The sequence below is a fragment of the Dipteris shenzhenensis genome, chromosome 9, assembly GCF_047967505.1.
Source record: "Dipteris shenzhenensis isolate YYH24624 ecotype China chromosome 9, Dip_SZ_1.0, whole genome shotgun sequence".
Taxonomy (NCBI): Eukaryota; Viridiplantae; Streptophyta; class Polypodiopsida; order Gleicheniales; family Dipteridaceae; genus Dipteris; species Dipteris shenzhenensis.
In genome coordinates, this window is record NC_141604.1 from 31,357,201 (window position 1) to 31,429,289 (window position 72,089).

General features: G+C 41.5%; 3 protein-coding genes across 3 annotated transcripts; 2 read left to right on the forward strand and 1 right to left on the reverse strand.

The window, feature by feature from the left end:
* The first annotated feature begins 13,919 nt into the window (after positions 1–13,919).
* LOC147898513 (histone H3.2) lies at positions 13,920–14,521 on the forward strand. The gene has a single exon (XM_087379054.1). The coding sequence runs from the start codon at positions 13,964–13,966 to the stop codon at positions 14,372–14,374; it is 411 nt and encodes a 136-aa protein (XP_087235180.1). The 5' UTR covers positions 13,920–13,963; the 3' UTR covers positions 14,375–14,521.
* Positions 14,522–33,963: 19,442 nt separating this feature from the next.
* LOC147898514 (uncharacterized) lies at positions 33,964–34,886 on the forward strand. Its single transcript, XM_087379772.1, has one exon. The coding sequence runs from the start codon at positions 34,037–34,039 to the stop codon at positions 34,454–34,456; it is 420 nt and encodes a 139-aa protein (XP_087235898.1). The 5' UTR covers positions 33,964–34,036; the 3' UTR covers positions 34,457–34,886.
* An 8,793-nt stretch (positions 34,887–43,679) lies between these two features.
* On the reverse strand, positions 43,680–48,102 carry DUR3 (urea-proton symporter DEGRADATION OF UREA 3 (DUR3)). The gene is made up of 8 exons (XM_087379403.1): positions 47,443–48,102; positions 47,201–47,308; positions 47,012–47,107; positions 46,839–46,921; positions 46,512–46,732; positions 45,790–46,052; positions 45,314–45,552; positions 43,680–45,139 (listed from the first exon to the last, which is right to left on the reverse strand). The coding sequence occupies exons 1-8, from the start codon at positions 47,599–47,601 to the stop codon at positions 44,191–44,193; spliced, it is 2,118 nt and encodes a 705-aa protein (XP_087235529.1). The 5' UTR covers positions 47,602–48,102; the 3' UTR covers positions 43,680–44,190.
* Between the last annotated feature and the right edge of the window lie 23,987 nt (positions 48,103–72,089).

The following is a 72,089-nucleotide window of genomic DNA, read 5'->3' on the forward strand; positions in this document are numbered from 1 at the left end:
GGTAGAGAGTCGTTATTGCTGTTGAAGCTGCCGAAACACCTCGTTACTTAGAATGAACAAGGTGAATGATATTCAATCATTCATAAACATCAAAAAACTCAAACAAATAGGAGTCCACTGAAAATCTGAATGATATTCATTCATAAACATCAAAAACCTTAAACAAATAGGAATCCACTGAAAATTGTGTGAAGCAAGGGGAGAGAGACAGAGAAAGAAGAAAGGTGAGAGAGAGAGAGAAAGAAGAAAGGTGAGAGAGAGAGAGAAAGGTGAGAGAGAGAGAGAGAGAAAGTCAACCACTTTAAAGTTTGCATTCAAGTCCAATGAAGTAGAGCCAATAGGAAAAATGCACTTTCAAAAATTCAAGAAATACCTAATTTCTGCTTTGCCAAAATCTGATCGTTGCTAAGGCTACCCTGAGGGCAGACCAAAAAGAAGATGAAACATACGCTTTTGGGTTGAATGTGAATCGCATGCAGACAACTAAATTGACACATCTTCCAGCATACTCGAGTCTCACCAAATACATGGTTGCCAAGCTGATTTCAAAAGGCATCTACATCGTTGCTATAGCCTGAGCACTCTCATTTTTGGCCTAGTAATGGAAATAACATGTGTAGACCAAGGGGTTAAAATGTGTGGGTGTGTCCTTAGTTCACAAAGCTGAGGATTCTATCTTGGTCACCTTTTGTGGGGGCCCTGTTGGCACTTTCAATTTACATTTAATATAAAAACCTTGTTTCAACATCTTTTTGGCTAAATTTACCTAAGGATAACACATGTTGCATCGAGGCAGCCATTCGTCGTGCAAGGCTTATGGGGCGATGTTATCTCGATCGTAATGGAGAACCCCATTAACCGAGGAATTGACGAACTTTCCTTTCATGGTTGCAACTAGTTGGCCCTATCTCAAGGCATCTGTCCTTTTGGCTGTGTCCAAATTTATAAACAAGTTAGTCTTCCAAAATAAGACAGTTACAATTTAGGGAAGGCAACGATCTTGTCCCTACTTGGGGAGTTTATAAACTTGATTTTATTAACCAATGATTACCAAGGGAGTATGAGTAATTACATAAAGCTTCCAAGTCAAGTAATTATCAACATTATAATGCAATGCAATAAGCAAAATAACAATCTTGAGGCGATCACTCTATTAAAAACCATGTCACATGTGCGAGCAAGCATATATTTAAAATACCCCTATACTTAAAAAATCTTTTTTTTAATATAATTGTTTCCCCCTCTTTCGTATGTATTGCATGTTATACTTTTGAATTTAAAAGTCCAATTTGCAGATGTACATACCATAATTATATTAGATACGTATTTAAAAAACCCCCTCCTATCCTATTTGGCTAGAAAGACCTACAAATTCCCCTTCCTTTAGCGGACCTACTACGCTACGTGTTATACATAGTAACTACCTCAAAATAGTAATCAACTTATGGAAATCTTTAGCTTGATTAATGGTCAAGTATCCATTGTACTATGTTGGGGATTCTATAAATAGAAAATTCTACTGCCATCTTTACTAACTAAGAATACAAGTAGTTAGCTAAGGTGATCAAGTTAAGCAATAAACAAATTACCTTGTAAAAAATTCAAGGAGAAAGAATATCTCATCAATGCATGGCAACCAATATGATCAAGAATAACTCATGACTAAACAAGGGGCATATATCTAGGCTTACTATGAGTAACATGCCTAAATTAAATTTCCAATTTTCTGTGTGTGTGTGTGTGCATTTCAAGACATATGCTACTCCGCCTCAGCAGAGTCAAATTCTGATACCGTACTTAGGTGAGTAGGTTATTCGATCGATTCTCTCCCGAAGAATCGATCGCAATTGGATGACTTGGCATTGCATATTAGAACCCATCGAAGCGTAGTTTGCATCTACTTGTCGTCAACCAGAGATTGATAAGAAGCATCAGAAAAAACAAATGAGAAGTGATTTCTCAGGATTTTTGGACCACGCTTTCGATAAACCAAAATTTTTAGCTTTGCTAGCATGGATTCGCCGATCTATCTCTTGTTGAAAATATCCCTGATCCCATTGGTAACAGGTGGGCAACTATCATCCACGTACGATCCATACTGGATCTAACCAACTGTCCATCTAACCCCCCCACATTCTCGATAGTTCATCTTTGCCCCAGTAGAGTCTCTTAGTGGCATGTTCAAGTTCTCCTACCCATTCCTGGGGAAGAGTTAGCCACTAGTTCACGTAAGAGATACTATCACTACCGCCTAGACAATTAGGCACCCACCATTGAAAGACCTACTTAGATCTCCTCGAATCTCGAGATTTTGAGTCCTAGCCTCACTTGAGAAAGAAGCAGAAGGTGTTTCCTATTCGATACCTAATACTTCATATCGTCCCATGTCTTCTTCAAGGATTTGAGGGATTGTCAGTCCCCTAAAGAGGATTTCAAGTCCCCTGTCTTCTTTAAGGATTTGAAGTCCTCTTCAAGGATTTCCCATCCCCTAAAAAGGATTTCAAGTCCCCTGTCTTCTTTTTCCATCTTAGTCTTATCAATCAAGACAGTACGTGACAAGATAATTTTTACATGGAGGGACTAAATTTATAAAATTATAAATACCGAATGATATTGAAGGAGCTCCACTCACCTGCATCCATCCACAACAAGGGCAAGTTAGAACAAGAACCCTTATTTATGGGACTATAGGCTTCAATGTGCAGGTCCACTTGTTATCAATGTCACAATATCATAGGTTATTCTAATATAGCAAATTGAATCAACCTTGGATGGTGGTGCACCGTGTGACACCTCAACATTTGAGTCACAAGCATTCAGATGCTCCATGTGTACGGTGTGATTTTTTCACACTTTTTGAAACACATTTTTACAATTTATCCCAGGTAGGGATTTTAGTCTTGAATGATATGGAGAAAGTTTTATCTCCATTGAAGCTTTAATCAAGATCTTTATAGAGACCAAGGATCTAGTCATATAGATTACCATTTAATGACATATAGCAATATACATCCAGTGGTACTGATTCATGTCTATAGGAATATGTCAATAATATGCCTAGTGAAAAAATCATCATACCTTTAGAATATGAAACAACAAGGCTAGGCCTTCAGGCCAGAAGTAAAGTATGACTTTCCTAAGTCTCCACCAACTCACATCTAGGATCCAAGTGAATCCATGATTATTTTCCATTTTTGGAACAAGAAAATGTCATTTATGTATATACACACGAAAAAATGGTAGGTGTTTAGGAACTATATTGGCATTATACTCACTATTACCATGCTTTAAGTGGTGTAAAGCATTGAGTGTTCCACCCTATCATTAGTGTAAAAATTCATGCTATTTGAGATGGTAGTTACCTCTTATTGGCTTGAGTGCTCAAACCAAGGTTCGGAAATCCGATTATAGTAAGCGTACTTGACGTGTGAGCATCAATTTTGTCCACCAACTGGCCCTTATAAAGCATCACCAGGGTCCAAACAATAATGATAATCGATGGTAGATCATTAGTTTACTAGATCATGAGATCACATACAACCATAAAAGTGTTAAGTAAAGATTCGAAAAGGAACTCCTATTGGTCTCTAGATTACCTCATATAGTCAACAGTTGTGTTTGATAAACATGCACGTTGTTTGCCTTACTATGATAATCTGTGGCTAGTCATGTGTCAACTCCCGTGTGATCTGTTAGATTGTATGCTAGCAATAGTAACCGGCTTTGGTTGCGCAGATTCTAGCAGCTACAAGCAAAGGCTTAAAATCATCTTTAAATGCCCATCCAAATAACCACAAAGACCGAGCAAGTGATGCATCACCTTGAAAAGAGGCATTCCCAACCCATGAAACTCCAATAGAAACTTCTTTCCAACATCCTATAAGTTTGGTAAGCATTTCAAAATGTGGTATTTTGATGGGGAAATCACATAATACAAAATCTTGCCATGGACCTATCACACCTTGAGGTCCATTATTACTAATCCAATTTCTTGCAAGAATTGCCCATGGCTGATAACAACCCAGTCTCAGTAGCCACTTAGAACAGATCCTCTTACATTTGTGGTTCATTCCTTCAGTTCCTAGTCCTCTATCTTTCCTCTCAGCAACTAGTAGGTTCCAATCAAAAGCATGCCATTGGTTCCTTCGAACAAAATCTCTTATAACCGTATTAATTCTTTTAAGCACTTTAGCAAAGAAAGGGTAAATTGAGAGAGCATATATTGCTCCCAAAGGTAGTACATACTTCACAACAATAGACCTTCTCGTAAAGAATAGCTTGGCATTTTCACATCTACTAAACTTTTCTAGAATTCTTTGAACGAACCAGTCAAACTTATCCTTATGTGACACTCCAAAGCCAACTGGGCATCCCAAGTATCTGATTACTTCACCGTCCTTATACCATTTGAAAGGGAAATTAGTTGACCACCCAAAGATCTTCCCAACCCAACCACAATATGATGGTGTTTAATGCGTGACTCTGAAACCATAGCAACTTCTTCAAATACTACAAGAAATCTACTTGAATTCTTTTCTTTCCTAGCTAAGACACTTGTATCGTCGTCAGCAAAAAATTGAGTGCAAATGTGAATTATTTTGGTGGAGTAGAATAGGGATTTTCTAGCCCCATTCACCATAACTTAACATAACAGGGATCATATATGTATAACAAGAACCCTCAAGGGGCATGAACATATATAATGCTCTAAGGCATGAATATAAAAATTTCCCTCAAGGGCATGAAGGTATAAGGCCAACAGATCAACTACAAGAAATCCCAAAGAGGGTATACAACAAAAGAGATAAATCACTAGTTCCAATCTAGAGCCCTCATTGATCTCCTCAATTTCAGAGGCCTAGCCTATCTCATCCTCACCTCCACCTTCACTGACACTAGATCCCTTACTGGCTTAGATCCCTCACTCACACTAGATCCCTCACCCAATCTAGATGTCTCATCCTCCCTAGTGCTACGTAGAGGATGAAAGATAGGTCATAGAAACTCTATATCATAAATGTGCTCCATAGAGGACACATCATGGAAGCTCTAGGTCTCTCACCTACTTTATATCCCTCACCCTCTCCAATATTTAAATAGTTCATTGTCATAGACAATCACATCTTTGACATGATACGATATCCTCTATCATCCTTTATGATTAGTCTCATGTCATCCATGAAATACACAGGGCCTTTGCAACAAGGCATCCAAAATAGTGTCCTTGATAATGTAATTGGTGTGGTTAATGGCTCTAGGTTGCTCTTGGGGTGGTGTGCGCGATGGTCTTGGGGACTTTGTGCACAAAAATCTCAAGGTCATTATGGGTGATGGGATGGGGGTGGGTGATTATCTTGGTAGTGGCATGGCCATCCCTCATGGGCTCACACAACCTCAACATCCCCTCCACAAGAAGTTCCCTCTCCATGGGTCCTAGTCATCCTCTCTTCCTCTAAGATGATCATATGGAGTGCCCTTGGATAAAGTCTCAAATGGCCACATCTGAGGGTGGCAACTAGAGTCCCATGACATCAATTCCCTAGTGCCTATGTGAGTTGATAGCATAGCTTACTACTGTACTAAAAGCTTACTATAGAACACAATAAGTTGCTCAAGTCTCATCTAAAATGCACAAGACTAAATAGTTCAAGAGAAGGCCTTTGACCCAGATGACCTACGGGACAACACCTATACATGCAAAAACAAAGACCTACATTAGCGTGTCTTTTGAGTGACAAAAACTTGACATGAGTCAAAGCATATAGGCAAGAAAGAGAATAAACACCTTTTGCCAAAAGAGAGGATTTGAAAAGCCACCCTAAATGGTGATAAACAAATAAATTGAGATACCTACAAAAGCAACATAGGAACATCCTTTGATTTGTATAATACAAAGAATAAGGGAGAAGTATAGAAGACAATGTAAGTCACTGATTGAAAGGAAAAAGGTAAGCAATCTCTCCCTTTCTCCATCTCTTTCACTCTCTTTCATATATGCTTGTCCTAATGATTGCAATATCTTTCTGTTGTTATTTAATGAAATACAAAGAGGAGGAGAGCTCCAAAAGACAAGAGAAGAGGAGAAAGAGTGCGCCTTAAGAGGGAAGAAGCATGAAAAGATAAAGGAGAGGACTTGTTTGACTAGTTTGCATGAAAAGTGAAAAGGAGAGGCGATTGGAGAGGTAGGGGGCATGAAAAATTAAACATCGCCTCCTCTATAAAACCTACATTATCTTTCGAGAAGAAACCTTGGTAAATCTTCAAAATTAGAAAAAAGCCCAAAAACTATTGAATTACAAAGTAGAAACTATGTAGAAACAAAGATAAGGCGATGATGTAACATACCTAGTATGAAAAATTGAAGGGAGAAGGGGATTTTGAGTTTAAAGCTCCTTCATTGCCAAGCCCTTTATTATTCAAAGGGAAGTGAAAGAGGGTAGGACAATGGAAGAGGAAAGGAAAGAGTGATGGGTGTCAGGGGGAAAAGTATTTCAAGGGTGGGGAAAGCTAAACAAGGGAGGGAGGAAAAAGATGAAAAGGAAAATTAAAATGTAGTCTTTTCATTTTGAGTTTTTGCACCAAATTTCATTGTTATTTCCATTGGATATTCTCTTGAGAATTCATCAGGATATATCCATTTTAAAAAATCAATATACTAACACTTATACTGATGGAATAGGACATTTTATCTATTTTTTGTCTTTTAAGGTGTAATTTCAAATGTTGACATATTCTTGGATTGTGTATAGATGGATAGACAAAGTTCATTATCTTCGGATAGAGAACTAGTTCATGGGAGCTCATAGTGGCTTTGTGAGAGGATTGTGTGTTTGTGAACATGATGCAAGCTATAGATTTGATGTGATCATTGTTTTGTCATGCAAAATTTCCATAATTATGGAGAAGTGTTAAGGGATGACTTTGAAATTCTAGATGGTGCCTTGGCAGTGAGAGTTTCAAATTTCCACAACAAGCATAAATATTCCCATCTATCGTTGACATGATAATATCTTGTATGTTCTTCGTTGTGCAGGTCAACGGAGCTCAAGAGAACTAAGAGGACCTAATATTGGCAAGAAATATAGCCATGCAATTGCATACATTCAGGCAAGCTTCTAATAAGGATGTTGGGGATGGAGGGACATCATGCTTGGAGTCAGAGGAGGAAGTTGGCATACACATGAGGATAACTTTTGCTATGTTAGAGATGAGGGGATGAAGGACATGATGGATCAAATATAGATATTAAGCCTACATCTATTTTTTGGTTCTATCAAAATATGTTTCTTAAAAGTTCACTCTTCTTGATGTAGCTTTGTCTCATAATCGATTAAAAAATGTTGAATATTACTATCCTTTTTGTTGCTGTCCTATGTTGTCGACTATGTAAGAGCATATTTCACTTAAAATAGCCCTCTTTTGTACATAAAATCTGTTGGGAAAGACCTACCTCCATGCTATCCCTTTTCTCATTTAAACAAGCTTAATTACAAGCTATATTTGAGAAATGCTGTAATGTAACTTGCATTAATACTTGATAGAAGAAGAACATCATGGAGAATGACATAAAAGGTTAGGACTTCAACATAAGGACTTCATTTTGCCATATTAAAGGATATTTGTAGACCAATGAATTACATTTTGGGGCTAATCACTTCTCAACATAGCATGAATGTGTTGTTTGAAGGGTAGATCTGTTATCCACCCATGCGGCAGATTTATGTATTCATGTTTTATTAAGGGTTCACAAGATTTGCTTAGTGCATCAAATGAGCCCCTTTGTTTGGCTTCTATTTTTTATCATCTTGGAATAAATGTCAGATTTATACACACAAAAGTGCCTTGGGGGAAAAACCTCCACTAATAACAGTAAAAAGTGCCCCAACTATGTTCAATATGATATTCTATAATATAAATGCTTACTATCTCCTCTATTTTGACTCGAAAACTCACCTATGGGAGCTAGTTTAACCTAATCTGCCTTATGCACATCCTTCATGTGAAGGCTTCTTTGTTGAGGTAGATCAACCAATTCAACAGCTTGTCCATTAATGTTAACTACGCCTGACCACCGTATGCTCCTGGCAAGGAGACTATTGTCTCCCCTTCAAATCCCTTCTAGCCTTGCCAATTCAAAATACCATCCATGCCTTAATTAATCTAGCCACTAAATTTGAACCTAAAAACTTCAAGGAAGAAGGTAACAATAACTTGTCATGCTAATCCATGGAACAAGAATCTTGCTTTTTTGTCATCTCCCATTTTTAGAGAGCCCATGGGCTATGTTGAAGCTTTATATAAGTAGCAATTTTGTATTTGTATAGTAGTAGGTCATATTACTACTTGTTTGTGAGAGAAACACAATAGTGGAGCATTTCCTATTAGAATTTAGAGCTCCTCTTTATTGTGTATTGGCCAACCAGGGCCTCTCTTGAACCAACTTAGTTTTGGAAAGCTTACTCCATTTATTGCTACAGTTTACCCAAATTTTTTAGTTGGTGGTACCATTGCTACTATTTTGACGTTTTGCCAATCACATTTGGCAATTTTACACCTCCTACAACCAAAATTTTATCAAATTGGTTGCATTTTGACTTAATGCATTGCTTGGTAAGAATTGACCTACAATTTCCAATTTTTGACACAACACATTTGCTCTCTAGAAATTAGGGCTTTTGTTGTTTTTGCACTTGGAAGAGGCCCTCATGCCTTGGGATCTTATTTTAGGTATACACACTTGTAGTGTTATGTGTGAACACCTAACTTTGATAAGTGGCTCAATGAAATTTGGGGATTTGTGCATTTTCCTCATTACAAATGGCAAAAAGTAATATATCTGGGATGCTTGTACCAGTACAGGACAAACTTGATGGGACAAATCACCCTTTTGGTATGCATCATGTATGGTATCTGGAGTGTGGTTAATGGTGCAAAAGTTAGATAAGCTTCACTTGCTCCTACTAGCAACACTATCGCCATTGCTTTAAAACATGGAGTTTCTACTTTAGGACCATTTGGATCTCTACATTAGCAGAATCTATGGTAGCTATCATCGTAGCCGTTTCTCATGCACCACCTATAGTAGATCGTGATAGATGGGATGGTAAAGATGATAATGTATGTGCCTTGATTTTTTGTGAGACAAACCATCATTCCACATATCCATTCATGCAAGATAGATAGCCTAGGAGGCTTGGGATACACTTGCCAGATTGTATCAATCGTGCAATGAATCACACATTGCATTTTGGGGAAGGCAACTTGGGAGACGGATACTATGGATGAGTTCCTTACTAAGGTGAAAGACCTTCAGGGATAGTTAACCAATGTGGACGAGTTTCTTGTAGAGTGCCCATAATATTGAATGCAAGAGCGGATTCATATCAAGGTTTTGCCATGACTATGCATGTGTTTGACTAGAAGATAGGATGCACTCACATTTGAAAAGCTTGTCAATTTACTCCTACAAGAGGGGCAACCTAGGCAAAACCAGAGTGGTTTGATGGCTATAGATAATGTTTTGTTTTGTAGGCCATAAGTGCAAAGGAAAACCCCATGGGAGTAATAGAACCAAGTTTGCGTCACCATTATTTTTGGCAAGGATGATGACTATGACACACGAGTGTCCAATTCTAGTTTTTGCCTCTTCTTGGGTAGTTATGCATCTCCTTGTTGAGCAAGAAGCAACCTTTAGTGGCCACTTCTAGTTGTGAGGGTACGTACAGGGCAGCATTCACAACTATTGTTGAATATGTATGGCTTAGATGGTTATATGATGATTTGGCTAAGCGATAGCCATCTGCCACCTTTTTCTTCATTGACAGTTAGAGAGCCTTGGTAGTTGCAAAGAAGCCTGATTTCCATGCTCACACAAAGAAGGTATGGCTTAGATGGTTATATGATGATTTGGCTAAGCGATAGCCATCTGCCACCTTTATCTTCATTGATAGTTAGAGAGCCTTGGTAGTTGCAAAGAAGCCTATTTTCCATGTGCATTCTATTATTATGTCGAGGATTGATTGTTTATAGGAGAGAGCACCTTGATCTATGTGCCCACACATGATAATGTGGCAAATGTATTCACGAAAGCATCACCTCGTGAAATGTGTGAAGCCTTTCACAAGCTTTTAAACTTACTTCGTTTTGGTGATTTATGTCACATTCTTACCTTCTCTTTGATCACTATATCACTCAGGGCGGCTTGTAAGCATCTAAGTTATGGGAGTATTGTGTGATCATGTAGGAGCATAGATGGGGCACTCCAATAATCAAAGTTTTATCCCCTAGGTACTTATGTAGGTGTACTATGTATCTTGTGGATGTGACACATTGCAATCACTTCAGTCAATCCAACTCTGTCCACTTTGAGTTTCTAGCTTCCCACATCTTTGTCTCATCTTTATATCTCCTTGCATCCAACACCAACAAAGATTATATTATTGGAGAGGGAAATTGGTGCTATTGGGGATTTCTCACTTATTAATGGTAGCAACTCTTACTAGTGGAGACACCATCAATGCTAGGGACCTAGGTAGTTGTTGCTAGCTATAGAGAGCTTGTGAGGGGGAACTTGGTCTTAGGGAGGTTGAATGAGGTATGGTGGCTTAGAGAATTCTTTAATGGTAGGAGGAAAGTCAATATTAGGGAAGCTAAATGAGGTATGGTGGCTTAGGAGATATATTGCAATAGTGGAGGAATTGTTATGTGGCTATATGAAAATAATCCTTCATTTGGCAATTTTTGCATAGTTACCTTACTGAATCATACTCAAACATGGGCGGATTGCAAATTATGTAGGAGGGCTGCTAGAGAAGACGTGAGGCATGTTTTTTGGCATGCCATATAGCCAAATAGATGTGGAAAAGGATTGAAATGGTGATTCAATGAGCACACGTGATTACAAAGTTCCCTCTTTGGTTGGTGGAAAGGGTACACGGTAGGGTATGTGAAAAGTTCCCCTCTTCACTGGTATGATGAGGCATTAGAGCCTATTCACGATTTGCAGTGTGATAGGTGCTAATAAATTGATCTTTGGAGCCGATGGTGGTGTGTCTAGTTCTCTAGAGCTAGCCTAACACTTTGGATGCCATGTTGGGTAGCGTGAAGGGGAAGTTCGGTGACATCCATAGGTTGAACGTGCTAAAGGCATCCATAGTTTTGGGTGGGTTTGCTAGGCTAGATTTTGTAGCTTTTGATTGGTGAGTATTATAACAAGGTAGGAAATTCATTAGAGGCCCTACATAGGTGGTGTCAAACAAATGTAATTGGGTTGGTGGCGGCAATCCTATCACACTTGTGCTAGTGGAGGCCATTGTGCTTGCCCTATGACTTAAGTTGAAGGCGACTATTGTGAAGCTACACAAGGAGTGTTTGAGACAAGTTATTGTCCATATCTTGTTTTTTGTTTTGTTTTTCATACTTTTGCTATAGCATGATGAGGTCTTGCTTTCTGTAATTGCCTTCACAATTGCACAAACACATTGTGATACAAACTAGGTTTTGTAGCTTTTGATTGGTGAGGAATATAACAAGGTCGGCAATTCATTATAGGCCCTACATAGGCGTGAAACAAATGTGGCTAGGTTGATGGTGGCAATCCTATCACACCTAAAGGTTTACTTGCACCTATTAAAACTTATTACTTTTGCATGACATGGAGTAAAATTAAATGATTAGATTTTTGCCCTCGACCCATTGCATTTGGTATGGTATCCAAATTTTTAGTAACAATTTGTGTGTGTGTGTGTGTGAGAGAGAGAGAGAGAGAGAGATGGAGAGAGATACTAAATTGACAAGATCCCCTTTTTGATATATGCAATGGGCTATTAGGTTGTTTACAAATAGCGCACCACGGATAGATCACCTAATATATGTGCATGGGTTTGCTTTTGTGCATGTAGAACTCTCTCTCTCTCTCTCCCCCCCCCGCCCCCCCCTTCTCCTACACACATATTCTCTTAGCAAGGAATGGATGAGAATACACAGCAAGGAGAGTGCTCAGATTGTAGAGTACGCTTTGTTAATTGCTATCTATGTAGATGATGTGACATTCTTCGCAAAAAATGAGGAGAACATGTAAGCACATTCGAATGCACTCAAGAATGCAAGTCGATATAGATAAGACAAAGGTAATTTTGATTAGGACTCATAATAAATAAGCAGATATCACCTATGAAAGGGATCCCTTGGAAACAAACAACACATATAAATATCTAGGACTAGATTTCATAGATAACTACAAATGGAATGCATGCATGGAATGGAGGATTCTGGGAGGTTTGAAAGCCTTATGTAGCTTCCAAAACAAATGCACATCTATGGAATTGGGAAATGAGAACGTGTCTGTACACCATGCTTGTGCAGACAATAATTCTTCACAGATGCCGAGCTTGGGCACCAGAGCTCTCTAGGTATTGCGATAGCATAGAAATTTTACATAAACATTTTTTACCATACTATTGGATGAAATAGGTATGATACCTCTAGAAGGGAAAGCATTATGCCAATTCATTGCTTACCTCAACAAAGTTAGGAGGATGGATGGCAGTAGGATACCACATAAGGCGGTAGGAAACTGCACAAACCATGGGTCAACACATAGATGGATGAAATCATGGGGTATAATAGCTACTGACATACCAGAAGATGCATGTGAAATCAACGGGATAGTGACAAAAAATGCTACTGAAAATATGGCGAACCCCAAGGACCAAAATGCAACTCTATAAATAGGAACCCAACTCGATGGACAGTTGTGGAATGCAAAAATAAGACATATCATTATTTAAAAGACATATAATTTGAGGTGCAAAAGGGTAGGTGGGCAAGAACTAGGATCTCTAGACCTACAAAATCTGCCCCATAGTTGAGGTGTAAAATGAGCAGCATGTACTCCTAAGATGTAGAGCTTAGCACACATTAGAGAAGGCTATGAGGGCAGCATCGATAGCTTGGAAAATTTGTTAGGCCAGCCAGCCAAGAAACTAGGGAGCTACTTAAAAGAGGTCTTGGAACATCACAACAAGGTACTGGGACTAGCTCGCAAGCTAGCCTAACAAGTAGTCAATACATAACAAGTTTGTAATATTTTCTTTCACTAGATGTAAGGGATCACGATTAGTTGATTGTAATTGCTAGTCCCATTGATCTTGAAGGGTCTCACGTGGACTTTAATATAATCATCTCTCTTTCTCTCTCACCCCCCCCCCCACACAAACATCCTCAAAAGAGCATTAGGCTGGTTTTACAAACAAGGCGCCCACAATTCTACGGATGAAACCTTAGCTAATGGAAAAACATAAAAAGGGAAAATTGTGGACGAAGCATTTCACAAACGAACGGGCAAGGGTGTGACATGGTGGGTGCTCATGTCCGCTTGTGTATAAATCTTGCGCTAGATGAAAAGTTTGCCCAAGTGCTTGGGTGGACCGAAAAATCTAGAGGTTCCTCACTTTCCATAATAAAGATAGAATGAAGACTTGAACCTAGGATTACAACCTTCACACACATAGATTTTATTACCGAGATACCACACTACTGGTGAGATGAATTGTGCACATTTAATACATATTTGTGTATCCATCCGCCCATCCTCCATTTTATAGTGTTTCTTCCACCCCGGCGGCCACTCTCTCAATTTCCGCGAGTGCGGCTTGTTTGTGAAACCAGCCTTAAAAAGATATTTATTATCCAATGGAGAGAGAGAGAGAGAGACACACACACACACACTATGGTTTGTTCGATGAAGATGGCAAAATTTCGGCCAATAGAAAGCAAGGAGAGGGATCGAGAAAGGAGGCCGTTGGATGAAGAGGGCGCCAAAACACCCCAATTTTCAAACCTTGCCGCTGCTTCTCCTCCTCGTCTTCACCTTTAAATCGGACAGCAAGCTTGCCTTCCGCCATAGCTCGCCTCATCCTTCTTCTTCAATCTTCGTCTTCTTGCCCTCCCTTGCTTCATTGCCATGGCTCGCACCAAGCAGACTGCCCGTAAATCCACCGGTGGTAAAGCCCCCCGTAAGCAACTCGCCACCAAAGCCGCCCGTAAGTCCGCCCCAGCCACCGGTGGCGTCAAAAAACCCCACCGCTTCCGCCCTGGTACCGTCGCCCTCCGTGAGATCCGTAAATACCAGAAAAGCACCGAGCTCCTCATCCGTAAACTTCCCTTCCAGCGCCTCGTCAGAGAGATTGCCCAAGATTTCAAAACCGACCTCCGCTTCCAGAGCTCTGCTGTCCTTGCCCTTCAGGAGGCTGCTGAGGCTTACCTGGTCGGCCTCTTCGAGGATACCAACCTGTGTGCAATTCATGCCAAGAGGGTCACGATAATGCCCAAGGACATTCAGCTCGCTCGCAGGATCAGAGGCGAAAGGGCTTAAGCGGAGGTGAACGGCGGTCTCTTTTCAATTACGGTGTATTTATACACCACCACAGCTTCGAGTCTCATCTGCTCTGATGCTTGTTTTGTACTGATTGTGAACTCTAGCTTAGTCTGTAAGGTGATAACGCTCGGGTTTCACGCCATGGAAGTGTGAGATACAAATTTGAGCATCATTTGTTGAGTTCAAGGTGCGGCAGTTGCTTTTGATTGTCAGATCAGTTTCGTGTCTATTTCCGGAATGTCGTCAATATGGGGATTCTGTGACTGTTCAGATGGATAAATGAAAGATTGTTGTATCCGGAGCTAAAAGCACTCTATATGAGTGAAGCTACTTCAAGTCCAAGTCAGTAAAGCTTGTGGTTATCCTTTCTCGAGTAGCTTTCATCCAGTTGGGAAATGAAGGGTAGGTCTTAAGTTGAGCAGTCTGCATTGCAGCGCATGCTGTCTGTTAGGGCTTTATTTTCCCCATAACTGTTCTTAAGACAGATTTGGTCTATTAATCTGTCTTCTGTTTTGTTGCATCGCATTCCTCACGGTTTAAGCCGTTTGTAGGCTAGCCTGCTTGATCGAATTTGGGGGCTTTCTTTTTTGAACCTTAAGACCTACCTTTCGTAGCTAAGCATATAAGAACATGCTCCAGAAATGTAGGCAATCGAGTATGTGGGGAAAACAGTATGTATTTAACAGAGTATGTAGGGTATGCATTGGGAAAAGAGTGCATCTATAGAAATGTATGCCGAGGGTACAACAGGGTAATGTTTGCAGAGGTGCACGGGGTCTACAACGAACGCAATGGATGTTGAAGGGTTTGAAGTAAGGTATGTAGCCGTAGCAGGGTCTGAAAGAGCGTAAACATCAGACCCTTGTTCATCCAAGATAGTGTGTATGGATAGAGATGAGATTGAGGTGTCACGTGATTTTTGTTCTTAAGTTTGGCATTGACTAGTTTTTTAAAACTGTTATTGTTTGGCAATAATAAATTGTTTTGTTTTCTTAATGACGAATGTTGCACCTGATCCTTAGTGATGGATTACTAGTGATTCCCATTGATGAGGTGATTCCCATTGAATTTGAGAGTTCTAATCCTAAGATTTGCAATAGGATTTGCTTTTTTTTTTTTGCTCCTTTGTGCTTCTACATTCTCTCTCAATTTGACTATGCTTGTGAGAATGGTGTTTGCATTGTTCCTTGAGCTTTGTTTACTATTACTTATGAGGGTTTATTGAAATTGCTTGATTTGTGGGATGACTTCCCTCAACTTGTCTACAATTTGAAAGTCAATTTTTAAGAGTTTAAGACGCCCACCATTGTGATAATGGGCCTTGGTTATGGCTTAAAGAATTGCCATGTATGTAGAATCCTTTCTTTATAACCTAGTGGTACAATTGTGTCTCCATGGCTTGGATTGGTTCATCCTTTTTTTGGCATAGGAGTATGGAGAGAGCATCCATTTCTAACCTTATTTTTGAAATGTGTCTCACTAGTGGTATTGGTCTTAATGTTGCTCAATTGACTATCTTTTTCAATAAGTGGTTTGACTACTTATCTTCTAAAGTCTCAAGGGTAAGAATGGTGTCCCTAGGGTTGTATCCACCTTCATTGGGTCAAGTGAAATGGAGGAAGAATACTTCAAAACAAGCTAGAAGTCCTTTGTGAGAAGTATGCTAGCTAAATGCAGAAGAGTGTATACACCTAAAGGACTCCTAGCATATTGGGACCCTAACTTCCTTCTTTGAACCTTTTTATGAAGTTAGGAATCAATATAAGCTCTTTAAGGTGGGTAGGAATCTTCTCCATAGCTTGCTAAAGATCCACACCACATTTGGAAGATTCATTAATGAGGATCCATAGCAAGAAATAAGATCCATTTCATATAAAGAAATAAGATCCATTTACCTTTGGGTGTTGACACACTTGGCCCACCTTGGGGATGCCTAAGGTTCATGGATGAGCAAGATTGCCCTCCCATTGTGTAGATGCATTGAATGAAGATTGGGTGGGCTTGACTACTTAGTATCTTAACACCCTTAGGTAGTGTCTAGTTTAGGTAGGTTTATGGAATCTCCTAAAATCTAGGGGCTAACTCTCTAAAAGGAGGAATTCTACAATGTAAGGTAGTTAAGCTTCAATGGGGGAACGCTCTTGGTTACCACTTCATGACATCATTGAATAACTACAATAATATTGAGTGCCTTTCATAATTTTGGTGTGATCTAAATGATCATGATAGTGGCAAAGCCTCCATTATAAGGGAGTGTGTTGATGAACCTTTAGTTATATAACCAAGTCTTCCAACTTGAATTAGTTTATTATGGTTGGCCAAATGACCTAACTAATGATCCATCCATTCCTAAACATAGTTAATTACTTACTTTAATGCCCTATGACATTAGAGCTTACAAAATGTCCACCTTAGTTACACAAATTCAAGTTAGAAGGCATAGTAACCTATTGAATAAAATTGATTAAAAAGATGATAATATTGCTTTAGAATAGTTATAAGCAATATGAAATTATTGACCCAATGGACTCACATTACACACACTTTCTATTCATTTCTTCCTTAACATTTACTTTATACTTTATCTTTCCTCCCCTTCCCCCCTTTGTTCCTTCCCTCACTCCTCCTTCCTTACATTGACACTCTTTGTCCTTTCTCTCCCATTACACTTCCTATTCCTCCTACTCCTAAAATTTCCCTTATTTTTCCTAACCCTTATTAATCTTTCCCTATTTTCCTATCTTTTCTATTTTTCAAGATTGCCCCTCCTTGCCTTCCTCCCTCCCCTCCTATTTTTTAAATCCCCTAATCCCATCCCTCCTATTTCCCTAATCACCTTAATTTCCTGTTTTTTTGATTTCTAAATCCTATACTTATTTTCCCTAACATCCTACACCCTAGTAATTTTTCCCTAGTTTTTATTTTTTATTCTAAATTTCTAACTAATCCTTTTTACTATTTCCCTTTCCCACCTTTTTCCTATTTCCCTAATCTCCTTAATTTCACCTTTTTCCTATTTTCCTAATCTCCCTAATTTCCTATTTTTATAATTTCTAATTTCCTTATACTTCCTAACTTATTTAACTTCCCTAAATTCCTTTTTTCATATTTTTTGTCCTTTTTTCCCCCATTTTTTAAATTCCTCTCCCCCTTATTACTCCTTATGCTTCCTACATTCCCCTTATCATCCTCTATTAACCCTTTTCTCCTTTCTAATTATTAAATTTCTTAACCCTACTCTCCTTACATGTTGCCTTATTTGATTGTTGTGTCGTGCCTTGGGTTTTAAACTTCTCGTTTTTCCCACCCATCGTCCCTCTTGCTTCCATTGCATTGAGCTCTTCACTACTCACCTCCTTGACTCCGTCGACTTTCCTACCCTCCCTATATATTATCCTCCCCTTCATGCACTACTTCCTCTCAACATGCCAACCTTGCCTTGCCTCATGTTATGCATTTTGAAAGCCTCCACTCAGCCCACTACAATTTGAACGACTCTATTGTTGCTCCCTCTCGCTTGTCCTTCTCCCTTAAATTGTGGCTCGTACCTCTCTTTAGCTCTCCAGTGATTGTGCTCTACTAGGGCAAAGGGGGGTACACACACACACACTTATTCATTTTCCCCTCCCCCCTCCCCCTCGCCCTCCTTACATTTACACTCTTTGTTCTTTCTCTCTCATTACACCCTATTTCCCCTACTTCCCCTAAAATTTCCCATAATTTTCCTAACCCTTATTAATCTTTCCCTATTTTCCTACCTTTTCTAGTTTTCAAAATTCCCCCTCCCCCCCCCTCCCCCTTTTTTTAATCCCCTAATTCCTTCCCTCTTATTTCCCTAATCTCTTAATTTCCTATTTTTATAAATTTCTAATTTCCCTTTACTTATTTCCCCTAGTAAATTTTCCCTAATTTTATTTTTTATTCTAATTTTCTAACTAACCCTTTTTACTATTCCCCTTTCCCCCCTTTTTCCTATTTCCTTAATTTTCTATTTTTTTAATTTCTCATTTCCTTATGTTTCTAATTTTCCTATTCTTCCTAATTTCCTAATTCTCCTAAATTCTTTTTTTCCTATTTTTTATCCTCCTTTCCCTTCCCTTTTTTTAAATTCCTCTCCTCCCTACTACTCCCTATGCTTCCTACATTCCCCTTATCATCCTCTATTAACCCTTTTCCCCTACTACTCCCTAATTATTAAATGTCTAAACCCCCTACTCTCCTTATGTGTTGCCTTGTTTGATCATTGCCCCTCGCCTTGCGTTCCAAACTCCTTGTTTTTTGCACCCACTATCCCTCTCGCTTCCATTGCCTTGGGCTCTTCACTACTCACCTCCCCGACTCCCCTAACTTTCCTACCCTCCCTATGTATTAAACTCCTCCCCTTCACTCACTTCCTACTCACACCCTACCAGCCTTGCCTCGCCTCATGTTATGCATTTTGGAAGCCTCCACTTAGCCCACTACAGTCTGAACGACTCTATTGCTACTCCCCCCCACATGTCCTTCTCCCTTAAATCGTGGTCGGTACCTCTCTTCAACTCTCCAATGATTGTGCCTTCTCCCACTATATCTGCACCACTCTGACTGCTATTTCACCTACTTCTAGACTCTAGATGGTGCCCCCTTCAAGGCTATCCTAAACTCCTCGCATGAACTTTGTGCTCGCCATGGATTCCTAGGTCCTTTTTGCTTGTTCTTTTCTCTTTTCTCTACAAACCTCCTTTCTTATATTTTTTGATCACAACCCCCCCCCCCCTTGTCTTTCTTCATATTCCCCTTTAGAAAAGAAATTTGTAGCAAAGTCCCCCCTTTCTTTTTAAAGGTTTTTTTACCCTTTCTATTATTAAAAACATTCCCTCCTCCCAATTAATAAACCCCCTTCTTTTTTTCTCATTGGTTTTTCCTTTCTTTACTTACTTTAATTTCCCCCCCTCCTTCTATATAAATACAAAAGACTTCTTGCCTTGCTTAAACCCTTTTTCTTTTAAACAACCCCCCCTCGTCTTCTTTTCTCTCTCTTATATCTCTCTCCTCTTTCTTTCCCCTCCTCTCTTATGTTATTCATTCTCCTCTCTCATTTTAGTCGTGTGTTAGTCCTTCTTAAAATCCATTACTAAATTCCTGCTACAAATTTTAGCATTGTGTTTTTCTTTTTTCACTCCACATACTCTTTTTCCATAGTTCCTCTTCATACTTCGAATTTGTTACACAAAATATATCTTTCTTTAAGTTTGCAAAGGTTACTTCTTGAAACTTATCACCTTTTTTCTCCCTTCCCTTTCCTTCACTCAATAATGGAAAGCTTTTTTTTTTCTAGCCTATTCTGTTCTAAATCATCTCTCCAATAAACTTCCTTTCTTCCCCTAGTTTCTATATATTCATAACTGTCACTTTTTCTAACTTTATTTCTCTTTCATTCTATTTACGTCTATTTTTTCATTATACCCCATTTTATCAACCCCCTCACATAATTTCTTCACACCCCTAGTAATCACACCATTACTCCATATAATTTTACATTCATAGTGTTTTTCAACTAGCTTTGTAAGTGAATGGTTGGTGTTTATTTTTATTGTGACTCCGATAATAAGGGAGGGGTGTTTATGACATTTGTCTTTCCAACCAAGGTTTAATTGGTTCTCAGCATGTTTTTCTTGTTGGATGGTGGTAGGTAGATAGACTCCCCTCTTCGATAAAAGTTATGTTGCCAATGACTTTTCAAAGCGTTACTACTCGCTTTCTCTCTTTTGAGAAAATTGTTCTTCGTTTAATGATGTCAATTCCTTTTTTGTGGATATTTATTGCAAATATTTCTATTAAAACATCTCACTTTTTCCACATCAAATTTGTCTACTTTTCACTATGAAAGGGGTGTTGTTAATGTCTACTAGACACACACACTTTCCCCTGCAACTCTGGTTGGTTGCACATAGTTCCTTTAAGTCATCAAGGTCGCTTTTTGGCTTTTTGACTCCTTTCTCTAACTTGGTTTTTTCTCTTCTCGCCTCCTTTACAGAAATATTCCTGGGATGTCTCGCTCTAGGCAAAGACTCTCAACAACCTACTGGTTGCTCCCTCTCTCGCTTCTCTAACAATACTCTGATGCTTTCAAGTGTTTGAGTTGTTTTCATTTAGCAGGACTCATGATTTAATGCTTTGGCAAAATACTCCCCTCTACTCATCAAAATCCTTTCCTTCAATGATTGGGTTAAACTTCTAAAATTCTCCCACTCTGAAATTGATGGCGCTCTAGCAAGAATTCAAAGAGTTGTTGATAATCTTTCTGCAATTGATCTCGGTGATACCACTGCTCTTAATGGGTATCACTCCATTATCCTTGGCCTCGCCAATGACATACTCATCCTCAATGGTGCTTTCACATTCCACATCCTTGCCGGCCTTGCTCCTGCCGCAATTGATCTCGATGATACCACTGCTCTTAATGGGTATCACTCCATTATCCCTGGCCTCGCCAATGAGATACCCATCCTCAATGGTGCTTTCACATTTCACATCCTCGCTGGCCTTGCTCCTCCCAACAACACCTTTTTTTCCTTCATCAACCTTGACCTCCTCTCCCCTGAGGACAAAGCTTCTTTTGAGACCCTATTAGAGTCTAACTCCCAGCCTCCTCAACCCCTTGAAGGAAAAGAGCTGAAGAGTTTCGCCTTGTGTTCCATTACTCCTCTCCAAACACATCGAAATGAAAGCCCCTTTGCTTGACCACAAAATATAGTGCCTCGACAATCTCAGCTTCCTTGCCCCTTTCACCATCTAGTCTCTAGCCTTCCTTTGCAACCTCTCTTCCAAAGAGGTCGAACAAAGCAAAAATGATGCCTACCATGGTCTACAACATTTGAATTCTAATTACTTTCCAACATCCCCTTCTTTCTTAAAACCGTTGATCACTCCAAGTGTGGTCTAACTAAGGGATCTTTTTCTATTGCAAAGGCTCCAACCAAGAGGACTCTGGCATCTCAAACAAAGATGAGAATTACTATGTCAAAAACTGCTCGAATGTGTTTTGTCCTTACATTAAATGTACCTGCCTTATCAAGAAGACCAATCTCTCTTGTAAGTCTTCCATCTTGTGGCTTGACCATGTTTTATGGTACATGCTTTATCACTTAGACATCTTCTTTCCTCTCAGCTCCCTTTAAGCTAAGTTCTTCGCCTTTCTCAATTGGACTTCTCAGTTACCAAAAGAAGTCATTTTTTCCCTTATCACCTTTTATCATTTTTGAGTCATACTTTTTGAAACTCCCAAATCCCTTGCACCCTCCGTTGACTTTACCTTCCCCTCCTCCTTCCGAAACCTTCTCGGACCTTCTCTTGCTCTCACCATTCTCTTCCTTCCCTCGTCTTCAAAAACCAACCTCTCACTCAAACGCACACACAATTACCCTCCCAAGTATACACCCAAACTTCAAAAGACTTCCCCTCTTGCTCCTGAGATTAACCTTTTGCAAGCCTCCCTGGTTAAAAACTCCTTGCCGACCTCCTCCACTGCTTCAGTTCCCAAAGTTAAAGCTCTTGATGATGATGATCTACACTACTCCATCGATTGGGATAAGCACTCATCTACTTCGACTCTTCGATTTTTGCAGATTGCCCCTTCTGGTTCACTCGAGGTATGCACTGCTACTCTTCTCAACAATGATTTACTGCATTTACAGTTGTCTCTTGTTCAAAAGAAACTGAAATATTTTCATGTTCTATATGCCAACAAAATTCTAACTAAAATCCCTCTCAAGTCCCTTTATAGAAATACTCTACTTTTACATTTTAATTGCTTTTCAGACACTGTTCAATCCTTTGAAACTTTGGTTTTAGTTGGAAATATACGCCTCCCCTTAGATCCCTTCTCTACAAGCCTAAACTTACTTTCTTATTAGCAGAAAACTTCTCCTCGTCTTGTCTTTGCACTTCTCTCAAAAGGTTTAAACCCTTTCTCAAATCCTTTGATAACAAACTTCATATTTGTACCTCTGACCCTAGCTTCTTTCGTCATCCCTTTCTCCACTCCCACATTTGTTATGGCCTCAATCACATTCCTATCACACCCTTAGATCCACATCTCGCTCTTCAAGCACTCATCCAAATCTTTCACGATGTCTGTTTCTCCCTAAATTTGGACCCTAACCCCCTTTTAAAAAGCCTCTCCCTTCTTTTTTGGAAAGATTTTCGTATCTTCTATCCCCTCCTTAAAATCCAAAAGTCACCTCTTGAAGATAAAACTCTTCTTGAGACGAAGTTAATTGGTTTCTTGGCCATGTTTTCATCATCAGTCTAGATAAGGCCTCCCAAACCCCCATCATTCTTTACAAATTTTTAGTACACACCCTAACCCTTGAAAGATTAACTCCCCTGAATTCCTACCCTCATCCAACCCGCCTCTACTACTCTTTCTTCCCTTGCTACTACTCTTAATTCCCTCAATCTTCCTTTTTCTTTCAACTCTTTACCCTATCTCATGTGCACCTACAAGGCACACAAACATAGCTTTCGTTGGCTTACCAATGCCCATAATTGGATCTTCTCCTCACTTACTGATCTCTTAGCCTCAGGGCTCAAAGAGCTAAAAACGTCATCTCCCTAGAGGGAGAAAAATGACATTCCGCTGATAAAAAATTTCTCAATGTATCCACAAACATCCTTTGGGGAATTGATTCTAACTTACAATTCCTTGTTAATTTACCCGTTGAGATTCACTCCTTATATTCTACTGACATAGCAAACTGCTACCCAAAGGCTTCTATCTCAAATTTGGTAGTTTCCACCTCACAAAAAGGGCTAATGTAAAAATTCTCTTTAGCTTTGATACATTTCTAAGCTACAACCACCTTCTTCTTGATTCACGTGTTATCCAAGCTGGCTCTCTTTGCTGGACCCAATCTAAAGGCATCCCTATGGGCTTCTCTTGTTCACCTCTTTGGTGCCACCTGTATCTCACTTCTTTTGAGTTCAACTTCATAAAGAAGTTAGCACGTCTTGGCCTTTTCAACTTTCTCTCTCTCTTTCTCCTTACCTTTAGGTATGTCGACGACATCCTCTTCATTAATAATCCCCTCATCACCAATTTCCTCGACCCGTCGAGACTTCTTAATGAGGATGAACCCCTTACCATCTACCCTCTTCATATCATCTCCCTCAAATGCAGCTTAACCTCCTTTTTATCAACACCAACCAAAATCTCATTGGACTCTCTTGCACCTTTTTAAAACCTCACATCTCCCTTTCCCCCCCTTTTCATGGAGATTTTTATTCCACATTTGTTTGGAAGAAATAACTCCTCAATTTTCCCACCATCTCCCTTATTTGCTGCCATAGCAACCGACCTTTTTCATCATCTTACAAAGTTTGCCTAACCTTTATTCTCCCTATCCTTTACTCATGTTCTGATGAATTTGATGCCTTTTTTCATTTATCTTTACTTATTGACATTTGCAAGGACAATGGCTTCCTTCCCCACAGAATCAGTAAAATTATCCACAACTACGTTGCCTCAAACTCATTTCCACATCTTAAACTTAATTTACACACACACTTCTTTCCCTTTTCGAGTAGACAGTAGGTCATCACACTCGACCTACTATCTCACCTTGTGTGATGTACTCTACTGGGGCAAAGGTGGGTACACACACACACACACACACACACACACACACACACACACACTTCCTATTCATTTCCCCTTCCCCTCTCTCCCTCCCCCCCCCTCCTTCTTCCTTACATTTACACTCTTTGTCCTTTCTCTCTCATTACACTCCCTATTTCCCCTACTTTCCCTAAAATTTCCCCTAATTTTCTTAACCCTTATTAATCTTTCCCTATTTTCCTACCTTTTCTAGTTTTCAAAATTCCCCCTCCCTCCCTTCCCCCTCCCTTTTTTTAATCCCCTAATTCCTTCCCCCCTATTTCCCTAATCTCCCTAATTTCCTATTTTTCTAATTTCTAATTTCCCTTTACCTATTTCCCCTAAATTTCCCCTAACTTCCTACCCCCTAGTAATTTTTCCCTAATTTTTATTTTTTATTCTAATTTTCTAACTAAACCTTTTTACTATTCCCCTTTCCCCCCTTTTTCCTATTTCCCTAATCTCCCTAATTTCCTATTTTTCTAATTTCTACTTTCCCTATGTTTCTAATATCCCTATTCTTCCTAATTTCCTAATTTCCCTGAATTCCATTTTTCCTATTTTTCTATCCTTCTTTTCCCCCCCTTTTTTTAAATTCCTCTCCCCTTTATTACTCCCTATGCTTCCTACATTCCCCTTATCATCCTGTATTAACCCTTTCCCCCTACTCCTCCCTAATTATTAAATGTCTAAACCCCTTACTCTCCCTATGTGCCGCCTTGTTTGATTGCTGCGCCTCGCCTTGCATTCCAAACTCCTCGTTTTTTGCACCCACTATCCCTCCCGCTTCCACTGCCTCAGGCTCTTCACTACTCACCTCCTTGACTCCCTCGACTTTCCTACCCTCTCCCTATATATTAAACACCTCCCCTTCACTCACTACCTACTCATACCCTACTAGCCTTGCCTTGCCTCATGTTATGCATTTCGGAAGCCTCCTCTCCGCCCACTATAGTTTGAACGACTCTACTGCTGCTCCCCCCTTCATGTCCTTCTCCCTTAAACTGTGGCCGGTACCTCTCTTCACCTCTCCAATGACTGTGCCTCCTCCCACTCTATATGCACCGCTCTGACTACTATTTCACCTACTTTTAGACTCTACATGGCGCCCCCTTCAAGGCTATCTTAAACTCCCCGCACGAACTTCGCGTCGGCCATGGAATCCTAGGTCCTCTTTTTGCTTGTTCTTTTCTCTTTTCTCTACAAACCCCCTTTCTTGTCTTTTTTGATCACAACCCCCCCCCCCCGCCCCCCCGTCTTTCTTAATATTCCCCTTTAGAAAATAAATTTGTAGCAAAATCCCCCCTTTCTTGTTAAAGGTTTTTAACCCTTTCTATTTATTAAAAACATTCCCTCCTCCCAATCAATAAACCCCCTTCTTTTTTTCTCAGTGTTTTTTTCCTCCTTTACTTACTTTAATTTCCCCCCCCTTCTATATAAATACAAAAGACTCCTTGCCTTGCTTAAACCCTTTTTCTTTTAAACAACCCCCCCTCCTCTTCCTTTCTCTCTCTTATCTCTCTCCCCTCTTTCTTTCCCCTCCTCTCTTATGTTATTCATTCTCCTCTCTCATTTTAGTCCTTTGCTAGTCCTTCTTCTTAAAATCCATTACTAAATTCCCGCTACAAATTTTAGCATTGTGTTTTTATTTTTTCACTCCACATACTCTTTTTCCATAGTTCCTCTTCATACTTCTAATTTGTTACACAAAATATATCTTTCTTGAAGTTTGCAAAGGTTACTTCTTAAAACTTATCACCTTTTTTCTCCCTTCACTTTCCTTCGCTCAATAATGGAAAACTTTTTCTTTTCTAGCCTATTCTGTTCTAAATCATCTCTCCAATAAACTTCCTTCCCCTAGTTTCTATATATTCATAACTGTCACTTTTTCTAACTTAATTTCTCTTTCATTCTGCTTAGTCTTTTTTTTCATTGTACCCCCATTTTATCAACCCCCTCACATAATTTCTTCACACCCCTAGTAATCAAACCATTACTCCATATAATTTTACATTCATAGTGTTTTTCAACTAGCTTTGTAAGTCAATGGTGAGTGTTTATTTTTATTGTGACTTTGATAATAAGGGAGGGGTGTCTATGACACCTGTCTTCCCAACCAAGGTTTAACTGGTTTGCTTGTTGGATGGTGGCAGGTAGGCAGACTCCCCTCTTCAATAAAAGTGATGCTGCCAAATGACTTTTCAAAGCATTACTACTCGCTTTATCTCTTTTGAAAAAATTATTCTTCCTTTAATGATGTTAATTCCTTTTTTGTGGATATTTATTGCAAAGTATTTCTATTAAAACATTTCTCTTTTTTCACTCCAAATTTGTCTACTTTTTACTATGAAAGGGGTGTTGTTAATGTCTACTACACACACACACCCCCCCCCAAACCAATAGGTCCATTGGCATGTATTGCAAATGTACACCTTCATGTTTTGGTTCGTACTTGCTTTCACTTCGACAAGCCTTTGTGTTTCACGTGCATATTCAAAAATACTAAGATATTCGATTAATACCTTAGGATTTGCAATATGCTTTAAAGATTTGCCTTGCAATTTCCATTAATTCAAGATTGACTTCATTCCATCCTCAATTTAATAGGGAATCCATTGTAAAAATTACATTGATTCATACATTCCATTTAGCTAGTAGCTCCTTTTTTGTTTTGTTTTGATAGTAAACTTTCTATGTAGGCACTTACACCCACCAATTGAAGGGGGGAGAGAGACTAATGCACAAGGGATGACTAATTGTACACTTTGTTGTATTCCAAAGAAAGTGAAATGCATACATTTTCAGCCCTTAGGATTAGGTTTAGGTTTGCCCCATGAACCTTATCTCAATGGTACAATTTACACTATTCTCAACAAAGGATTGGGGGAAAAAGAAAGAGTGCACGATATGACCAACTATACACTATATTTTATTCCAGAGAAAGTGAAATATGTACATATTCACTCATTACATTTAGGGATAGGGTATATTCCATGAATCTAGTCTCAATGGTGTAACTACACCATTCTCAATGCCCTCTTAAATATTGAACATTTTTGGAAAGTATAATTTGAAACATCACTTTTTGGTCTATTTGCTTTGTATCCACATCATTTTGACACCCAAATCATGTCAACTATAACCAACATCAATCTTAAGTCTTCAGCAAAGTTAGACAATCCAATGTGTCTTTCAAAGTTATGGCATAAAGGATATTTTGTCATGTCTATTTTAAAAGTTTAACACAACTGAAACTTCAAAATATGGCAATTGGAGTTCCAAGACTTTGATTTTTTTGAAAATTCTATGAAGCAAGTTAGCTAGAGGTCAAAGTAGAATTAGATCTATTTTTCACTTGATACAATTTGATATTCAGGGTTTTGCATAAGCAAAAAGTGTAAATTGTTCATTCTATTAGTATAAAGAATTTATTGATGGCTATATTTAAAAACTTTAAACCACAGAAGCAAAAAAACATTCAAAGTCCTAAGATCAAATAGAAGAGGTGAGTTTATGTCACAACATTCATGATCTTTTTCAAATATACAGAATTAGAAGATAGTTTACTTCTGCTTATATACCATAACAAAATGCACTTGCAAATAGAAAGCACAAAACACTAGTACATAGTGCTAGATGAATGCTTAATAAAAAACATTTTCCAAACCCTTTTTCAAATATACAGAATTAGAAGATAGTTTACTTCTGCTTATATACCATAACAAAATGCACTTGCAAATAGAAAGCACAAAACACTAGTACATAGTGCTAGATGAATGCTTAATAAAAAACATTTTCCAAACCAGAATCAGATAGAAGCAATTGACACATAAAGTTATTTGTTAAATTGCTACCAAAACTTGTATAACAGAGAACACTGTATGAAGCATTAACTCTCCACAAAAGGGCTCGTAGCAAGCTGGCTACCTACCGCATCATCATGAGATAAGGTCAACCAACAATTGACACATGGTAGTTAGGCCACGTGATCTTATCAAACTTTTGGAAAATTTCCACCTCTATAGCCTATCCTCTAAGTGATCAAACACATCATGCACTACCACTTAGTAGCCACATGGCACATTGCCACCTCATCTTATGTCATACATTAGTTTAATAAACGCTCTTGGCTATTTTTAGCACGTTCTTGCTAGTATCGTAATGGAGGCTTAATTTTTTTCATGGAGTTGTACTAGTATGTTAAAATCACACAATGATGTTATTTCCTTGGAGGTTCTTCTTGTAGCAAAATAATTTGGATGATAGTAATTGTGGAATTTGGAAGTTCAAGGAGGTTAACATATTCCAATTAAAGAAACCATGGAATCTTGTCACCAAAAAAGGAGAAGAGACTTAAGTCTCTTGCAAACAAATTCTATAATACCAATGACATTAGATCAACTAAGGAGTTGTTAAACAACAAAATGAATGGGATGACAAATCATGATTAGCATTGAATGGCATGAACTTCAATGTGAAAGCTATCATAATTATGATCCTCAAAGGGTAATATCCATTATTAATGCATGGAAGGTTCTTGAGAATTGTTCACCATTTTAAGAATCATTCTAATTGAGATTTTATTGAATAGTGTAGCCAAAAATGGGTCTACATTACCTGTTAGACTAAAGAATATTGGAGATCAAGTGGCATCTATTAGTCAAGAAATAAAATTTAGAATTATTAGTAATAGATTACCCTAAATAGTCTAACTAAGGACTATGATCAGTTTGTGATAAAAATGGTTACTAGAGATGCATCTGAACATGTGTTGTATTTTGGGGATGATGGGAAAATGTCTCAAGACCTTGACTGATATCTTCTCACCCAGCAAGTCCTATCTTTATGACTTACTAAAGCTATTGGTGAAGATATGGCCAAAACTACCAAAAATAGTATGCCAAAATTTATCAAGAGATGGCCAAAACTACCAAAAATAGTATGCAAAATTTATGTCAAAGTATTCCATAATAATGATATCCAAAGTTGTAAAATTGATAAAAAATGATGTTAAAAGATAGTACTTTTTGTGTTTGTAATTGTGCTTTAAATGAGGTGAAAGTCAACTATATATTGACAAATATAATGCATTGTATATGGGTGATTTAAGGCTCTAAGAAGCAATTCAAACAACTTATTTGCACCAAAACCAACCAATAACTCAGATGTCCAAATTGATCTATGAGATTAGGGCTTTATGGAGCTAGTTCTACAAAGTGACTCTAGAGACTCAAATTGGCCTAATTGTTGGGTATACTATGTGGAATGATTCCAAAAAATGACTAATTTTGATGTAAGGTTCAAAGTGCATTAAAAATAATGATGTGCATCATGTGTACATGCATATGTGCTACTAGAGCTGTGTCCCTATTATGAAGAACTATGATGAAATGGTATTGTGTATGCTGATGTACAATACAGATTGTGCTTAGATGGCACTATGCTTAGTTAGGATCTTTACTTTTTGGGAGGCGACAACATTTGCAAAGTACAATGAAGATGATTTCATGGTCTTGCTTCTTGATTTTGAGAACATCTTATGACAGGGTGCATTGGAATTTCTTGAGGGGACTTGAGGATGGGGTTGCTAAAATAGTGGATAGTATGGATGTGTCAACACTCTAATCTTCAGCACATAGCTAAGCTTTAGTGACATGAGCTTAAGAGGATAGCTTTCATATAGCTAGAGTGGTGAGAGAGGGATGCCCCTTTACCCCTCTACTTTTCCAATTTATTGAAGAGGCTCTAAGCAATTCCCTAAGAGACACACAAATGGATATTTATGGAATTAGGATGCCCATTGTAGCTTTGAAAGAGCTTCTTGATGCAGAGTTTATAGGTGACACAATAGTGTATCTTGATGGAGGGCTAGACAACTTTAGGGCATTCATTCTAGACATGGACATGTTTTGCCTTACTTTAAGAGCTCTTGTCAATTGGCATAAGTCAATAGTTGGAGAATCAAGGGCCAAGGCATGTATCGTAGTTAGCTTGATATTGTGCTAGTACGCCCATGTAGCAAACAAACAGATTCAAAAGGAAAGTCTTGGTTGATTCAAAAGGAAAGTCTTCAACCAAATGGAACCACTCAAGTAGATCCAACTTGAATACATCACAAGAATCAATCACAAAGTTACTCAAATTTGAGATGACAGATAATAGTAGGACATCCAAAACATGTCAAAGTTCATTCCTCACAACACATGTGAAAACCTCTATAGTAAAGTGTTACCTTTAGATGCTCAGTGTAGAGTCCCTTTGATTGCCTCTAACTCTGTGTCAGATTGCTTAGCTACATGCTCTCTTTCTTGAGTGTTGTGGCTTATCATCACAACTATGGCCTTATGCCCTCTACATATAGTTGAGAAGGGACTTACTCTCTCTCTTGGCTGACTAGCATGAATCTAGGGTTATGACTAGCCCTTATTCCACCACACCTAGATTGGAGATCCAATCCACACAAAGATTTTACTTGGGTGCCTAGAGGGATCATAGTGCAATACTTGGGATTTCACATAGAGTTAGAGATCACATCAAAGTAGCAGCCATCACCAATTCTTTCGAGCACTCAGAGGAAGCTCTTGCATTGGAGCTTAGCCTAGTTATCCTTGGTAGGTGCAGTAGTGGTTTGCCAACCCAACTTTGCTTGCTACTATATAGTACATAACCTCTTTCGAGCACTCAAAGGAAGCTCTTGCATTGGAGCTTAGCCTAGTTATCCTTGGTAGCTACAGTAGTGGTTTGCCAACCCAAATTTGCTTGCTACTATATAGTACATAACCTCTTGATGGGTCTTTTCTTGCATTGGCTAGGTGAAGGGACTATCTAGATCTCCATCTAGTCAAGAAGGACTCATCTAGAACTTCAACTAGATCTCCATCTAGTCAAGAGGGACTCATTTGCATCTCCATCTAGTCAAGAGGGACTCATCTAGATCTCCGTCTAGTCAAGAGGGACTCGTCTAGAACTTCATCTAGTCAAGAGGGGATGGCCTATTGACTAGGGTGAGGGGTGTCTTGGAAAGTCATTATTCAACCACTACAATCTAGAGGAGGGCTAAGCATTGCGGACCTAGAGTGCTAGAGTAAAACATTGCTCACAAATTTCATTATTAGAGGTGCTACTTGTTTTAGCCATGGAAGGAGCTACACCTTCATAAACTTCATGATATTTCGCTAGGTTGGGAGGCCCTTGGGAGCCTAGTACTAGGTGGATTAGTATACTCACTTACCAGGAGCTTAGAGGTAATATTTGTAGAGCTATACTCTAGGCATGGGATGCAGTGCAAGATAAACTTTTTTGGGGACATCCCATATCATTTGAAGGGAGGAGGTAGCTGATTAAGCTTATGCAATTAGTGTCCGGACACACCATTGAGTGGAGACCCAACCTCTCTAGGGTTGATTTTCCTCAGACCATTCATAGTGAGTGTTTTTCTTTCATAGAGTTACCCCACTTGCTCAGAGATAAATTTCAAGACTTAGAGGATCCAAGACCATGCTAGAGAAGATTGAGAGCGTAGTCTTTAAGGAACAGAGAGTAGTTGCGGAGCCACATGTTGTACAAGCTCATTCATGGCTTGGTTATTTTAGAAGACATGACATCTTGCTTTGGGTGGTGGGGTACCTTAGGCTAGTCCTCATTCACATTTACAAAGATCTCATACTGGAGGAATTGGAGAATATATTCCTCAAAGGGTTAGAATAGAAGCTCAATATAAGAGGAGGTGGTCCATTTATCCAAATCCATGCACAATAAAATAGAAGGCTTGGAGGCTTTGGGTATGGGAGAGGAGACCCTAGCAACTGCTTCAATAGGACCTAGGATGATGGCTTTAGAGAGATCAAGGGGGCTTCAATATTACCTTTTTAGGCTATTGAGTGAGATAGGGCAAGAGGATTAACATGGGGGGATTGATGGCATGCCAACCATGTAGTACAACGGAATAGATAGGGATGCTCTTAGGAAGATCTCTCACTTTCTGTGACTGTTTGCACACAAAGCTTTCGTAGTGGGCACTTGGCTTGGTTTTGGTCGTTTTTTAGTTACATGTTCACAATGTGGCTTCATCAAGGAGTCTCCAAGGCATTGCATGTTGGAATGCCCACCACTGGCATAGGAGGTTTGGAGGAGATCTTTGAGGATGGTGGTGACTTGGGGAGTCTGAGGACATTCAAGGGAGTTCATCCTTTAGGTAAGTAGGTTAGTAGAGTCAATACTCTAGACTTTAGAGATATTGTGGATACTTGGACACTGTCATAAATGGGAGTTGATAGCAAAGACTAGTGCATTGTTTATATGGTAAGTTAATAGAGTTACCTTAATCAATACAATAATATCCTTATGACATACTATGTTGTCAAGTTAACACCTTGTCTTTTATTATATCCAAAACCTTGTAGTAAGCTTGTAACTAAAAAAGGCTTCTCTCTTAGTTGATATTGCTTGATGTTAGTACAAGACTTCACCCTTTTTGTATGAGGGGGAGTGTTGAGATTTGTACGCCAGTGTATCTAGAGTGGTTTAAATCTACATCCATGTGATTGGTGGATAAGGATATTAGATAGGATTTGGGTGTGGAGATGAGGGCTTGGTTTCTTAATAGGTGGTCATCCCCTTGTATTGTATGGATCACTCTAGCCTTCCATGTTGTGAATGTGTTATTAGAAATGCCTCCTTTGAGGCCGTGCTATAGTGGAGGATTGAGCTCTTTTGTGAATTTTCACTTGTGACTTTTTATTTTAAAAAATAATTGAGTTGTGTGTTTCCAATTGCCATTTATGGAGATCATCCTTCAAATTTGCCTTTTAATGGTACAACACCTTTCAAAAAAACATTTGCTTCCTCTTTTGCATCCAAAAGCACTTGCTTTACCACTATGCCCACGTGCACTTGTGCTTTGTGAATTTCCGCGTGTAATTTTATAAAAAGTTAATGGGGTTAGGCTTCTTTTCATGTAGATCATTCTACAAAGGTTAAAATTGCATTGAAAAACACCCCTTACCAATATTTTAGGAGGTAGTGCCCACATGCACTTGTGCACTCTTGTTTCTCAATGGAAAAAATCAATTGATTTCTTAGGTGAAAAGGTGGAGTAATTCAATTGAACTAAGGTCAAAGGGTAGCTCCAAATTTCCAGAAAGGCGGGAAGCAACAATTTCCAATCTTACAAAGGGAGTGCTCCTCTAAAACTAATTGAAAATTTGCATCCAATCTTACAAAGGGAGTGCTTCTCTAAAACTAATTTAAAATTTTGGAGACTACCTTCCATTAAGACTAATAACATGTTCTCAGCATGCTAGAAACTTAAGTGTAAGTCTAAAGAGTTAGTTATAGGTGGTTGATAGTTACCATCTTGGTTTCTTGATTTCATAGGAGTTTCATAATTCTCAATTCATGACTCTATGGTGGCATAAATGGTTGCAAAACATGTGAGTGCTTGAGTGCTCACAAAGGATGGAGAGAATAGAAGAATGGAAGATCAACAAAAAGAGAAACTTTTCAATTGAGTCCCTCTAAAATTTTCCTCAAAATTCACAAAAGATCTTCAATCCTCCACTATAGCACGACCTCAAAGGAGTCACTTCAAATAAAGGAGTCCCTCTAAAATTTTCCTCACACAGAGGCTCATCTATGTGAGAGGCACATTGCCTGTGGCCTATGCTGACACAGGCAATGAGCTTAGGTGGGAGAATGCCCAAATGACCTCCAATGTGACAAGGGTAGTGAGGTCAGGTGGGAGAATGCACCCCATGACCTAGGTTGAGGACACGGGTAGTAAGCTGAGGTGGGGGAGTGCCCAGGTGAGGGGCACACTGCCTGCTCGTGCACAATGCCCACACGTGCACACTGTCTGTAACCTACGTTGACAGTGTCTCTGACCTATGGTGACACAATGCCCAAATGAGGGGCACACTTGGGGTGACCTCTAGGGTGACATGGGGAGTGAGCTGAGGCCCAAACAGTTGACCAAAGCACCATTCTCAGCTATGTTTCTTTCTCTTTAATCAAAAGTTCTTACAATGGCCTCGGAACAATTGAGCCTGGTGCCTCCCTTCACGTATGAGAGCGCGTTGGCCAAGGTCCAGCGAGCTCAAGACCTCTGGAACTCCACAGACCCATCTCGCGTTGCCCAAGCTTACACCCTCGACTCCGTCTGGCGCAACAGAGACCTCTTCCTCCGTGGCCGGGACGCCATCATCCAGTTTCTCACCCAGAAATGGCAGCAACAGAAGCAATACAAGCTGCAGAAACGGCTCTTCTGCTTCCTTGGGAATAAGATCGCCGTTGACTTCGAGTATGAGTTTGTTGACGACGCCGGGCAGTGGTGGAGGGCTTATGGGATCGAGCACTGGACTTTCGATGAGCAGGGCTTGATGGCGAGGCGAGATATGTCTGCTAACAATGTGCCTATCAAGGAGGAAGAGCGAATGTTTAAGTGATATCAACCTTCCGTTGTTAGAAGTGTATGATGCGTTACGGGGTTGCCAGTGGAATAAAACCAACTCTTGGAAAAGAGATCAATAGATTGGTCTTAGGATTATCCTTCCTAAAATCTATCTCCGAATCAGAAAATATTGTTGTTTAGTGGATAAATTGGCTCCTTGGATGTCTTTGCATTCCTCCATCGCTGAATAAGTTGAGATATGGCTATGTTAATGTAGCGTTGGTTTTCGTTAACATCCTGTCGGTCAAGTGGTGGCATTTTTGGTCGACCAGTATATACACCTTCCAATAGTAGGCTAACAAGTGCCTCTTCTTCATTGTGGCACTTTAGCAAATCTGAGCTTGAATGGCTCTTCTCTTGAAGGTGATTTTCTCTCTAAGACGATCCTGTGATCATTTTTGAACGTGGGTAAATGTTTCAAAAGGAATTTAGGAATCCATAGGGCACCTATTTACCTTGGAGCTTATCCTATGATCATTTTGAACTTGGGTACATGTTTCAAAAGACCATCATAGAAATTACCCTTGAAGTGATGGTTTTCTTCAAGGTATAACATCCTTAATAATCTTAGAATGTAACTATCTCCATATTCTTTAAACAATTAAGAAACCAAGTATAGCTGCTTATGCTTGGGCACTGATGACGACATAAGTGTTGCTTTGCTTGCTAAGTATGTCTTCCTTTTGTTTTTCATAAAAGTTTTTGTTTACCTTTTTTTTTTCTCTCTTTTATTTTCTGTGTCGATTTTTGATCTTTAGAACAAAAAAATCTAAATTTGTATGAATTGGACTTATTCTAGTCTTACAAAGGTATATAATTATCAATACATTGTTGAGTGCGAATTTGACATATTATACATTTATGAAGTGAAGGCGAGAGTCTTTAAACGAGATGGCTTGATCATTTTGTTGAGTGTTTGGAATTTTGACAGGAAACACCAGAGGCATGTGGTACTTATTCCTTGAATGTTCATATGTGCTTCCCACAATGACATAATTCTTGCATGAAACCATGATTTGGTGGTCCTGAGATGGCCTATACTATACCCATTTCTGTTTGCTAGCTTCTTATGTAGACCTAGTCTCCAAGCCAGTCAGGAAATGGAATGTGTTTGGGGGATGCTCTTGTGCTGGTTATGATGCACGATGTTCTAGAGGTGTTATTGCTTTCTGTGTAGACGATGTGGAAGCCTTTCTTCAGGAGAAAAATATGGCCAAGCTCTTGAATTATTCAAGTACTGGAGATTTGCATTAAATTTGTCCAATATTCTGGAAATGGTCTTCTCAGATAGGCAGGTGAATATGCGAGCATTCAATGATCTGTGATTCTAGATTTTATATCTGATGACAAGGTGCACCAAGTAGCCCTTTATCAGATATGATGTACCCAGATGAGAGATCATGCAGCGTGATGTGGAACAGCAGATTCAATTGGGCAATCTCTCCAAGCAAGATTTTGATTTGAGTTGTACAATTGCCTCATATGATCTATCTCACGCCATTTTGTACTTAATACTCCATATGTTGAGCTTTAAGAGCTTGTGGGGAGGCCCAATGTGTCAAACATAGCCATCAAGAATTTCCTGTTTTCTCAATGCCATGATGGATATAGAGGAATGGAGGGAAGGCAGGGGTACGTAACTGCTACACTTAGATAAATTTTTACATGGCATGAGGGTTTGCCAGAGGAGCAGTCTGCTCAAGAAATATGGCATGAGGGTTTGCCAGAGGAGCAGTCTGCTCAAGAAATTGCTAAGCATGCAACTGATTCAGCTCATGGACGGACTGGGGAGCAAAAAATTGAATTTTACATCTAATTCAACATCTGCAACTATATAAACATAGGTCCTGAATGCATATTCAAATGAAAAAAGGGAATCTTAATGAGACGACGGCAAGGATGCATCAAAATCTCACCCCTTAGGATGATAATGAGCGAGGGTTGCAAAGGGTTTGAAGCAGAGGGCACAAGGATATACATGCTTCAACTCATCAGAGTAGAGTGCTGGGAAGGATGTCCAAAGGAAGGAGTGTCCTTACGTCGAGAATGAACAAGGGTGGTCATTCCTGTGAGAGACTATGCATGAGTCTGGTATCCATGAGGATGAAGATGTGCCAGATACAAACCATAAGAAAGGAACACTGGAGACTTAAGAGATGGGATAGTAGTCATGAGGTCAGAAAGGTGCTGCGTGAGAAAGAAACAAGAGGTATGCTGATAGTCTCTGCTAAGAAGGCTAAGGATGCAGCCCAGGTTGGAAATTGAATCTTATGGGGTGCCTACAAAGCTCTCACACAGCAGAATAAGAGGTAAAGTGAATGTTGGTTCTACTGAACCAAAAGCCAAGCTACAGAGGTTTTCCATTGTCTTGTGTAACATTAGAGGGTGCTGCAGTAAGGAAAAGCAAATCGATTCTCTAGAACCTAGCAATAGCACTGCTGTGCGGCTGCACCCTGCTCCCGAGCTGCTGCTCCTCCTCCCTCGCCATAGCCATCTCCTCCTTCCGCCGTCTTCCTCCGCCTCCATTTCCCATACCTTCTCCGTCTCCTCTGTCTCATCCCACCCTCTCCCCCTCCACCTCCCGCCTTCTCCTCCTATGCCTCCTGCCCTCTCTGCCTTCGCCTCCCGCCACCTTCTCCTCTTCCCCCGTCTTCTTCCTCCGTCTCCGTCTCCCCCGTCCTCCCGTCATCTCGCCCTCCCTCCACCTTCTCCGCCCGCCTCCAGCTCCTCCTCCCGCCGCCGCCTCCATGTCCTCCTCCTGCCTCTATCTTCCCCGCTGCCTCCTCCCCTGCCTCCATCGTCCCCCCCTTCTCCCTTGCCTCCATCTCCTCCCCCTGCCATCTTGCTTCACCCCCCGGTCCCCTTCATCTTCCTCCCCTACCTCCCCTGTCCTTCTCCGCCTGCTTTCTTTTGGAGTTTTTTTTCCCTTTTGCTGCCCCTCCTTTTTCTTTTCTCCATTTTTTCGCCCCGCCTCTTTCTTCAAGGGATCTCCCTAGCCTTTTTTGGGGTGAGGTAGCTTCGCTGCCCACCGTCTAGGTGGCTTTGTTCCCTTCCTCGCAGCGAGAGTTTTTGTGCTTCTTCGGAGAAAGAAAATCTTGGTGGTGACCCTTGGTCTAGCCAAGGAGGATTGACCCCGGCGATCCCATTGCAATAAGGAAAAGTTTTTGGAGGTAGTCCCACTTCAGGTCAACTATTCCTTGATGTCCCGCATCCTCAAAGACCAAGAGCCTTCGAATGTCCGGGAAGCCCTCTCTCAAACCCACTGGAAGCAGGCCATGGAACTGGAGTTGGATTCCATTGAGCGGAATGGGACTTGGGAGTTAGTACCCCGCCCACAACGACATTCCGTCATTGGTGTCAAATGGGTTTACAAGACCAAGTATTCCTCTAATGGAACTGTGGATAAGCACAAAGCCCGACTTGTTGCCAAAGGATACTCTCAGCATCCTAGGATTGATTATAATGACACGTTTGCTCCTACTGCTAGGATGGCCACTCTTCGGACAGTACTAGCAGTTGCAACTCATGAGCAGTGGCCCATCTATCAGATGGATGTTAAATCTGCGTTTCTCAATGGTGATTTGAAAGAAGAGATCTATGTGGAGCAATTGCTAGGTTTACCAAGTGATCTATGACGAGCTGAGAGGGGTTGTTAGAGTTCATCTCCTGTCTCCTTGAGTGAGGGCCTTGGTTGTGGGTTTGCCCGCCCATGTGAGGGAGTGTCAAGGACATTGTTGTGGGTTTGCCCGCCCCAAAGAGGTAGAGGGGGTTCACAATGGAGGTCTACATGTTCATGGCCCTTGTCATGGCTGTCTGCCCCTGTTTCGAGGTCACGAAGGGGCTGCCATCTGTTCGGAGCAGTGCGGGGGTTTGCAAGCCTATCCTGGGCCTGTTAGAGGCACGCAGGGGGCACCGGTCCTTGGTTTGTGGGCCTTTTGGCCGCCCAATAGCTGACCCCATAGCCGACCTGCTAGTCGGCCTGTACAGGCAAGGGTCAGGTCATTTAGTCTGTCACCTTCCCCACCTTAGTCGGTTGTCTGGGGCAAGGGGTGACCCTATAAATAGGCCCCCCCCTGTTTTCATCTCAGCTCACACTTGGGGCGGTCACTAGTGGAGGGTTTTTCTCCAGCAGTAGAGGACGTTTATCCTGAGATCCTGTGCAACTTTCTCTTGTTCTCCTGCTCTCTCTTGTGACTGTTTGCTGTTTCCTCTCCGTTGTTGCTCCGCAGCACTGCACTTCTCACACTTGCAGCCCCGGAATGGGGGTTCGATCAGCGTTGTGGGCTCCCAAACACATCCAGTTTGGCGATTCCAGTTTGCCTTCACAAGGTTGGAGAAGTGGACCCCAGGGGTAGTTGATGCTATGATGGGGAATTAGATCTCACGCATTATGGACGATTGGATGGGTCCACTGGGACTAGATCTTTGGCACGCCCATGGTGCTGAATTGAACTTCCAGTTGAGCTTCACGTGGGAGAAACCAATCTATGGTTTGACAGTAGGGGTTATCAAATTGCCGCCTGAGGCAAGGATTGTTCCGGCACACTACTAGCCACTCTAGAAGTGTCGTGAAATGTTCGGAGTGGACGTCTCCTTCATGTTGCAGTGAGCACGAAAAAATGGAATAGAGCCGGTGTCCACCCTGGTATGCCCTTGGACGAACATGGAGGACTACTCGCCCTCCAAACCTCCCTCAAAGTCGCAAAAGGCAATTTTCTGGAAGAAGCACCTACCCACAGGCGAGCCTTGTTTCTTGCTTCCTTGTCCTCATGAGTTGGACCATAGTGAGTTAAAACGTGCACGGGCTCCACGACCATGCACGTAGTCAGCCGCAGTACCTGATCCTTCAGCAAGAGTTGCAGATGGTAGTGGTAGGGCGAGCAATGGATTTCCTTTTAATACAGGAGCACATGTTCTCAGCATTAGACATCCGACGTCGCCATCACCTTCTTCCCGAGAGAGGCTCAGAGGTGTGCTCTCTTGCCGTAGGATGGAGCGGAGGGGTTTGCATCTTGGTCTCCCAGGCGGTGGCCCCAGAGGTCTACGATCAGGGTGAGATTATCGGGCAATTTGGATGGGATTCAGGATGGGAGAGTCCAAGATAGGGATCTTGAATGTATATGCCCCGGCGTGCAGACAGCACCGTCCGGCCTTTTGGAGGAGGCTGATAGAGTGTCTGCTAGATGTTGATTCCTGGATCGTTGGAGGAGACTTCAACAACCTTGAGTTTGGGGAGGACAAGCAGGGGGGTGCCTCCTTTTCCGAGATTCCAGTAGTAGAGCAGAGCACATGGGAGCAGTTCATCTTCACGATCAGTGGGGCCGAGGCCTGTGGAGAGAGCTAGAGTTCAGCAGGATTCATGGCAGCCTTCTCTTCTCATTCGGCGAGAGGTGACATGATGGATTGCTTGAGAGGCTAGATCGCTTTTACGTTGGTGACTGGGCACTCCACAGAGGTGGCTCTACAGGGATTCTAGCCAGCACCACGATGTCAGACCACTCTCTAGTAGTCTTATCTTACGCCTAGAGCATCCTTGTGGTGGTCTTCCCCAAAAGGGGGTCCGCATTCTAGAGGACCTAGTGCAGGATGAGGAGGTTCGGCTGGTTATTGTAGAGATTGGGCAGTAGCTAGAGTCAGCACCGTGTGAGGGCTGGGCTTTGTGGGTGGTAGATGCGATTCAGAGGAGTAGCGAGGAGTTGCAGTCTCATGAGGGCTCTTCAGGAGCGCGAGCGTGCACTACGACAAGACCTCGCCTCCATTGAGAGGCCAAGGCTCAAGGAACAGGATCAGGATCCCGGTGGCTCAGTGATAGATTTGGGAGTGCGCGCCTTGGGCTCCAAGACACGGAGGTTCGGCGAGTTGAGTTTTCCTACCACTCCACCCGGGCCTATTGAGTTCAACAGGGGGATCGGATGACGAAGTAGTTTTTTAGACCATTGGGCCTCGATCAGCAGGCACGCAACTATAGCGATTATGGGATCCGCAGGGTATCTTGCATACTGATCCACATGAGATTTTAGAGATGACCACGGATTTCTACAGCCAGCTGTTTCAAGGGGAGAGGGTGACTCCAGCTTGCCTTGTGGCCCATGAGTTAGTTTTGGGACCATGTTTCGACAATAGTCTTGAGGGAGTTGTGCAAGAGGCTAGAGGAGCCTTTCATGGATGAGGAGCTTTCAAGGCCCTCCCAACCGAGAAGTGCCCTGGCGAAGATGGTTTGACTCTGGCCTTCTTTCGTAACCTCTAGGAGATCATTGCCAGCCCTTTCCGCTCAGCTTGCCAGGATATTTTCCACACGGGTTCCCTTCCTTAGTCCCTGAGCAAGGGGTGGATTTGTTTGATCCCTGTTGGACATCGCATACAAGATCCTAGCGAAGTCTTGAGTTTGCGGTTGTGGCTTCACCTCACCAACATTATCCATGATACACAGACTGGCTTTGTACAGGAGCACAACATCCTGGACAACATTTTCATGTTCTGGGAGGCAGTGGATTGGGCCAGGGAGGAGTCATAGCCTATGGCCATCCTTTTCTTGGATTTTGAGAAGGCTTACGACAAGGTGGAGTGGTTTTCCTGGAGGGCACTATGCAGAGGTTGGCTGCCCACGGAGGCTTGCCCATAGGCCCATGGTTGGGGCAGGTGCAGGTGGAGGGGCAGTGTCACTGTTGCTCTATTGGTGTTTTGGAGACGATCCCTCACTGCCTTTGGAGTTGTCGTAGCGCAGAGAGGATCTAGATGGGAAGCCTTAGGATTATGACACGCATGCAGTGCCTTGAGAGGGACTACACTTGGGGGATGGTGGCCTGGTTGACTGAGGGAGGTCACGCGTTCTAGATTGATGAGGTCTCTCCAGCTTACCAGATACAAGGTCAGAGCATTCATAGGATAGAGCTCCATGAGGTGGTCCCTCCTGATAGCCGGGATCCTCATTCCCCTCCGGAGGATAGTGTGTGGGAGGCAATAGCCGGTATCATGGTGTGGAACATTTGGGACGCTCACTATAGTCTGGTGGGGTGAGCATCCGGTTCCACCCTCGGCTACCTTGGTCGCCATCTAGCAGGACATCATCTACACCCTGCGCTCCGCCTAGGAGCGTGGGACCTCGGGCTCTAGGGCGACTATCACAAGGCGCACACGTTTCTGCAAGGCTTGGCCTGCAGGAGTTTTCTACATATTCACTCTGCGAGGGATTCGCTGGTTGTATAGTCCCCCCACTTGCTTGTTAGCCCCTATACCAGAGATTCCCTAGGCAGTGAGCTGGGTTATCTGGAACAGGCTGGTTTTTCTTCTTTCAGCCTTTGGTTTTTTCTATACTCAGCACCTTTGGGGCTGCTGTTTTGCATGAAGTTTTTCAAGCATTAAGAGAAGGTCCCTTTCTTTGCAAAAAAAAGGAAAAAAGGAAAAGCAAATTGGTTGTGTAAGGTTCATGTTGATAAACAAATCTGATGTATTACTGCTCCAAGAAAACATGTGTGACAACAATGATTATTTTTGGAAAGGTTTGCATGCTTGTGGATATTCGTCGTTATTGTCCTATGAGGGGAAGAGGAGGCACCACATTACTGGTAAAGGAGGGTGTTAATGCTTGCCATTGACCGCAAGGTGTTGAGGTTTCATGTAATCTCGGTGTATGTTCCCAATGACTAGAGAAAGGGCTGAGTTATGGGCCAATTGTATAAACAAGGTTAATGTGGTAGGCTGGATCAATTTATGGAGGAATCTGGGAAATGGTGTGAGCTACTGGATGCCTTGGATCTCAATAGATTATGCCAAGAGAGTTCGTGCTTTTCGGATTCAACTAAGACAAGGCTTATGATAGAGAATAGTCAAGGCTGTTGGGTAATCTTCCATTCTTGAGTGAAGTTTGGAGATATGAGATAAGATAATTTGTAAGGCAGGTTGCCTTCTTGCCCATTGATATTTGCATTTAAGGCTTTGATCAAAATATAGGTGGAGAATGGAGACACTGAAGGAGTTATGCTTCCCTTGGGCAAGCAAATAATGCTGCAACTTTTGTAGAAGATCACGATAATATTGTTGATTGCAGAAAAGGAGAAAATTGTGGCTTTGAACTGTGATCAGATACCTATGTGCCCCATTAAGTATCTGGCAAAGAAAGGTTTCTTTGGTTCTTGAATAAGAGGAGACCGTGGTGGCACTGGAAGGCAATAGAATGGAATCTTTGGGTTTTATCTACTGCCGCAGTCACACATTCCATCTCCTTTCCTATAAAACAGAGTCCAATTCACACTTTCCACCAAAGGCACAATATTATAACTTACAGATGAATTGTGAACACACTTGACACCCCCAATATTTTAGTAACAAATCAATGAATAATCATGACAAAAACTTTATAGTCTTTTGTTCCTATAAGCTAAAAGTGGAGTTCCTATAAGCTGAAGGTGGAGTGAGTACTAAGTTTATTTGTCTCTCTCAAGAGCTTCACTAGGTTGCAATATGTGCAATGAAACCTTAGGCAAGGGTATGTTTCGTAGCTCAAAAGATTTGCCATATCGTGTAATGTCAAAGATTGAACAATAATTAGGACCATCAGAAAGTGCTGCTACCGTTACATTCGTTGCATTCATGAGGGGATTTTGCTTTTAGCATTACACAGATTTCATAATTTTTAATATAATCAAAAATTCTTGTTGCAAGTTGGCCAATGAAATAATGAATTTCTTGCCACCATGGCACATTGGTTGGCCATGTGAGCTCTGGCCTTTGGGATTGCTTTAAACCATTCAAGTAATTGCCATACGATAAATGGAGGCTCCTACAGTTTTTGTGCCTTAAATGCAAGTATGTTGCACATATGCAAACGTATACATATGTGTGCGTATGCATGCTTTGCATAGATTCATGTGTGGTGTGTGCACACGTGTACGTGAAAACATTTTGTTGCGCTTGTTGGATTAAAGATATAGGGAATGGTTACATTACACCCACTTGGTGGAAGGAGGTTTCAGTTTTTCAAAACATTCCACTAGGTTGATGTATAAAAAAGAGAAGAAAGAAAGGAAAGAGAAACACAAAAGTTTTATCATAAGTGCTGGTTGCTTTCTACATGGACACTCTCCACAAATCATCCCAAGATGGAAATATTTTGCCCAGCTTGTTGTTAGGTCCTAGTGCATATGCCTACGTTGCCTCTTACGAGAATAGCAAAACCAAGTTTTCAAACACAAATGGAAAAGCTTTCATAAATCCCGTGTTTTTTAAAATCATTTTCATACATCACTGTAAATCATTGCAAATAGGACAATAATTGCAACACGCGTGACTGAAACACATGCACAAATCCCCTTTAGAACAAAGGGATTACTACACAACAGAAGTGCATAGTACACAGGTAGAGGGGTCCTCCTCCTCCCCTCCCCCACAAAACAGGAATCTTTATAGATCACGAGGTAAGCCTGTCTGAGGAGGCAGATGATTGAAGTATAGGACAAATGATTAGACTATGGAGTACAGACTTTACAACTGATTTGTTGCAAGGATTTGCATGCAGGGAGAGATAGGGCACAAACTTGAAGAGTTCTAGAGAAAATTACAATTCAGAACATTTTGCTGCTTAGAGTGAACCTTGCCATTTTGGGAGTAGGATTCACAAATTATGGTTTTCACTGCTTTTAATAGATCAGGGCATTTTTCAGGGGCTACAAAAGTAAACTCAAAGGTGCATCCATAAAAGCAGAGACGAAAGGAATTTCTTTATATTCACCTTCAATGATTATTTACTACCTCACAATCATCAGTTTCAACATCCTTTTTCTTGAACTCTCCTTTCTGCGATAGATATAGCTTCTCTGCCTCTGGCATGGACTGAAATACTGCATTAAGCTTCAAGTTGATCTCCTCAAGGCTTTTAATCACTCCATCATTTGTAAACAACCCCCGAGTGACCAATTGAATAGTTTCCCAACTCTCAACTAGAGGCAGCAGAATTATAACCACTGACCCAATGGTTCCCCAGGCAATTGCAATGATTGCCCAGAAGGTAAAATACCCAGAGCTGAATACCTTGGCTGGCAGTGACAACAACGGCCACAGGACAACAATCACAAGAGTAAATACCAGACCCCATCTTATAATCCACGACTTAGCCTTATTCAATCTTTGATCACTGAGCTCATCCATGGGGACATCGATCTTATCAACCTCCACCATGGTCAAGTTTCTAGTTGTGTCCCAATTAAAATTCTGTGGTTGTAAGAAGCTCAACACTGCATGAATAGCACCTCCCACAAGAATCGATACCAGATTGCCTGCTAACATTGGAGCGTTCCTGCCAGTTGTATCAAGATTGACTCGTCCGTATTCAGCTTTTGTTACTGAGATCCAAGTAATGATTCCAGCAAGACAGCCTAGGATTGTTCCAGCTATTGCTCCTTTTGCATTGGCCTTGCTCCATAACAGGAGAAAAGCTACAGGCATTACGGCTGACCCAATCATCACACCCATGGCCAAGTACATCCATCCTAAAGATACCCCTGCCTTGTTGAGAATCACCGCCAGCACCCCCATGAAACATCCAAATAGAAGAACCACACAACGTGATACTTTGAGGATCTGCTTGCCATTGGCGTTGGGGTTGATGTATGTGCGGTAGATGTCGTACGTACACAGTGAAGAAACAGCAATCAATTCAGAGGAGCCTGCAGATGTCACAGCCCTGCAGTCATGAAAAATAATTAATCTCTCTCTCTCTCTCTCTCTCTCTCTCTTTCAGATACCAGCGAATGCCAGCAGACTGCTCTATTACAATTTAACTGGTAAAAATTTCCTCCAAACAGTTTTAGTGCTCAGTCAAAGTAACATCTCAGGGATGGATGAGACCAAAACATACATGAAGAGCATAGTCAATAGAAGCACTGCTCCCCCTTTTCCCATTAGGGCAGTTGCAGTTGCAGGAGGCACCAGCCCATAGCCGGCTTCACTTGCTGTAAGTGGGAGATCAAGAGCGAGTGCTCCCAAGCCAAGGGATGTTGCCAGGGAAAAAGGAACAGCAAACCACACCAGACCACCCAGCAAATACCCTTTGTGTGTAGATGACGGTCGAGCTGCAATGGCACTGACCCAGTATCCCTGAAATGGTAAGCGATTGGAGACATGAAGTGAGCCTCTCTTCCATGTGCGCACTCATATATGCACACCACACACCTCACAGAGGGAAAGCTATGAAAATGGTTTCTTACATGAACTCGTACTTGTAGGTAGAGGTAGTACTGTTTACTTAAATGGAAATGATTACGCTGATGGCAGCAAGATTCAAAAACTTTTTACCAATCAAAGCGAGTGAAGGATTGGTTTAGAATAAATTACATTGTCAACAAAAACTGTGCCAAAATTTCCAATGATGTTGATGATGCCAAATATAAGACCACCTGAACTTAGCATGGTAAGGTATGAGCCACCATAATTCCCACTCACTGGACCACATGCCTGCCCTGTATGTGAGGCGGGCTCAGAGCAATTCCGGGATTTGCTGGTGATTTCAGAGAGTTTCTTATACACTTCTCCAGGACTGCCTAATTTGCTACTTGATGTGTATACCAAATATACAAATATTACCAGCACCACATGAACTGTCCAACCAAAAAGTTTCAAGGTTAGTAACTTTGCAAAGACTCTTCTACAGTGAATCAAAGAGAGACCAGAAAGAAAGGTGGCAGACTTGCAAAGTAACATTGTGTCCTTATGCGGGATATCACAAGCAGAAAAACATGGCTTGTGCTTGAGCTCGCAATCATGTAGAGGAAAAAGGGGCCAAGGGTCAGTCCAAGCTGTGCGCAGTTTTTTGGCAACATAGAACCGTATGGATAATTTCTTTGATGAAGCTGTTCAAAGAAGGGTGATTTAAGCTACAGATGAAAAGACAAAAACAAACATAATAGGAAGTCACTCCAAAGTCCACCTCTCAGTAACTTCTAGCTGACATGAATAATCCCAGGATTACTACTTAGAACAGCTTTGGCTCCAATTGCTTTAGCCCATATATCATTAATATGTTAAATTTACCAAGCAATCTATATCAAGAAGCTTACCAACTACTGAATGTATATAGCTGGCCAGAAAAGTAGCTTTCAAACCACCAGCAAGGGTATACACGATCACCCCGAGAGGTATAAGGAAGCTTGCAGCGTATAAGTCAACTCCAGTTAACGCTTTAACCACAGCGGACCCCCCTAGAAGAAGCATCGCAGTCACTATAATGTTGGTCATGAGGCAGAAAGTGAGAAAGACCATGTGCGCCGCAAAACCCCACCTGCACCACAATATAATATTGGTTTCAGAGACTGGAAACAAACTGATTTCTGCCAGATTTCGCAAGCTGCTGACTGCTGATACAGTGTTTCAAAATGTGCGCGGACCTGGCTTTCACGATTTCACACACTGTGTGCGCTGCTGGTGCCTTCCTCTTTATCTCGATGGCCATAATTCCAAACAGGAGGACCTGAAAGACAACTTGTTAAATTAGGTCCTTTTCCTTTGAAATCACGTGTATAACTCTGGCTTTTCTTGTTGACGCAAGCCGTTTCGATACCTGAATAGTAGCCCCGCTGGCATACCAGAAAGGGCCGCTGACGCCATATTCCCAGGCAACGTTCGAACTTTGCAAAATTGTGGCCGCCCAAGTCCACTGGCAAAGTGGCGAGCATCACCCAGATGAGAATGAACGAAGCGTAAAAGTACACCTTTCCAAGATACAGCTTTGAATTGTTGAGAAGCATACCTGTGACACAATGACGCTAGCGATAAGGCCGGTCTTGATGTTTCTACCTGCCGTATTGAACCATTCAGACGTGTGTTTAGCTCCAACATAACGTTTTTCTAGCCAAACCTGCACATTGTAAAGATGCGCGGAAGCTATGAATGGCAAATTTGAATGGATGATGCGATATCATCGCTCCCGAGAGATTGATTATTTGATTGCACATCATAACGGAAAGAGCAAAAAGCAGCGCAGCTGTATACCAGGAAAGAAGTGAAGACAGCAAAAAACGCGCCGAATCCGAGAATGATGCCGTAGCCCACACCCTGACCAAGAAGGGCGTGGCCACCAAAAAAACTGTTTTGTTTCACGCACAAGCCGTCTTGCAGAGTGTAATACTGAGGGCAGCTGGTTGTGGCCATTGCTGAGGTTATTTGGATTGGGCAGCCAAAAGCTCGGATGGCTGCTCAGTGTACAGGCTATTTTGGAGCAGACAAGCGAGCATGCAGCCGGAGAATTGATGAGCTACAGGCTACGAAAGCAGACAAGCAGAGCGGTGAGGACGTGAAATTCTAGATGGATCAGCTACCTGAAGATCGACGGAAGCTGAGCCAGCAAAGTAAGCTGTATAGGGAGGAGCGGGTGGGCTGGCAGTGCAGCACTCTACAGAGAGGAGCTGGGATGAAATCGAGGGAAGATGTGGGAATCTCCGCCGGCGGCTATTGCAGCGGGAGCGATCAGAGCGTGATTCTCATCGGAGGAAACAAGTCGAGGAAGGGGAGAGGGAGGGGATAAAGGAAAGGGATGCAGCGACTCGAAGGGGGGAGGGGAAGGGGCAAAGGGAAAAGGGGCGCCATAGCCAGAGAGGTGTGATGAAGATCGCCATAGCCATAGCCACAGCAACAGCAACAGCAGCAGCAGCAAAAGCTAAAAAAGGCTCAGAAAGTCGTCTCTCTCGTTTTGGAGCTTCAAAGCTTGTTTTTCGGCTAGATTCCCTTCCCGAATATTCCGTATATCCCGTATCTCCTTAGATCCCCCCTATGGAATCTATGTTCTTGCAGCATTTTTCGCTCCAATATCACTACTTTGGCTAGAATTTTGCAATTTTTTTCACAATCGAGTGAATGTTTTGTACACTTGTAAATGAAAATGTCGCCGTTCATTTTGTGTATATAGTTTGGTTCGCTGTTTATACTTTACGGGTTTTACGTCCACGCGTTCGATGGAATCACCCCATCCCCAATACTTTGCTAGACCTCACGACCAAGTGCAAGGACTACTGATTGATGATGGGGGAAGCCCACATCTCGTTGGATGGGTGCCACCGATGGCAAGTTTTTGGCCACAGTTTCGTCGTAATTTGATTTTTTTAATAAAACAAGATCCTTGCAATGAACCCCCAAATGGGCTAGTACAGGGCTATTAGTTAGAACTCTGAGCTAAGATAGAGCAGGTTGTGGGTTTGAAACTTGCCTATGAATGGTTGGGAGATTAAATACTTAATAGAAGTTCTAAAGCCCACCTTATGGACTTAGCCATCGTGATCAATGGCCTAGATTAGGCGACCTTAGTGGGTTGTTGATCAAGATAAATGCCATTGTTATCTTGGTTCCGAGAAAACAAATGTCACCTCCTTGAGCACCTCTGCAAACTTGTCTATTCCTCTTAACAATCAATTTTAGGGCTTTATAAGGTACTAGTAATATTGTGGGGTAACCAATATACTATCTTACATTAGGCTGCATGAGACATGACAATAACATTATTAATTACTTATTGATGTGAAACATGATCTACATACATGTTGATTGGCACTTTTACACTTACATATCATGCACGTGATATGTTCCAAAGCATTAACTTTAAAAAAAATAAACACGTGATATGTTCCAAAGCATTAACTTAAAAAAAAAGAAATCCCCACTCACCTTTACATTTAGTACACATTGAAATTACAACCATTCTCTTTCCATGTTCGATGTGGCCCCTAAAAGGCAAGTAGCATTCCTCCCACAAATGAAAGAGCCCCATACGTAGCCTCGTATTCCCTTCACTCAAAGAAGAAAAAATAATAAATATAACAACTCGCTATTTAAGTTTTGTGAGCCTGGATCTATCTAGATAGTACGTCATGGAATAGACCCCGTCCCTTGTGCGAAGCATTATTGACCTCTGTTTGGTGTAATATGATCTAGCAAGGCCTAAAGTCCTTAAAAAGTGGCACACACCGTACTGGTGATGACAAGGTGTAGAGGAAAAGTCTTTGGAAAAGGTCAATTTCTAGGAAACTTGGCCATTCAAGTTTGAAAAAAATGAGCTAATAAGATTTATACCAATGATGAATTTAAATTTCTTGCAATAGACCTATATTTAAATCTTCCATAACTTTCCTTGAACATAGATTATCGGACCATACACACTTAGATAGACAAGTATCACAACACATTATACCTAATATTTAATACACACTTACACTAACCATCCACACATATAGCATGCACACATAATTTACCATGGATTTATATCTATAGATGGCTACATAATTATATCTATCTTTGGTACATAAATATACCTACAGTCTCTATTAGAGATAGATATGAATCCATCCCTATAAACATGCATAGAAATTTAGATACCATACAGGTGTCAAAAGAAATATTAGAGTACTATGGGGCATACATATATGTGTACACAAATAGCCACATGCTTAGTCATGTACACATAGACACATGTACATCCATGTGTACATACACATATGCACATATGCGCACACACATGTAATTAGGCACATGCACATACGTATGTACGTACACGCATGCATGCACATGTACGTATGGACATGCATACATATGTACATGCATGCCTGCACATGTACGTATGCACACACATGTATGTGCTTACTCATGTGCAACATTCACACATAAGATACATGCATTTGTACACACATGCACTTCTCTCTCTCTCTCTCTCTCTCTCTCTCTCTAAATTGGTGAAATCCATTTGTCCTTCACACACACACATCCCCTCACCTTGATCTCCCCACAATTGAAGTAGGTACTAACATTTGAGATGACCTTGGTGATGTTTGATGTCTTTAGGCACTTCTCATGAAAGAATGGCCTAAGCTGAAAAGGCATTATCTAAATATGAGACAATTTTTTGCATTAGATGTTATGCATTGTTATGTACCATCTTTTGCATTGATATTTAATTCTTTAATAATTCTTGAATACTTTGACAGAGAAGCGTAATGGTACTCCATCAAGATTATAGGTATATAATACCTTCAAAAAAGATTACAAGAATACTTCCTAACTATTATCTATAAAAGGATTATGATATCTCCCATAACACTTTATTAGAGGAGTATAAGGGTTTTTCCTTATTACCCTAAGGGTAGGATAAGACATAATAGTACAATGGACGTCCCCTCACCACATAACCATTTTTAATGAAAGAATTGGAGGGTAAATAGTATAAGATGGCCAACAGAAGTGTTTGACAAGGTAACTACTGTTTGGTAGTTCCATGTAAAATGAGTCGGTGGTAAACTGGTAGTGATACCCAACCTTGGTTTTAATGATGTAATGACTGAAGGACAAAAAGTGGATGGGACCATTTTATTGCCATTCTTGAAAAATTAAGAAGAGATAGTGGTACTGATCCAGGCAAGAACTAAGGCATTGATTAGATATGATATCACAATGTACTCGAGGGATAGTGGGAGAATAAGTTGGCCATGTGGCAGATAGAGTCTCCAAAGAAAATAAGTTTTAGAAAATTAAATTATACTTTACTTTCCCTTAAGAGTCCCACCATTGGGAGATAAGACAAAAGGACTTGAGATACAGGGCTGCTTTACAAAGATAATGGCAAATCAGTTTGAGGTAGCCTAGCGGGGGGCAAGAGGACTGCACAATGCTTACTCTCAGTGCAATGCAACAAATTCCTAGCTTAGAGGGACTTGGCACACAACTCAAAGATTTGCATGGCTTTCAACGCACTGGTTGAGCTAGAGATGGGGTCCTCTCATGTTTTCCTTACATGCACCTTTTGCTCGACCCTATGTCTAGTAATGTTGAGCAGATTGTCTCCTCGTCCTATGTAGCTGCTTTTACTGCTTTCCCTTTTCATATCAATGACCAAATATCTTTGATTGTTGCTTGCCTAGGGTTGCCTCTTTGAAGAAAAGTTATATCACAATTAGATGTCTAGCTATGGAGCTTGAGATTAAGAGCTAAAGGCCCTTTCCTAGGTAGCATGGACTTTCTTTCTATTGCTATATGTTTCATTACCTGACCTACTTAAGCTCTTCAAAATACCATGATCTTTACTTAGGAATTTGATTCTATAAGTTTCAGGCCCTGGGGTGTTGAGATCATATTTCCAACTTGTCTATATTGATAGCTGTAAGACCTTAACATTGCTTTCACAGAAAAGAGTCCCCTTCTTTATTTCTTAGCACTTTGCGGTTTTCACACTCAAATTATGTTTCCGTGTTGTTCTTTATAGACAACATATTGAAGAATGGCTAAAATGAAAAGAGTATGGTTGTAACAAATCTATCGGGAGCAGAAGAGGCCTTGTGCCCCTAGAGTGGATATAGACACACCTGTTGCTCCATCATACTTATTGTTGGTGCATTTCATTGCACTCGTTGTTGCTGATCTCCTACATGACCATGGGGTTATTATCCCACTCAATGATCTACAATCATCCGTGGTAGATTTTGTCTCAACTCCCAATGGGTCTTGTGTGCTCTCGTCTTTTCATCTCCTTGGTTGTTCCTTTCTTAGCAACAACTCCATCTTCTATTGTAAAGTCCTTAATAAAAAAGATAGCATATGGAGATTCTTGGCTGAACTTCGACCAAATTTAGTTACAATTAGTTGCAAAGCAAGGTATATTAGAAACATTGAAGCAAAGACAATATTCTCATTAGGAGCCATAGCCCAAGGTTTTTTCTGTTAGTGGCTTACACATTTCAGAGAACGCATGGATTGTTGCCAACATAGAAATTTAATCTTCACGACATCCTGCTTGCTTTTAGCTCATAACTTGCTTCTAAGCTTGGGAATGGATTGCTGACTCGGAGAACTATGTTGGTTGAACACTCTCCCTATGACTGTAGACTAGCCAAACATTGAAACATTTTCCTTGGATATGTAAATGTAGCATGATTTAGTGGCATTCTTAATGTATGCTTATATTTGAGGAAACCGTGAGAAGGCCCCCATCTCTAGCTCAACCACTACTTTGTTTTATCAAATTAAAAATCATGCAGATCTTTAAGGTGTATTAGTAGGTCCCTTCGAGCCAAGAATTTGTTACATTGCACTACGAGTGAGCATTATGCAGTCCTTCACACCCCCCTTCAGGCTACCTCACACTGCTTTGCCATTACCTTCATAAAGCAACCCTGTGTCTCAATTCCTTTTGTCTTATCTCCCAATGGTTGGAATCTAAGAGAGAAGTAAAGTATAATTTAATTTTCTAAAACTTATTTTCTTTCAAGACTCATACATCTCTCTATCCACTACATGGCCAACTCCTTCTCCCACTGTCCCTCACGTGTCTTGTGATACCATATCCTATCAATGCCATGGTTTTTTGCAACTAAGTGGTCCCATCTATTTTTTATCCTCTTATCATCACATCATTAAATGCCATGTTTTTTGCAACAATGAAGTGGTCCCATCCACTTTTTATCCTCTTATCATCACATCATTAAAACCAAGGGGTGGGTATCCTTGCCCAGTTCATAACCGATTGGTTTTAACATGGAATTACAAGACAACTAGTTATCCTGTCTGACACTTTTGTTGGAAATCTTGTACTATTAACCCTCCAATTCTTTCCTAAAAAATGGTTAGGCTAAGGGGGATAAGGGTACCTCCATGGTACTATTATGTCTCATCATACCCTTGGCGTATTAAGGAAAAACCCTTATACTCCTCTAATAAGGTGTTATGGGAGATATAATACTTTTATATATGATATCTGGGAAGTATTCTTATAACCATTTTTGAAGCTATTAACCTATACTGTTGATGGAGGACCATTATAATTATCTCTCAAAGTATTTAGGAAGTATTAAAGCATAAACATAAATGCAAAAGAGATCAATACCAAAAAGAAACTAGATAACATTTAATGCAAAAAATTATCTCATATTTATATTATGTTTGTTCAACTTAATCGGCTCAATATATGGTAAAATAATTATGGTTAACCATTCAAGATTTCATGAGATGTGTGAATTAACCCATGGTAAAAACATCAAGCATCATAGAGGTTATCCCAACTATTAGTAATCCTTCAATTGTAGGGAGATGAAGATGAGGGGATGTGTGTGTGTGTGTGTGTGTGTGCGTGCGTGTTGCTGACCACATTTCCACAATTTCAACACATAATCCAAGCATGGGCAGTACTTTGCCCATCACTGATGATTTAGTTAGACTACTACCCAATAAACATTCTACTACCAAAAAAAGAATTCGTATGGGCCTTAAAGGTACCCATCAAATATGGTAGTGAATATCAATAAGTTAAAAATTAAATTAAGGTGTTCCAACTAGTCGGTGGAGGATAGGAATATTCTATAATTCTTCAAAAAGATTCATTGTCCAATCAGTCAATGATATTAGCGAAAAGTATCAAGTAGAACTCCTTACTTCTCAAGCAAAACCCTTGGCATACAAATAGATTATTCGTGTCAATTGGATAATTATTTTGCAAAACAAGGAGAGCTATAATGTCCTTTTCCATCATTTGATCAGATGACTAAGAAAATTGTTTATGTACTAGCTAAACTAGATGTGAATACTATAGTAATACATGCGTACCAAGGGCAATGATGACATCTAGTACCTTCATGTTGAACCAAGAATTAACAGGCCTGGCAACCAAGGAAAGTAGCTAATTCTAAACTCTTACTTGCAAATGAGAGTCATCCATCTAGTAATCCAATACTCATAGAGTCTATATTTGAAAGCTGAAGGCTTTTATCAATGAAATAATCATAATCAAAATAGCAAGCCAAAAAATAAAAAAGAAAGAGTAGTCTCCAATAAAATGCAGAAAGAGTAGTCTTGTTATGGAATTGTATTCATGATATTTCTTGCTATGGAAATTATTTTATTTTAGTCAAGTGTGACTATGGCAAAGTATTCCATAGGAGCGCACTGGACATGGCGGGGGTCCTAGTGGATGCTTTGTGGGGTTTAGTTGGGGATGCCTAACTACCTGTGTTTTGCCAGGCTAGATGGTTAGTATTGTGGGTGGTTCCATGTTAATACTAATGTCGCTAGTGTTACTGCAATTGGTCGCAAGGTGTGTATTTTGATGTCTGTATATCAAGCATACATGTGTTAGGATTAGTTGGTGTGATGATTCATCAATTGATTGTAGCAACTAACACAATTGGCAGCTTGAATACAGTTGATGAGTTGGATAACAAGGAACGGCGATGGTGAAGGTGATTTGGATTGATATAAGTATCGAATGGTTGCCAAAGGCCGTGGGCCGTATTGTAAAGTAGTGAATATTAAGCCATGGGCTAATTTATTTTATTTATTGTGGATGAGGGCATATTAAGCCTTGTGATATTTTAAGCTCGTGGAGCTATGTTTTTTTTTTGTGGGTAAAAAGTAGAACTCATATTAACAAAGGATAAGTACAACGAGGAAGAAAAAAGAAAAAAAAGCTACCCTCTTCAAGAGGACAAACATCTTACATCCAAATTTGTCCAAAAGCCTTGAAGACCTCATTATTTTTTCCAAAAAGCCTAATGAAACTTTTAGCCTTTTCTTTCGCCATCGGTCCCATTGATCTGTCAAGATGTGGCCTCTGAAACACAATATTGTTCTTGGTTGCCCATAAGTTTGCAATGACTCTATTCATCTCACCAACTACCAGGCCTCGTAAAGGGCATCATTCAAGTTGCTTCTATCTCCCAATAAAGCAATTCTCCAACTCATTGTCATCTGAATGTGAACTGAACTAAGACTGACTTTGGCTTCTTTCCACACTTCTTTGGCAAAAAAACAGTCCCACAACACATGCATATGAGTCTCCTTGCATAGATTGCAGAATGGACATAACAGACTAGCTCTTGGATTCCACTTGGATATCCTTGATCTAACTGGTGATTTCTCGATTAATACCCTCCATAGTAAGAAGTTTAACAGGAATGAAGGAGAAGCTCTCCATACTCTCCTAAGGCACCATGCCCATACCTTAGTGATGTCCATTGGAGCATGAAAGGTCCAATGAGCCTTTCCCACCAATAGGACCATATCTCCAAGGTCTCCTCCCACAAATCTTTCAATGTTACTTTAGAGAAAGATTTCCCACTTTTCCACATAAACCCTCTAAAACCTTTATCTACCTGACAACAATGACTAGAAGGCCAGTCTTCTTTTATTTTTGATAGCACTAGAGCCACAAATCTTTCTTCGGCTATATTCAACCCAAAACTTCTTGCTATCACATCCGCTGGTAGCCAAGTTGCCCCACTCGGGCCCCATATCGGCCTGAAAACCCTGAGTCCTTTTCCATCGAGTCTTTTGACCATTCGTGGGTGAAGCCTAAAAAGAGGCAGGCTATCATCAAAAGTGCAATCAGTAGGTCACGGGGATCTTTCCAGTGAAGTGTCTCCGTAAAGTGACCTCAATCCACCCCAGTAGCAACCCTGAGACTTCTCTTTCCAAACTTGAACTAGTCTAGTTAGTAACTCTAACTGTGGGATTCTGATTGGAAACTCAGATAGTAGAACATATTGCCAAGGGTATCCGACCCCCTTCGGAGCATTGATGCTGATCATAGGTCTAGACAGCAAAAAACTGCGAGCAAAAGAAAGACCTATCAAGCAACAAGGCCTCATGATAGGCAACCTTTCTGGGTAGATTTTGCAGAAATTATTTTAGTCTTATCTCATAATCATTGATCACATTAGGCTTTTGTCCAGCTGTCTTAGCTAAATGCCTCATGAACACTTTTACTATGTTCTCCTCCCCTCTTATTAGCCTACGTCCTTCATCTTCAATTTCGTAAATGCATTCTTTTAGCCTCTTCTTGTGGAGCTATTTTGAGCAATCCTTCTAATTGTGCACAAGGGATGCTTGTGGATGTACTATTATTGGCTCTTTGATTTTTGGAATTACAGCTAGAAATACTCTAGATGTGAAGTGAGAGCCACAATCTAGGGGGGCAGATTGGACCCCATGCTATGTCGTTCTCTCTTTCTCTTCTCTCCCCCACTTGTGGTTTTTGTAAATCATGAATTTGTGATCGTGTTTATTTTTAATTTTTGTAACAGTGATATCAAAGCTTGGCTATACTCTGGCCTAAATGTGGGAGGCAAGCAACATGACTTTGTCCAATCTAATGACACAATCATTCTTAGAGTGTTCTTCTTAATCATTTCGACTACTTGATCGCTAGGTTTTGAGTTTGTATGTAAAAGTTATCAAAGATGCTTTGAAAATCAACTACAATTGCGATTGACAAAAGTAGCCCATGTTGTCTTGTTCAAAGGGTATGCACCGGTTCTCTGAAGTGGTTGGATCACTATATTCAGACTTTAGGTAAGAAATTTATGGTTGTTTCTTTTCACTGCCTACTGTCAATGAATTGGTAGAAGCATTCTTTGGATAGGAACATGAACAACTACGACTAGAGATGACTTAATCTTAGGGCATGACAACATAAAAATTTCATATTCTTAAAGAATGAATGATATTTGAAATAACAGTAGCATCATGTGATTTCAAGAACGGAAGTCATATGAAAATCGCAACAGCGATGTCACACTCCTAAGCAAAGACAACGACTATTTAATTTGGAAGAAAGCAATATGACTAAATCATGAATCAAGAGTTGCACATGAAACAAGGACAAATAGATGCACTATATGCATGTTATTTCTTCGACAAGAATCGGCGATTTCTCTTGTTAACTTAGTAGATAGTCAAGTGTGACCATGGCAAAGTATTCCATAGGAGTGCACCAAACGCAGTGGGGTAGTGGATGCTTTGTGGGGTTTAGTTGGGGATGCCTAACTACCTATGTTTTGCTAGGCTAGATGGTTAGTATTGTGTGTGGTTCCATCATCTTCCATGTTAATACTAATGTCACTAGTGCTACTGGTGTTATTGCAATTGGTTGCAAGGTGTGTATTTCAATGTTTGTATATCAAGTGTACAATTGTGTTGGGATTAGTTGGTGTGATGATTCATCAATTGATTGTAATAAGTAACACAATTGGCAGCTTGAGTACAAATGATGAGTTGCATAATGAGGAACGTAGATGGTGAAGGTGATTTGAATTGATCGAAGTATCGAATGGTTGGTAAAGGCCATGGGCCATATTGTAAAGTAATAAATATTAAGCCATTTGCTAATTTATTTTATTAATTGTGGATGAGGGCATATTAAGCCTTGCGATATTTTAAGCTCATGGAGCTATGTTGAGGAATCCCTCTAATTGTGGACAAGGGATACTTTTGGATGTACTATTATTGGCTCTTTGATTTTTGGAATTACAATTATAAATACTCTAGATGGGAAGCAAGAGTCACCATCTAGGGGGGCAGATTGGACCCCATGCAGTGTTGCCCTCTATTTTTCTTCTCCCCCACTTGTTTCCTTGTTCTTGCTTTCTATGGTTTTGGTAAATCATGAATTTGTGATCATGTTTAATTTTAATTTTTGTAACAAGTCTAAAAAATGCTAGTATATAGCAAGTTGAAAAAATGAAAAAGAAAGAGTAGTCTCTAATAAAATGCATAAAAAGTAGTCTAAAAAAGGCTAGTATATAGCAAAGATGGCTACAAAAATTCTATGAAAAAGTATTCTTTGGAGTTGCCAACACAAATTCTTCCTTATAGAAAACCTTGCCAAAGAAACCATACTGCAAATCTAATGGAGAAATGCATTAACTCACCTGGTGCCATCACAACAAAACGATCAAGGAGCTAGAACAATATTTTGTATATTATGTTGAGGTAATATGAACTCAGTATTGTCCACTTCTCTTAACATATTAGAATACTCAGCTGATCAAGTGATAATTTAAGATGTCTCATATGGAGCTTGGGGGATTCCAAAATTACTAGAATCCTTGTATTGTTTCCCAAGTCATCAAATAATCTAAACGTGAGTTGAAGTAGCTCATATTTGATACCTCCTCCATTATCTGGCTTGGTAGCCCAACGTCAAGCATGTGCTCACTAATTTTTTTGCTTTAAATTCGTGACAAGTTGCCTAATGAAGTAGGACCATCCAATGCTTTACTATCGAAGGGAAAAAAGTTGAAGAGTATTATCATGACAAAGGAGTGCCAAAAAGTTACTATGCAGAATGTTATGATTTCCTCGAGAGACAGTGGGGCAGAGTGGTTGACAGATGACTACATAAAGTGTAAGGAACCACTAGGAAACAAAAGGTGTCTATAAGTAAACGTAATGTGGACTTTGCTATAGGCATTTTTTTCTATAGGTTTCAGGTGTACTGATCATTTTTGCAATGCATCTATAGTGACAACTTTAAGATCTTCATATAAAAGAGTCCCCTTCTTTGGTTCTTAGCACTTCCTATGTTCTTTATAGACAACATATTGAAGAATGGCTAAAACCAAAAGCACATGGCTGTAATAAATTTGCCACGTTATCATCCTAGTCAATTATCTACGATGGTCTGCAGGTAGATTTTGACATTCCTATATTTTGTCCCGATTTCCAAAGGGCCTTGTATAATCTTGATTTTTCATCTTCATGATACTATGGTTGTTCTTGTTCTTTTCTTGGCTACAATTCTATCTTCTATTGTAAAATGTCTACTTGAAAACGATAGCACATGGATTTTCTTAGTTGAACTTCAACCAAAGTCAATTCCAATAAGTTGTGAAGCAAGATATATCAAAACGTCGAAGCAAAGACAAAATCCTCATCAAAATCCATAGTTCGAGGTTTTTTCTAACGGCAGTGGCTTACAAGATTGAGGCAACCCATGGACTATTGCCAACGTAGAAATTCACACTCAAAATCCTGCTTGCATCTAGTTGATAACTTACATAAACTTGCTTCTAGGCTTGGAAACTTGGAGAATTACGTTGGTTGAACTCTCTCACCATGCCCAAAGACCATACAAATATTGGAACATCTAGTGTCCCATTCAAACATCCGAGTCACCAGTGAGAATGGTACTTTGCATGGGTCTTAATCTCACCCACTTCAATGCCATTGTAAATTATCATGCCAATTGCATCTCATTTTCATGGTTGGGGACACATTTTTCCTTGTTTTTCACCACGCATCATGCAAGAGTGTCAAATTACATGCATCGGGGTGTCTTATTCAAATGTGCAAGTCTAAAATGGGTATGGTACTTTTTGAGGGTCTTTATCTCACCCACTTCAAGGCTTATGCAAATTATTGTTCCCATCGGATCTCATTTGCATAGTCGAGGACTCATTTTTTCTTGTTTTCCACCACATGCCCATGCACGAGGATCAAAAGACATGCATCGAGGTGTCTTAGTTGGCCAGTCTTTGATGGGGATGGTACTTTGCACAGGTCTAAATCTCACATACTTCAAGGCTTGTAAAAAGTGCCATGTCTTATCTCATTTGCATGGGCAGGGACACATTCTTCCTTGTTTTTCACCACCTATCATGATCGAGGATGCATTTTCTTGTTTTTCACCATGCACCATCCATTAGGGTCAAAAGATAGGAATCGGGGTGTCCCATTTGAATGTCCGAGTCTCCGATGGGGAGGGTACTTTGCATGGGCATTAATGCATGACTGCAACTGTTAAATTACACGACGTAGCGGAAGAGAAACTGAACAAAGAATAGAGAGTACACAGCAAACTGGAGAGGAACAAACTTTTCCTTCAATACTGATGTAGTACAGATGATGGCTCCGTCCACCCATGTACTCCCACAGTGGAGCTTAAATGGCGATCTAGACAGATACTAAGTGAAGAGCTACTACCTGGAAGATCTGATCTGATATGAACAGATCTGATACAATGGACTGAGGAGGTCACCTTTTTATAGCGATGAGGGTGGTAGTCGGATCAACGTAGTCAGTGGAGTTGACCAATCGACCTAGTCGGTGGAGCTGACTAGTCAACCTAGTCGATGGAACCAACTAGTCATCCATGGAATATTCAGAGAATATTCCTATACCGTCAGTCACCTTTCTACCATCAACAGTCTCATCAATAGACCTCATCTGACATGCAAGTTAGGATCCATCCAGTGTCCTAGGCTCACACATGGCTTCTCCTCATATGGGGGCCTTACAACTTGAGCACCTTGGACCACTGGTGGTTACTAGGAGGGTGGGGCATTGAGCATATCTAACAGCAACCACACGTGTGGAGGGGGATGTTCCCCCTTCCCCTTCACCTTGTTATGTGCAGGGAGGTGGAGGGGAAGGTACATAATCCCCCTCCCTCAACATACTGTGTGTGGTTGCAGCCTGAGTCATGCACATGTATTTTTTCTCATGAAGGATTTTCATTACACTAAGGTCTTATTCTTAGTTCCTTGAAGCCCCTCCCTCGACGGTCAGATTGTGGAGGTAGTCTATCAACTGACTATGGGCGGGGAGGTTGCGGAGGAGTAAGAGGAGAAGGCAGTTGAACTAGACCACTGCAACGATAACTGGATCGGGTACCAAGCTGTACGTGTCGTTGAAGGACTAGAGGCAAAAGGAAAATCCCTCCTGCGTCATCTCTTTTAGGAAGTTGTACTTGGGAAAATTGTACAACATGTCAAATGGGAAGACAGGTAATGCTTGCTTACCCCGGCTTGTTATCACTTTTACCAAAGAGCCGAACTACCTTCCACATTCAAAAGACATATTGGGCAAGTATGAGGTCGAAGGTAATCCATGTAAGTACTAATGGCATTTGAGTGTTCATAGTTTATTGTTATTATACATAGCATTGTACCACTAAAAGAGGTGATGGGTAAGGGGGGTATCCTGACTCAAGGGAAACATGTGCTCATTATTGCATAATAATTGACAAAGCATGTAGTTGCTAGACATAAATTCATGCCACCTTATAGAATGTCATAGGACATGTACAATAAATACTAACTTAGAGTAACAGTCCAAATAAAGGAGAGGTCACCTTTTAACATCTTACCGTAGATTTGATCTATCATGTCATGTGAGTATAGAAGCATCAAAAATTAAATCAAAATATATACAAATATATATGCTAAGATCTCATCATAATCAAGTAACTGGATAAGAGCCTATAAATTCATTATCATTAAATTCCCATAATCTTATCCATATTTATATATATTCATCCTTTTATATCTATCTTAATATGAATGGTACCACATGAACAATTAGATATAAACCCAAATAGATGAGAGAGAGAGTTGGCTCTTTCCCATGGCTTCCACAGGAAGAAATGGGTATTCTTAGTATGTTGGGTTCTGAGGCTTTTTGTCACATACAGAGGTGGGCTCATGTCCATATGTTCCAATAATATAAGAGAGGCCACATGCCAAGCATGTGGAAGGCATGTAAAGGAGTATGGAGTCAAGAGGAATCCTTCTAGAATTCCTATGTGGAATAAGGAAGATGTGGACATATGGAAAAGAGAGGGTCCCTATGGGCTCCATGTGGGGAGACTCTTGACTTTCTCAATATTTTAAGAGTCTTGTGCATCTTTTGATGGGACACATGGCAAGAGTAGCCAAAAAGGACATGGATGGTGACATACGGGCTTATGTGATTGATGGGAAAGGAATCTACAGGCAGCAATTGTAAATGGGTGAAGGAGGGTGACAAAATCTCTATAAAAGGAGCCCTCCTCTCCCTTGTTCATCATCTCTTCCACCATTAGGCATCATGTTGCTGTAGCTCTAGTCTTTTCAAGCCTTTTCAGGTTCTCTCTCTTGAGTGTCTCTTTCCTTTTTCCATTGTTTCCTCTTCCAAAGTGCTCAAAAGTGTTGTCTATTCGGCCGCTCATTGTGCATACATGGTTTATCTATTTCCCAAGCCACAAAGGGAGCTCTTCCTTCCCTTCTAGGCGACCTCTATGGGACTTGTATTGTTGATGAATTCTAAGCATGGAGGTAGTATTCTCCCAAGTCGGCACCAGTAGAAGGAGTAGGTGTTTTTCATGACAATTTGACCCCCTATCAGTATTTTGATCATAACTTTTTGCTCCATCGTCCGATTTCGACGAAACTTATATCAGCGTAAAGCTCTCTTCAAGAGCATCATCCTATGTCTTTAGTTATTATATTAGATTTTAGACAAAAAATCTATGACTCTCTGTGTGTGACTATTTCTTTTTCAGATAGTTTTTACCCGCGTCTAGTAAACTGCCCATATCTTTCTGACCACTTCTCTATTTCTTATGAAACTTATATCAGAGCGAAGCCCAATACTGTATGTATACACAGATTTGCATCCTTTCTCTGTCCCTCCTTTGTCCATGGCAGCACAACAACAATTTGATAAAAGAATTGTGCATATGTTTGGGCAAGTTGAATTTCTTTTCAACCTTGTATTGAAAAAAAAAAGCTTGATATACAGGCGGCCCAAGTGGCTTCCAGCTCGGTGATTTTGTTAAGCTCTATCACTTCTAATAAATTTATTCTTTAGATTTTTATTCACATGAACTTGGACTATTTTGGGGGTAGCAAGTTGTCATTTTGGTATGAACACGTCTTCTTTTGTAAAGCATGACTTCTATATTTCTTGTAGTTTATCAAGGTTTCATGCTAGTCACAAATATCTTCTCTTGGCAAGCGACTTTCTTGAGCTGTATCTTGAGACAGCAAGTTTAATACTTCGTGGGGAAGAGATCATGCACCGCTCCAAAGATTTACAAAATGTATCACGTATCTGCTTTTCTCTCTTGGATATGAGATCCTGTTATCTGTTGAGCATAGACGTTGTATTGTTTTCTTACAAGCTCAAGGGACAAGTGGTTACAAAAAGGGTATGTACTTAGAGGCCTTGAAATTCAACTTTGGGAAGACGTGAGGGAAAACCTTCCAGTGGTTGACATAGGTTTACCTAGCATATACACTTGGTGTAATAGGCAAATAGGTGATCTAAGAAGAGAAGCAAGATTGGACAAAGTTTATGTTGCCCAATCTCTCCTAGATCAAGCTTTGGAAGCTAAGAAAAGAACCTTTTCCTATCTCACTCTTTTAGATCATAAGCCAGTGTTAGCTTGGATTGACTTGGGAAATAGTAAAAAAGGAAATTCATGGTTTAAAGTAGACCCTACTCTATTCAAACTCTAGATTATGCAGAAACAAATTATTGAGAGATGGAATGTGGCTACAGACTCTTGCTCCTAGGGATGGCAAGGGGCTTTCTCAAGTGTGCAAGCAATTTTAAAAGAGGCCAAAAAGAGCAAAGCTGCTATTAGTGCAAGGAGGATGGATAAGTTGAAGTCCAGAAAAAGAGATCAGCTTCGTTCTATCACACCCAAACAATAAAAATGCGTTGTGTTTTGTGAAAATACATCTCCCATGAGCAACCTATGGGTAATAGCGATCTCCCCTTAGCAAGAAGACATCAATTGGACAGCTCCCAAGCCAAACAGAAGCTGGAAATTGCTACTTTAGTCCAAAAAGCGAGATCTCTTCTCATCATTTCAAAGCATCAGAGTAGGAGAAGCACTCCCGCAAGCTTCCACAAGCAATGGGCAACCAGAAGGCAAGGAATGGTAGCTCTGATACCATATTAAGAAAAACAAGAAGAGAGATATAGGAAGCAACCAGGAGGGAGCAATAGTCTCCTCCACAATCAGCTCATATTCACCCCACACAATACAATTGAGCACTACTAAGGTCACACCCATACATAGTAGATAAGAACTAACTATGGTTGAATTAGTGTGACTCACCTTATTCACCTACTCACACAATAGGAATAATAACCGAGAGCTTGATTCCCAACAGTCATTCCGTCCATGGCCACCTTGGCTACCTCTCGAGTCCCCCTCCTTTCCACAATGACCGTTGGGATCTCGTTGCTAGAACTCGCGAAATTCAACCCAAATCCATTGTCATTCCATTGGCATGTACAAGGGTGGATCCAGCAATCAACGTGGACACTGTGGTAGTACCGCCAAAATTGCTCCTTTTTAAGGAAGGGGATGTGCCAGCGATGAGGTTGTAGACTAGCATCGGCATCGGTTAGGGGAACTGGAGCATCAGGGGCGAGGTGGTAACCTCCTCTTGTGCGCTTTAGATGGGCGTGTCGCCAGTCATTGAAGGACTGGGTGATGAACTGCGTGAGTGGGCGCACCTCCAGGATTTCATAGAGGTGGAGGTGGGAGCCTTCGAGTTGCTGCTTCCAATGGTGCATGAGTGCACTATTCGATAGTTCTTGGAATGACTGCAGGTCAGGTCGCCACTGTACACTTTCACGTAGGGAGGAGGGAGGAGTTTGAGGAACCTCATCATCTTCCATTAGCATTGGTTCCTCCTCTGTTGTCCTTGTGGGTATTGTATCGATGGGCATTTGTAGAAAATTGGCTACCTAAAGCAACGCATTGAGGGCCTCTTCTGGGAGGTTGACCGGAGCAGTAGATTAGATGGACGAGGAGGTCCTGCACTATGTAGTTGTGGTGTTAGAGGTGTTGGAAGAATACTCAAGCAGATTGGTGCGAGGAAGGGCAGGTGGGGGAGGTTGGGTGGCTTGCTGGGTGGGCTCGGCGGGATCCAGAGGAGGTGGTTGTGGAATTTTGGCAGGGGGGGCTGTAGGTAAGCCACGATATGCCCTTGCATTTGTATTCCGAAGGCTCGGCCATAGTCTACATCTAATTAATGTTAGCTTGCAGACTATCTGGGGTGCAAACCCATGGGCTGAGCTCCTCGGGCTTTGCTAATTGCATCACATCATCATCCACAAGAAAACTTGTGGACTCCATAATGACACGACACCATGCTTGGAAATTAAGCAAAATGGGATGGGCGGCGAGAGTTTGGAGGTTAGAGGGGCGAAGGAGAGAGAGGCTAGATTGCTGAAGATCTAATGAGAAATAGGACATGGCGAAAATGGGTTACAACAGCAGCTGACAAAGGATGGTTTGGAGGGCGTTAGGAGGGATGGGGCTATGAGATCGAGGTGGAAAATAAGATTTTGTGTGTAGAGTGCATTGAAGTTCATTTGGAGTGTCTAGGGGATAGTGTGTTGGGTGAATGTGTATGTGGCTCATGGTCCCTACACATCCGAAAATCTTTTTGCTCATGGTCAACCCTGAGTCTTCTAGGTGGCCGGGGGTACGCTACCACTCATTCTATTCCTATACGGACACTGTAAGTGCCATTCCTATGCTATGAGATCCTGCAATGTTTGGATCTGGCATTCGTAATTCTGAGTCCGTGCGTGCTGTGCCTCTGCTTGCACCTTTTGCTCTAATGCCATTCGGCGGCCAGTCGGCTTAGTCCATGAGTGTTTGGACGAGGGATTTGCTAGAGGCGAAGCTCATCCTTGAGTTTGGTGATTGACAGCTCTAGCTCCTTCGCTTTTGTTTGATACTCTACTCGATCTAGGTCCGTTTGCCCTGTGGCTTGGGTGGCGACCATCGTGGTGTGGTTGTCGCGTGCGGAGAGCTGTGCCTAGAGGAGGGTTGCTGAGAGTTGTGAGGCTTGTTCTTACCACCTCTGGAGAAATTCTACTCCATTTGGTTGGCACGGGAGAGTTGCTCAGCTATCATGTGGCTATAACCACTTGGTGGGGCACATTACAAAATTGTATGGCCTCTATGAGGCTTGCCCATGGAGAGGAGGAGGTGGCGGTGATGAAGGAGGTGGTCTCCTGAGGACGGGCCATTGCTGAGGCTGAGAGTTAGGGTATAGCAAGGGTTGTCGGGATAGCTTGGGCTCTTGGGTGAAGGCCAATCGTGACTGTCTCGTCACCTGGGAGGTCGTCCACCAAGATGGGCTCTTGCTATACACTTTTGCCCTTATCTTGAGGATGTGATTGCTTGAGGCGTAGTTGATGGCATAGGAATTCCTACACATGGTGATCCTCGTACTATGTGAGCAACTGACTTAGGTCCACTTGTGCAGGATGGCTAGCCGGAGTGGTGCTAGATTCTGTTCTTGCTCGCTTTGGCTTGACCTTGGCTTCTTCTTGCTCTGCTGGTACCGGTTCCATGGATGATTTTTTGGCCAACCCATAGCCGATAGGTGGATGCTACTACGGCATATGGTAGAGAACCGAGATGTATAGATGGGGTTGCCGATGACATCTCTGTGTGTTTTGAGGTCCTCCCTCATGTAATTACAAAAGTAATCAGCCCAATTCATGACCTAGGGTTCTACCAGCCACAAAAAAATATTTGGCACGATCGACTGGTGGTGATCAGTGTGCCTTACTTGAGTCAACCATTGCAGGGCCCTCTTTCCACTTCCGGCTTGATGATCTCTGTGAAGTGGATGTGCCCTTTTCTCTTCTTGTGGTCGTAGTGGCAGATTTTACTGAGGGCTTCTTCTTTGTTGCATACTTGTCATTGATGACCGGTAGGTCAAAGGCAGCTCGCACCATGTCCATCTTGAGGTGGTAGAAGAGGGGAGTGTCCATTGCATCTCGAAGAAACCCACATTTGTGTTGGAGCTATAGGCCTAGAGGAACTCTCCCAAGAGCCTCATGTCCAATTGGCAAGGAAGGCAATCTGCCACCATGGATCCTAGGCCTATCACTGCAAGTCTGTCTTGCACTCCTAGCTCCTTTAAAGCCTCATACGCCACTACGATGTGGTAATGGAGGGTATAATCATGCCCCTTGTATGCATAGCGGGAGTGGATGGCACATGCATCGAGTTGTTGGAGCCATGCCTCTCCAAGAGGCGAGTGCGTTTGTGAGTTTACGATTTTGTACTCCCCTTGGGTGGGGGCTGGGACCATGCACTTTCTTGACATCCTTGAGGGGGGCGTGTTTGTTGTTGTCGAAACCTCCTGGATGGTCTGTTGTGTAGATATTTCCTCCTTTGCTTGTAAATCTTCGACTAGAAAGTCGAAAGGTATGCAAATCGTGGCTGAGGGCATACGTTGTGAGTCGGAGGGACGCGTGGCTTGTGGAATAGGGGGTTGGGGTGGAGGCCAAGCTCCATCTCAAACTCAAAAAATTCATTCTTCGAATCCATTGGGAAGAATGAGGGCAACTGAGTAATGAGGGAATTAGTGGAAGAGGAGGAGCTTGAGGACATATACTGATTGCTGGATTGCTATGTGGAAGAGGGCAAGGGGCTGGGAAAATTTTGACAGAATTTTGATAGAGTTTGGGGACAATTGCTATGGTGATGACCTAGCAGGATAGGGCTCCTTTATTTAGATTTTCCTATCCCCATGGTCGGCAGGATAATGCTATGGCCACGACCAACGAGATAGTCAAATGGCGACGGTTGACGGGATCTTCAAATGGTAATGGTCGGCAGGATCTTTGGATGGTGACGGTCGATGGGATAGTCGAGTGGTGATGGTCGGTGTGATAATGCTATGGCCACAACCGGTGGGATAGTTAGATGGCAACGATCGATAGGATCTTTGGATGGTGACAGTTGGTGGGATAGTCGGATGGTGACAGTCGGCGGGATAGTGCTATGGCCAATGATCGATGGGATACTATTTGAGGAAAGTAAGGAAAGAGAAAGAACGGGGAAAGTGGGAAGGTGAGAGAGAGAGAGAGAGAGAGGAAAGGATGAGGTGTACAGACTGTGAGTTCAGCATGCAAAAATACAAAAAATGCAAAAGGGACGTATTGGCGCTAATCACCTAGTGCTGACTGTGCATACGTGTGGGTGTAAGTGCAAGGAAGTGACTTGTGGGCTGTGGGTGTGTCGAGGTGACATGCCTACCATACTGACTCACCTAGACCTGGACTCAATGATCATGTGGAATGTTGTGTGGATGAATGTCGCACTGCCGCATAGAGTGTTAACAGCCATGTAGAGCATGTGTCCAGCTTGTGTCTCACCGTGGATGCCAAAGGTACACTAGCGTGGTGATGATTCTTGGTGAGATGAACCTTTGTAGTGGGATAAGAGGGTTCTTGTGTGACCGCCCTTGGCATACACTTGCTCTCGTGAGTTGGGTGGCACCGTTGGTGATGGTATGATCAAAACTACCTTTGACGTTCTGCCTTCGAGTTTGGAGGAAGGTTCTTGTGCTACTCCGTCGCATTGTCTTGGGTGATCCTTGTGTTGAGTTAAACGATTCATGGTACTAGGGCACGTTTGGGACTCTAGGGCTTGTTTGTTGCACTCAGTTTGATAGTAGGTTATTGTGGCACTGCATCCAAGGTCAACACAAGTTATTGTGTTGCTACCCTCGGAACCCCTGGGGTTTGTGACCTGAACTTCGGTACCCAGACGACCTGCTTGCCATTGTAATTATCTTGAGCCTCCAAGAGCTTGGTGGTGACCCAACATTTGGGCCCGGATGCTACCGTTGAGCAGATGGATTAGGGCCTGGAAGCCGAGGCGTTGGATGGTGTCATGTCCTTCTCGGTGAGGATGTCTTCAGCAGAGACGTCTTCAGAGCGATTAGGGAGTCATGCCCTACTTGGATCTTTTCTAGTCATTGGTTATTGTTGAAGTAGCCTTGAGCATAGAGAACAACCTCTTGTACTTTTGCTGTTCATGGCTTTCTTGAGTGGGGGATAGCAACGGTGGTGTAATGGGCAATTGCACCTGGTTGCCATCCTAGTTGGTCCTCTACTCCTAACTTTCTTTGGAGGGTCAGTGGTTGGAGGTGGATGGAGCTTCAGATCGACCCTCCTATAGAACTTCCTTACCTTGGGCCGGCAAGGGTGTAGCAAAAGGAGCAAGACATGGTTCACACAACAGAATTACCGTGGTTCTACCACCATTCGTGAGGGAAGCTGTTCTAGCCCGCTAGTTGATTTGACAGTTCACGGCGTAACACCAGGTCCTTCCCAATATGATTTGTTTGTCAATTGCTTCTATGGGGAGAACATAAAAGCGCATTTCTACTACCAAACAATAGTTAGATTCAAGTTCACAAAACCCAAGCTACTTAAGAGCTGGCCATTGATAGCCCTTATTGAAGAGACAGTGAGGTTTGGGGGTACCTATAGCTTTTCCCATACCTCGCGGGAGATGAAGTTGTGTCTCGCTCTTGGATCCATGAGTGCTCAGATGCGCAAGCTTGGACCCTATAATTGAACATGTAACCTACCTGGTTCTATTGTTAGTTCATCCGTTAGTCCTAGGTGTTCAAGCATTGCCTTAAGCAATGCCATTTGCTTGTGCTGTCTGAGCTTAGCGTTACATGCCCTGACTTCTTTGATGGCCTGGTGTTTCATCCGGGCTACCTCGGCCTTGAGTTCTTTTTCTCTATGGATGGCTTGAAGGGTAGGCAGGGTGAATTTGCTTCCGTTAAGGTAGCCTTCCATTTCTAGTCCTTCAAGGGTGGCTATTCGGCATGCCCCTTGTGGCGTGATCTAAGGGACTAAGTTTCATTGGGGAAATGAGTTCCTCGGTCACTGACTAGCTCTAAGGGACATCCGAACCGCATGATAACTTGCTCATATAAGAATTTAGCTATGGATCTCGCATTTGCCTTCACGGTGGCTCTCCCTTCTACCCACTTGGTGAAGTAATCTATGGCCAAGATGATGTATCTAGCCGTGGTTCCCTTAGTCGCTAGGCTTATAGGTCCAGTAAAATCGATGCCCCATTTCTCAAAGGGCTAATTGGTTAATATTCTGGTTGAGGGCATTATGTCTACCTTATGTGGGATTTGCACATGCTGGCAGGGGTCGCACCGCTTGATAAATTCGACTGCATCTCCGAAGAGAGCCGACCACCAAAGGCCAGCCTCCTGGAGCACCTTGTGTGTTGTAACATCAGCGAAAAAATGCCCTCCCACAATTCAAGAGTGGGCTTCTTCAAGCACCTCAATGTATTCGTGCTCGCACACACATCTACGCATGATGCCATCTTTGCCCATGCGGTATAGTTGGCCTGCAATTAGCTGCCGACACGATGCTGCATCCTTAATGAGATTGTGGGCTCTGTCTTTCTTGAGAGCTTGGCCCAAGGGTAGGCCATTAGCTAGGTAGTGATCGATCTTGGCAGACCATTCGGGTATGATGTCAATGAGAAAGAGGGAAGCGTCAGGAAGGTCATCTTTGATTGCCATTGGGGCTTCGCCATTTGGGATTCTCGATAGGTGGTCGGCCTAGACATGGGTCTTCGCTTTACGAACAACGACTATGAAGTCAAACTCCAAGAGGATTAGCATCCACCTAGTGATGCATCCCGTCATGCATGGGTTGTTGACCATAATATAATAGCGCTTGGTGGTCCACAAAGAAGATGAACTTGTTGGCCAACAAGTAATGCCTGAACTTCTTGACTGCATAGACCATGGCTAAACCTTCCCTTTCGGTTGTTGTGTAGTTGACCTCAGCCTCATTCAATTGTCAACTCACAAAGTACACCGGGTAATCCAAGTTATGCTCCCCTGGTTGGGCTAGCACACACCCAATAGCAAAATTGGAAGCATCTATTTGAACATGGAATATTAAATCCTAGTCCGGTCCTCTCAACACCGGTGTGGTGGCCAAGGCTAGTTTAAAGGATTTCTAGCATTCCTTGGTCCACTCAAACAATACTAATGGCTTGTATAAGGGGTGGGCTATGTTCACGTAGAACAAGATGAACCTTCTATAGTAGTCCACGTCACCAGTAATTCATCATACTCCCTTCGCATTGGTTGGGGGTGGTAATTCCTAGATGAGTTTGATTTTGTTGTGATCTGTGGAGATTCCATTCCGAGACACTATGTGGTCGAGAATTACACCATGTTTGACCTATAATTAGCACTTAAGGGGATTCAAGGATATGCAATACAACTGGCACTTTTCCAGGACGAGTCTTAGGTATTTCAGGTGATCATCCCAAGTCAAGCTCATGCATATGTCATCCAAGAAGACTTCCATGAAGTCCCTCAAGTACTCCTTGAAGACTGTGATCATCATCCATTGGAAGGTGGCAAGCGCATTGGTCAACCCAAATATCATTACTCTAGCCGCATACACACCCCACTCAGTTGCGAAGGCTATTTTATGTTGATCTTGCGAGGCGATGGACATTTGGTTGTATCCAAAGAATCCATGTAGGAAGCTATAGGATTCCTTTCTGGCTACCCTTTCCAAGACATGTTATGTGAATGGCAAGCAGTAGTGGTCGCACCTGGTGGCGGTGTCAACTTTTTTCATGTCCATGCCTAGTGGCGCCTGTGGGTGACATACTAGCCTGGCATCATCAAGCATGAGTTGAGAAACCTCAGGGCCTTAGTAGTAGGGGCCCTTTATCCTTCCTTGCATGTTTCCTCATTGCCCTACCTATGGCTTTGACTTGCATCCTTGTGATGACCTTTAGGGTACCGCGACCACCTGGCCTATTTGATACTAAGCAAACTAAGGCTGACAGTACTTTTAGGCACGGTGACTTGGGTTGCTAGTCTTCTCACAGGACAGTCCTTAAACAAATGCTCAATTTTGCACCCCGCACACAAGGGTGTAGGACTTGTCATGGGAGGAGCAGCTAGGGTAAGATCCCTATAGGGGTAGTCCTTCAAGAAATGTAGCCCCTGACACTTGAAGCATGACATTGGAGGGATCGAAGTACCTTTGTAGGGGCACTCACTTGCCCTGTGTGGGCCCTGGTAGGTATAGCATTGGATCGGGGGCCTTCAAGCAACAGAGTTCAGATCTCTAGCCCTTGCGTTCAAGGGAGCGGTTTGGAACATGGGGACTTGCTGGATCCTCTTGTAAGAGGTAGTGACTTAGGGTGCCACTTCCTCGTAGGGGTAGTAGTCGAGGGGTCTGTGGTCTGGATCCGTCTCCTCCCAATCATTGGGCACTTCCTCTACCAA

Bases quoted from the DNA above. Each gene is read 5' to 3' on its own strand.
- DUR3 (XM_087379403.1), bottom strand. From the start codon at position 47,601: ATGGCCACAACCAGCTGCCCTCAGTATTACACTCTGCAAGACGGCTTG. The intron at 47,108-47,200 runs GTATGCTTCTCA...CCACTTTGCCAG, and splicing joins CTAGCGTCATTGTGTCACAG to TGGACTTGGGCGGCCACAAT. The intron at 46,922-47,011 runs GTATCGAAACGG...GTTGTCTTTCAG, and splicing joins CCAGCGGGGCTACTATTCAG to GTCCTCCTGTTTGGAATTAT.
- LOC147898514 (XM_087379772.1), top strand. From the start codon at position 34,037: ATGGCCTCGGAACAATTGAGCCTGGTGCCTCCCTTCACGTATGAGAGC.
- LOC147898513 (XM_087379054.1), top strand. From the start codon at position 13,964: ATGGCTCGCACCAAGCAGACTGCCCGTAAATCCACCGGTGGTAAAGCC.